This window comes from Arachis ipaensis, chromosome B1 (genome assembly GCF_059453495.1).
Source record: "Arachis ipaensis isolate K30076 ecotype BB chromosome B1, ASM5945349v1, whole genome shotgun sequence".
NCBI lineage: Eukaryota > Viridiplantae > Streptophyta > Magnoliopsida > Fabales > Fabaceae > Arachis > Arachis ipaensis.
The window spans coordinates 112,697,699-112,769,787 of NC_142436.1; the positions used below are offsets into that span (position 1 = coordinate 112,697,699).

Below are 72,089 nucleotides of genomic sequence, written 5' to 3' on the forward strand. Positions count from 1 at the left end.
CTAAAGTTTGGTGTTGGGAGGTTCCAACATTGCTCTAAATATCTGTGAGGCTCCATGAGAGCCCACTGTCAAGCTATTGACATTAAAAGAAGCGCTTGTTGGGAGGCAACCCAATCTTTAATTATCTATGTTAAATTTCTATTTTCTTTTGTTATTTTATGTTTTCTGTAGGTTAATGATCATGTGAAGTCACAAAACAATTGAAAAAGCAAAAATAGAAGGAAAAAAAGTATTAAAAATAGAACACCCTGGAGGAGAAACTTACTGGCGTTTAAACACTAGTAAGGGTAGCAGAATGGGCGTTAAACGCCTAGTCTGGCACCATTCTGGGTGTTTAACGCCAGAAATGGGCACCAGACTGGCGTTTAACGCCAGGAATGGGCAAGAAGCTAGCGTTAAATGCCAGAAATGGGCAGCAACCTGGCGTTTAACGCCAGGATTGGCAGAGAAGGGCGTTTTGCATGCCACATGGTGCAGGGATGAGAAATCCTTGACACCTCAGGATCTGTGGACCCCACAGGATCCCCATCTACCTCATCTCTCTCTCTCTCTTCTTTACCCATTCACCAATCACCTCAATACCTCTTCCCCAAAAACCCGTCACCAATCAAATCCCACCATTCTCTTCACCATTCACATCCATCCTTCATAAAACCCCACCTACCTCACCATTCACATTCAAACCACTTTCCCACCCAAACCCACCCATAATGGCCGAACTATACCCCCCTCTCCACTCCTATATAAACCCATCTTCACTCCTTCATTTTCACACAACATACACACTACTTCTCCCCCTTGGCCGAAACACTAAGCCCCCCCATCTCCTCTGTTTCTTCTTCATCTACTCTATTCTTTCTTCTTTTGCTCAAGGATGAGCAAACCTTCTAAGTTTGGTGTGGTAAAAGTGTTACTTTTTGTTTTTTCATAACCATTTATGGAACCTAAGGCCGGAGAAACCTCTAGAAAGAGGAAAGGGAAGGCAAAAGCTTCCACCTCCGAGTCATAGAAGATGGAGAGATTCATCTCAAGGGTGCACCAAGACCACTTCTATGAAGTTGTGGCCAAGAAGAAGGTGATCCCCGAGGTCCCTTTCAAACTCAAAAAGGGTGAACATCCGGAGATCCGACATGAGATTCGAAGAAGAGGTTGGAAAGTTCTCACCAACCCCATTCAACAAGTCGGAATCTTAATGGTTCAAGAGTTCTATGCCAATGCATGGATCACCAAGAACCATGATCAAAGTGTGAAACCAGACCCAAAGAATTGGCTTACAATGGTTCGGGGGAAATGTTTAGATTTTAGTCCGGAGAATGTAAGGTTGGCATTCAACTTGCCCATGATGCAAGGAGATACACACCCCTACACTAGAAGGGTCAACTTTGATCAAAGGTTGGACCAAGTCCTCATAGACATCTGTGAAGAGGGCGCTCAATGGAAGAGAGATTCAAGAGGGAAGCCGGTTCAACTAAGAAGGTATGACCTCAAGCCCGAGGCTAGGGGATGGTTGGAGTTCATCCAACGCTCAATCATTCCCACTAGCAACCGGTCTGAGGTTACTATAGACCGGGCCATCATGATTCATAGCATCATGTCTAGAGAGGAAATAGAAGTTCATGAGGTTATCTCCCAAGAACTCTACAAGGTGGCGGACAAGCCCTCTACCTTGGCAAGGTTAGCCTTCCCTCACCTCATTTGTCACCTCTGCAATTCAGCTGGAATTGACATAGAGGAAGACATCCTCATTGATGAGGATAATCCCATCACTAAAAAAAGGATGGAGCAAATAAGAGAACCTCACCATGAGCATGAGAAAATTCCTCATCATGAAATCCCTGAGATGCCTCAAGGGATGCATTTTCCTCCACAAAACTATTGGGAGCAAATTAACACCACCCTAGGAGAATTAAGTTCCAATATGGGACAACTAAGGGTGGAGCACCAAGAGCATTCCATCCTCCTCCATGAAATTAGAGAAGACCAAAGAGTTATGAGAGAGGAGCAACAAAGGCAAGGAAGAGACATTGAGGAGCTCAAGCACTCCATAAGATCTTCAAGAGGAAGAACAAGCCACCATCATTAAGGTGGACCCGTTCTTTAATTTCCTTGTTCTTTATTTTCTGTTTTTCGAATTTTTATGTTTTATGTTTATTTATGTTTGTGTCTATATTACATGATCACTAGTGTCTAAGTGTCTATGCCTTAAAGATATGAAAATGAATTCATCACCTTTCTTAAATGAAAAATATTTTTTTAATTGAAAAAAGAAAAAGAAGTACATGAATTTCAAATTTTAAAACAGTTTAATTATTTTGATGTGGTGGCAATAATTCTTGTCTTCTGAATGAATGCTTGAACAGTGTATATTTTTGAATTTGTTGTTTATGAGTGTTAAAATTGTTGGCTCTTGAAAGAATGATGGAAAAAGGAGAAATTTTATTTTATGATCTGAAAAATCATAAAATTGATTCTTGAAGCAAGAAAAAGCAGTGAAAAGCTTGCAGAAAAAAAAATATATATATGCAAACAAAAAAAAGAAAAAAAGAAGAAAAAGAAAAGGCAAGCAGAAAAAGCCAGTAACCCTTTAAACCAAAAGGCAAGGGTAAAATAAAAAGGATCCAAGGCTTTGAGCATCAGTGGATAGGAGGGCCCACAGGAATAAAATCCTGTCCTAAGCGGTTAAACCAAGCTGTCCCTAACCATGTGCTTGTGGCGTGAAGGTATCAAGTGAAAACTTGAGACTGAGCGATTAAAGTCGTGGTCCAAAAGCAAAAAGAGTTTGCTTAAGAGCTCTGGACACCTCTAATTGGGGACTCTAGCAAAGCTGAGTCACAATCTGAAAAGGTTCACCCAGTTATGTGTTTGTGGCATTTATGTATCCGGTGGTAATACTGGAAAACAAAATGCTTTGGGTCACGGCCAAGACTCATAAAGTAGCTGTGTTCAAGAATCAACATACTTAACTAGGAGAATCAATAACACTATCTGGATTCTGAGTTCCTATAGAAGCCAATCATTCTGAACTTCAAGGGATAAAGTGAGATGCCAAAACTGTTCAGAAGCAAAAAGCTAAAAGCCCTGCTCATCTAATTAATACTGATTTTCATAGATGTTTTTGGAATTCATTGTACATTCTATTCTTTTTATCCTATATGATTTTCAGTTGCTTGGGGACAAGCAACAATTTAAGTTTGGTGTTGTGATGAGCGGATAATTTATACGCTTTTTGGCATTGTTTTTAGTATGTTTTAGTTAGTTTTTATTATGTTTTTTATTAGTTTTTAAATAAAAATCACATTTCTGGACTTTACTATGAGTTTGTGTGTTTTTCTGTGATTTCAGGTATTTTCTGGCTGAAATTGAGGGACCTGAGCAAAAATCTGATTCAGAGGCTGAAAAAGGACTGCAGATACTGTTGGATTCTGACCTCCTTGCACTTGAAGTAGATTTTCTGGAGCTACAGAAACCCAATTGGTGCTCTCTTAATTGCGTTGGAAAGTAGATATCCTGGACTTTCCAGCAATATATAATAGTCCATACTTTGCCCGAGATTTAATGGCCCAAATAGGCGTTCCAAGTTAGCTTAAGAATTCTGGCGTCAAAACGCCAGAACTGGCACAAAGCTGGAGTTAAATGCCCAAACTGGCACAAAAGCTGGTGTTTAACTCCAAGAAAAGTCTCTACACATAAAAGCTTCAAATGCTCAGCCCAAGCACACACCAAGTGGGCCCGGAAGAAGATTTCTGCATTAATTACCTATTTCTGTAACCCTAGGCTACTAGTTTTCTATAAATAGGACTTTTTGCTATTGTATTTTACACACTTGATCATACTTTTGATAGACCTTTTCACGCTTTTGGGAGGCTAGCCTCACGGCCATGCCTAGACCTTGTCCTTATGTATTTTCAACAGTGGAGTTTCTACACACCATAGATTAAGGTGTGGAGCTCTGCTGTTCTTCATGAATTAATGCAAAGTACTATTGTTTTTCTATTCAATTCACGCCTACTTCTTCTCTAAGATATTCATTCGCACCCAAAAACATGATGAATGTGATGATTATGTGACACTCATCACCATTCTCACCGATGAACGCGTGCCTGACAACCACTTCCGTTCTACATGCAAACAAGCTTGAATGTGTATCTCTTGGGTTTCTAATCTAAGATTAGAACCTTCGTGGTATAGGCTAGTATTATTGGTGGTCATTCCTGAGATCCGGAATGTCTAAACCTTGTATGTGGTATTCTGAGTAGGATCTGGGAAGGGATGACTGTGACGAGCTTCAAATTCGCGAGTGATGGGCGTGTGACAGATGCAAAAGGATCAATGGATCCTATTCCAACATTATCGAGAACCGACAGATGATTAGCCGTGCGGTGACAGCGTGCGTAGAACATTTTCACTGAGAGGACGGGAAGTAGCCATTGACAACGGTGATGCCCAACATAAAGCTTGGCATGGAAGGGAGTATGAATGATTGGAATAAGGCAATAGGAAAGCAGAGGTTCAGGAGGAACAAAGCATCTTCATACGCTTATCTGAAATTCCTACCAATGAATTACATAAGTATCTCTATCTCTATCTTTATTTTATGTTTTATTCATCTTTTAATTATCAATCCTCCATAATCATTTGAATATGCCTGACTGAGATTTACAAGATGACCATAGCTTGCTTCAAGCCAACAGTCTCCGTGGGATCGACCCTTACTCACGTAAGGTATTACTTGGACGACCCAGTGCACGTTTGAGAGCTCCAAGTCTTTGCGCCATTGTTGATGATCACAATTTCGTGCACCACTAGGCAAAATTCATATTTATGGACTTTAGTATGAGTTCGTGTGTTTTTCTATAATTTCAAGTAATTTTCTGGCTAAAATTGAGGGAGCTGAGCAAAAATCTGATTCAAGCTGAAAAAGGACTGCTGATGCTGTTAGATTCTGACCTCCCTGCACTCGGAATGGATTTTTTAGAGCTACAAAAGTTCAATTGGCGCTCTCTCAATTGCGTTGGAAAGTAGACATCTAGGGCTTTCCAGCAATATATAATAGTTCATACTTTGTTTGAGGATAGACGACGTAAACTGGCGTTCAACGCCAGTTCCATGTTACATTCTGGCGTTAAACGCCAGAAACAGGTTACAACCTGGCGTTTAACTCTAGAAACAGCCTAGGCATGTGTAAAGCTCAAGTCTCAGCCCCAGCACACACCAAGTGGGCCCCAGAAGTGGATTTCTGCATTATCTATCTTAGTTTACTCATTTTCTGTAAACCTAGGTTACTAGTTTAGTATTTAAACAACTTTTAGAGATTTATTTTAGATCTCATGACATTTTTAGATCTAAACTTTGTACTCTTTGACGGCATGAGTCTCTAAACTCCATTGTTAGGGGTGAGGAGCTCTGCTGTGTCTCGATGAATTAATGCAATTATTTATATTTTCTATTCAAACACGCTTGTTTCTATCTAAGATGTTCATTCGCACTTCAATATGATGGATGTGATGATCCGTGACATTCATCACCATTCTCAACCTATGAACGCGTGACTGACAACCACCTCCGTTCTACCTTCGATTGAATGAGTATCTCTTGGATTCCTTAATCAGAATCTTCATGGTATAAGCTAGAATCCATTGGCAGCATTCTTGAGAATCCGGAAAGTCTAAACCTTGTCTGTGGTATTCTGAGTAGGATTCAAGGATTGAATGATTGTGACGAGCTTCAAACTCACAAGGGTTGGGCGTAGTGACAGATGCAAAAGGATCAATGGATCCTATTCCAGCATGAGTGAGAACCGACAGATAATTAGCCGTGCGGTGACAGCGCACCTGGACCATTTTCACTGAGAGGACGATGGTAGCCATTGACAACGGTGATCCACCAACACACAGCTTGCCATAGGAGGAACCTTGCGTGCGTGAAGAAGAAGACAGGGGGAAAGTAGAGATTCAAAAGACAAAGCATCTCCAAAACTCCAACATATTCTCCATTACTGCATAATAAGTATTATTTAATCCATGCTCTCTTGTTCATTTGCAAGTCAACTGATAATTATAATTGATATCCTAACTAAGAGTTACAAGATAACCATAGCTTGCTTCAAACTGACAATCTCCGTGGGATCGACCCTTACTCACGTAAGGTATTACTTGGACAACCCAGTGCACTTGCTGGTTAGTGGTACGAGTTGTGAAAAGTGTGATTCACAATTTGTGCACCATGTGCGGACGCACAACGCTGTACGCACGGATAAAGGACGAATTTTTCTTTTTTTTTTAATAATAAATTGGGGAAGGGTCATGTGTGTGTGCGCACGCATGTGTGCGCACGCACAGGAGAAAAATTTGGTAGGGGTTCATACGTACAGGGGCGTGCCAGCGCTCCCAACAGAGAGGGTGTAATCAAGTTGGCGCACGCACAGGCTTGTGTGCGGGCATACAGTGCGCGAAAAAGGGGTTTATGTGCGTACGCACAAGAGGGTGCGCATGCACAGAGCACAAAACATAAGGGGATACACACGCACAGAGAGGTGTGAGTACTCCCAATAGGGGCAGTGCAGGCTAGTGTGCGAATGCACAGTGTTGTGCGCACGTACAGGATGCAGAATTTTGTGATTGTGTGCGTACACACATGTGTGTGCGCACGCACGATGCCCTGTTTTTCCAAAAAATTTTTCTTTCAAAATCTAAGGTATTGAACCTTAGATTAGTCAAAATTCAACCCCAAACATTCATACATTCAAATATTTATGACCTATATGCAAATTAACCTATCTAAATCAAAGATTAAACTACTCTTAATTGAACCAATCATAACTAAAAGCAATTAAGTTAAAAATGTAAATAAAAAGAGATGGGTTAGAACAATGTTACCATGGTGGGTGTCTCCCACCTATCACTTTGGTTTAACGTCTCAAGTTAGATGCGCATGAGTTCATTGATCAACAACTGGAGCCTCTCCAAGGAGGAAGATTTCCAACTCCTTGGCATGCTTGGATTGTATGTGCTCCAATGACTTAGGTTCTTTGACAACCTTCACTTCTTCATACTCCTCACTAGGCTCAATTACTTGCTCTTCAATTAAGTCACAACCAAACATAGAGTATACTTCAAGTGTTGGTTTCTTGGATCCATCCAAAGTGAATTTCACTACTTTCCCATTGGCTTCAAATGAGTAAGCTCTCGAAAATGCATCCAACTTGAATCGAGATGTCTTCCAAAATGGTCTCCCAAGGAGAATAGAGGATGGCTTGTCCGAGTCAATTAGAGGGGTCTGCAAGATGTGAAAATCTACTGGAAATAGAAATCCTTGATTATTGACCAATACATTCTCTGCAATTCCTACAACCGACACAATGCTCTTGTCCGCCAACACAAATCTTACTCCAGACCTCTTCAATGGCGACAAGTTCAACTTTTCATAGATAGGGAGGGGCATAATGCTTACACAAGCTCCCAAATCACACATGCAATCCATGAACTCTATCCCACCAATCACACAAGTTACCAAACAAGGACCGGGGTCATTACACTTTTCTAGAATGAGAGAAGAAATAGAGTCATTCACCGGACTTTTGTCTAGCTCATTAATCTTCTCCTTGTAAGTGCAAACAACCTTTAGGAATTTGGCGTACTTTGGAACTTGTTGGGTAGCTTGAAAAAAAGGAACGGTAACTTTCACATTCTTGAAAATCTCCACCAAATTGGGGTCAAAAACTTTATGTCTCTTAGCCTTTTTAGCTACCGTCGGAAAAGGAATCGGTGTAGGCTTTTCAAGAGAATTTTTCCTTTTGGGTTCCTTGACCTCCAATAGATCCTCCTCTTCTCTTATAATATCCTCCATCTCACCTCAAACTACCTCCACTTCTTCTTTTATTTCTTCATTGTGGGGTTCCTTGCTCCAACTTGTAGGCTCAATACCAACTTCATCTAATTTGGTATCACTCCTAAGGGTGATAGCATTGATGCTTCCCTTGGGATTTGGTTGAGGTTGAGAAGGTAGACCACTAGATGTGGAAGCTTGGTGGGTATTGTGAGTGTTTGAAGGAGAAAGAGTCAAACGGGATAAAGCGTCGGCAATGGTTTCCATGTACGATTCTTACTTCTTATGGAACTCCCTTTGTTCTTCCATGAAATTCTGAAGTGAATCATTCAAATGAGATTGGTTTGAAGAGGAAGGTTGACTATTTTGAGGGAGGGTAGGCCTAGTGTGTGGTGGTTGATACCTTGCATGAGGTTGGGAATGTGATTGTTGATTGGGTTGGGCATGAGGTGGGCTTTGTGGTTGATATGGTGGATAGTGAGGTTGTGGTGGTTGATGGCAAGGTTGTTGGACTTGAGAAAGTTGATGATAATAGGCTTATTGGTTGGAGTAAGGTTGAGCTTGAGATGGTTGAATCCACCTTTGATTGGAGTTGTCTCTCCACCCTTGACCTTGGTTTCCTCCATAGTGATAAGATCCTTGATTGCCTTGGTTGAAATTGGACCTTTGTGGATAAGGGTTTGCCACCGCTAATGTGTTGTCCTCTTAGATTTGAGGATACTCATCAGTGTAGTGACCATTTCAAGCACAAATACAACAAGATTTAGAAGGCCCTTGATTTCTAGAAGGTTGGGGTGGAGGTAGCAACATTTGTGGAATTTGTTGACCTTGAGTAATTTGCCTTATCAAGACCGTCATTTCACCAAGCGTCTTAGTCAAGATAGCATCACCGAAAGGTGAGACTTCACCTATGGCCTTAATTTGGGTATTCTTTATCCTTAAATGTTGATTTGAATCCGCCAAATCCACAATGACTTCCCAAGCTTCTTCTGTGGTTTTTTTCTTAGTAAGAGATCCTCCACTTGAGGCATCAATAAGGAGCTTGTCTTGAGGGACCAACCCTTAGCAACAATAGCTTATGAGCACCAATTCATTAATGCGGTGGTGAGGATATGATTCCAACAATTTCTTAAACCTTTCCCAATATTCATAAAGGGCTTCTCCATACCTTTGCATAATGCATGAAATTTCCTTCGTTAGATGATGAGCGGATAATTTATACACTTTTTGGCATTGTTTTTAGTATGTTTTTAGTAGAATCTGGTTACTTTTAGGGATGTTTTCATTAGTTTTTATGTTAAATTCACATTTCTGGACTTTACTATGAGTTTGTGTGTTTTTCTGTGATTTCAGGTATTTTCTGGCTGAAATTGAGGGACTTGAGCAAAAATCAGATTCAGAGGCAGAAGAAGGACTGCTGATGCTGTTGGATTCTGACCTCCCTGCACTCAAAGTAAATTTTATAGAGCTACAGAACTCAAAATGGCGCGCTTCTAATTGCGTTGGAAAGTAGACATCCAGGACTTTCCAGCAATATATAATAGTCCATACTTTGGCCGAGTTTAGACGATGTAAAAGGGTGTTGAACGCCAGTTCTACGCTGCTGTCTGGAGTTAAACGCCAGAAACAAGTCACAAACCAGAGTTGAATGCCAAAAATACGTTACAACCTGGCATTCAACTCCAGAAAGAGCCTCTGCATGTGTAACATTCAAGCTCAGCCAATGCACACACCAAGTGGGCCCCAGAAGTGAATTTATGCATCAATTACTTACTTCTGTAAACCCTAGTAACTAGTTTAGTATAAATAGGACTTTTTACTATTGTATCTGACATCCTTGATGCACGGAAAACTTGTCTCTCAACAAATCTCCCTTCGGCAAGTGTACCGAATTTGTCGTCAAGTAAAAACTCACAATAGAGTGAGGTCGAATCCCACAGGGATTGATTGATCAAGCAACTTTAATTAAAAGAATGTTCTAGTTGAGCGAATCCATAATTTGGGTTGAGAGTTGCAGAAAATAAAATGGCGGGAATGTAAATAACAGAAAAGTAAATGCTAGAATTAAAGAACTGGAAGTAAATGACTGAAAATAAATTGCAGAATTGTAAATGGGAATGGGGGATTTGCTCATAAAGTAAATGGCAGAAATTAAAGAGAATGGGTAAGATCAGAGATGGGGAGTTCATTGGGCTTAGGAGATGTTGCAATTCTCCGGATCAAGTTCATTTTCATCTCTTCCTCAATCAATGCACTCATTGATCTCCTTGGCAATCTTAAGTGATTGAATTACAATTTCTTGCAATTCAATCTCTCAAATCTTGATCAATAGCCAATTCCTTGGTCAATTGCTCATGAGAAGAGATGAAGTATGGTCACTGATTATACCACATACATTTCCCAAATCAAGTATTGAGAGGGTTATAGTCACATACCCATCCAAACCCAATTTGGTCCAGCATGAGAAAGCATTTCTAGCTTGATCTCTTCATTCCTCTTTCAAGGTTCAAAAGAGATCCAAGTTTGAATAGCTTCTTTTCCAAGATAACTACTCAATTGGATGAAGATCGAAAGCTTTCAAGTAAAATGAAGAGAAAAGATAGAAGAAGAGTAATGAAAATTAGTATTGATCCATCAAATTACAACAGAGCTCCCTAACCCAATGAAAGGGGTTTAGTTGTTCATAGCTCTAGAAAATGAAAAGAAAGATGGAGAATACATCATAGAACTAGAAATTGCAGAGAAAGTAAAATACAGAGAGTAATTCTCTTTTTCCAACTTCCAGAACTCCTAAACAATTCAAAGCTACTCCTATATATACTACTTTTCTCAGCTTCTAGTTGGCTCTTCAAGTCTTGGGCCTTTGGATCTTGAGTTTGAAGCAGTTCTCTTCTTCATTTGGGCTTGGCTTTACTTGCAGAGAGAAAATATGAAGTGGGCAGAGACTTTAGCTCAGGACGTTAGGGGTGTTAACGTTTAGTGAAAATATAAGTTCGAGAACGTTAGTGACAATCAACTTTCTCACTAACGTTCCTAAGTAAAAGCCACGTTAACTTCAACGTTAGTGGCACAAACGTTGCCACTAACGTTGCCTCTAAGTCCTTCGCACACGTTATTGAGACTTAACATTCCCAATAACTTTGAAAAGCCCCTTTGTTCCCACGTTAGAGCCCACGTTAACTTAGTTAACGTGGCTCTTTAACGTGGGCTTGCCATCCTTCGAGAACGTTAGTGACACTCAACATTGTCACTAACGTTCCAAGGTGCCCCTATGTCTCACGTTAGAGTCCACGTTAACTAGGTTAACGTGGCTTCTAACGTGGCCATGCTTAGCCATCCCCAACGTTAGTGACAATGTTGAGTGTCACTAACGTTAGCCATTCTTTCACTCATTAACGTTAGCTTCCACGTTAACTAAGTTAACGTGGAAGTTAACGTGGCTCCTTGGGGGGTTGTGTGGTTGCTTCCAACGTTAGTGACAATGTTGGGTGTCACTAACGTTGTCGACCACTCTTGCTTCTTACGTTAGCTCCCACGTTAACCAAGTTAACGTGGGAGTTAACGTGGTATATTTCTCCTTAGGCCAACGTTAGTGACAATGTTGAATGTCACTAACGTTGGTGTTTCTTCCCCTCTTTAGCGTTAGAGGCCACGTTAACTAAGTTAACGTGGACTCTAACGTGGCCACTTATGAGCATTTGCCAACGTTAGTGACAATGTTAAGTGTCACTAACGTTGGCTCAACTTCCCTTCTCCATGTTAGAGTTCACGTTAACTTAGTTAACGTGACTCTTAACGTGGTCAATGATGGCTTCGAGAGCGTTATTGGCAATCACTTTTCTCATTAACTTTGCAAGTTACCTCCCATTCCTTGCTTCCTTTGGTCCTGAAATCAAGCAATAGAGTGCATCAAAATTCTAGTCCAAGTCATGGGTAATGCAACATACAATTTGTCACTAAACTCATGCAAAATCCTCATGAAATAATGTAAAATGCACAATGTATGCTTGAATCAAGGTGTAAGTGAATATCTACCCAAAACTAGCTTATTTCCTAAGGAAATGCATGAAACTAACCTAAAAACAGTAAAGAAAAGGTCAGTGAAACTGGCCAAGATGCCCTGGCATCACAACACCAAACTTAAAGCTTGCTTGTCCCTAAGCAAGTACTGAAACAAGAGAATGATGAATGGAATGCCAAGAGCAATGAGTCATTCTTGTGGAAGTCATATCACTGATTTTATGGTGGTTTCATGCATAGCAACTTAGGTTCATTCCTGCCTTTCAGACCTTTATCATGTCTTAAAACACTTACTTTGCTTACATCCCATGAGACTTTTATTCATTGATCCCTTTATTGTCATTTCAGAGCTTATTGGTGTTCTTAGGCTGAGTGCTCTGTAAGGGGGCAACTTTTTAAGATAAGCTTTCAGCCAACACTCCCGAACCAGTTGGTTCAAGGTGCTAGGTGTTGAAGCACTCCTAAGGACTTACTCCCTCAAGTCTCTCCCCCATACATACACACCACAGGCATATAGTTCATTTATTTTCCTTCTTGAGACCTTGGTGTCCAGCACCTCCTTGGGTTACTAAATGCTCTGTGGTGAGGGTTACTCTTGATAATGGACTTTCAGCTGATAATCCCGGGTTAGTTAACCCAAGTTACCAGGTGATAAAGCACCCCTAAGAGCTTATTCATCCAAGTAGATCCCTCACACAGGAACACCACAAACACATATCTTAAGATCAAAACCCATTGGTGCCTGGACTTATTGCTTACTTTTTTTCTTTTGTTTTTCCACTTTCATTATTCTTTTCTCTTTCTCTTATTAGGATCTTGTCATATACTTAGTCTCATGAGTATATTCAAAGCAAAGTATTCAAGCCAGATAGTTGTCATCCCACCTTATGGTTGAACCAACTTAGCTAACTTATGATCATACCACAAACTCATGAATGTACTCCATAATATGAACTCCACTCTGGTCTTTTGAAACATAAACATTCTCTCTTCATTTGATTAAAAGGGACAGGCATACAAGTAAGTAAAGTAGGGATGCAGTGACATAAAGACTAGCACACTTAGACCTATTCAGAACTTAAAAGACAGAATTTAAAAAAATTTAAACTAACATGGAAGCATGTTCTATTTCATACAAGATCTTCCTTATTTAAAACATAGAGAAAGGTGAACTAAAGAAGGAACTCGACAACCTTTTACTGTTGTGGATGTCCATGCTCTTTTCCTTGCTTGTCCTCCTTGTTTCCTCTTGCATTTCCTCGCATCCGTGCCAATCTTGCTTGCTTCCAATCCTCAAGTGCCTTCCTCACTGACTCATGACTCTCTTCCACCCTTTGTCTTTCCTTTCGTGCTAAATCATCCTTCATTTCGTCATACCTGGCTATTCCTGGATGCAATATTGGCAGCTGTCCCACTAAGTAGCCAAGCCTGGCTTGAGTGTTTATGTGATGTCCTGTTTCGCTCATGTAAACTCCTTCTGCGAATGTCCTTTGCTCGTCCAATAGTTCTGCCTGTTCTATTTGTCTTCGATGCATCTCATGTATGTTTGCCCCTTGATGTGCTTGGATGTTGATTAGCCTCTGGGTGGATTCTTGTTGCTCATTTTGCCTTTGTTCCATCCTGTTGAATGTTTCTCCCCATTGTTGTCCTTGACTTAGTTGCTGTTCCATCATTTGCCTTTGCCACTCACCTTGCTGAGTCATCCATCTTGAGAGTGTTTCCTCTTGCTGCCCCATTATCTGTAGTTGAAGCTCTTTCTGTGATCCTTGGCTTTCCAAATATTGTCTAGACAAGCCATCAATGGCCTCCTGTAATTGGTGCATGTTCAAGGTCTGTTGTGCTTGGCCCTCTAAGACTTGTCCTTCCACTACTTGAGGTGCTGTCCTCTTCCTTTGCTTCCACTGAGGCAAAGGGGATGCTGCAGCATTCATCCTTCGTACAATTATTGGGATGCCTTCCTTTATCCACATGGGCTTCTCATCTTCAAAAACCACCCCAGCTTTCTTGCATATTCGGTAAATAGTGCTGGGGTAACCTAACGTTCCTCTTGAGTCGCTTTTCTCTGCCATCTTTCTAATACCATCAGCTATGAGTTCATGAACCTTGATTTCTCCTCCCTTCAGTATACAGTGAACCATTGTGGCTCTCTTGACATTCACCTCCGAGTTGTTTACAGCTGGGAGAATAGACCTTCTCACTAGCTCAAACCACCCCTTGGCTTCAGGAGTGAGATCTGTTCTCTTAATGAACTTGGGTTTATTTCCCGCACCCCTTTCCCAGTCAGCTCCTGGTACACAAATATCTTGCAGAATGTGGTCATAATTGGGGTTGTCCAATCTTGAGTAATAGCTTTCTTCTTCAAACTGTATAGACCGTAGCTTCAATGCCCTCATGACACTCATGGGACCAAAGTCCACCATCTTTCCTCTCACAAAGCTTGTGTACGACTCATCCTTCTTATCATATCGAACCGCATTTGCATAAAATTCTCTTATGAGGTTTGCATTCACCTTAATGACCGGGTCAGTGAGGAGTTCCCATCTTCTCTTTTCTATCTTTTATGTGATTTCGGGGCACTCAGTCTTTTTAACTTGAAATCCCAGCTCATAAATGATTTCCTTATCAACCATCCACCCGTATTGCAATGCATGATGCAAGCTTCTAAATCTCTTTTCATCATATGGGTGTTCTTCCATGGGTTCCTTTCCCTTCCTTCTTTTAGAACCCGAAGATGCCATGAATGATAGTTAATATGTGAAGGTGGCAAAGTTGTGGAGATTTTTGGTTGTTTAAGGTTTTATTGCGATGAAGAGAGTGAGGTGGGAAAAAGGTTTTTAATGGGGTAGGGAGTGTCTTGTACCGAAATGGAGAGTGGTGAAGATTGGGTAATGACAATGAAGGTGGGTACGGAACAAGGGTCATTTATATAGAGAAGTTGTGAGAGAGTGGAGGGTGTGGATTGATTGAGTGGTTGCTTGATAGACGGTTGGGGTGATGCATGGATAAAAGACAAGGATCATCACTTTATGAATGAGATTGCTCGGTCTTTTAGGGGTTCCATTTTTCCAATGTTGCATGGCAACATTTTCCAATGTATTCCCTTTTTAGAACAAGTGTGTAGCCCTTCCTTTTGTGGTGTCCGATCCTTCTTTGTTTAGTTGTCCAATCCATCCCTTTTTATGCTTCTTTTCTTTTCCTATAAAGATTTAAAATAAGGAAATTAATATCATAAAAATCGAACTCTATGGCTAGAATAATAAATAGAAGAAAAAGAGTTTGTTTATTTATGAATTTCAACTAACTAATTACTTGTGTATCCTTATGCATTTTGGTGGCACCATGGGGTGACACCAAACTTAGTTTGAAGCAATGTGATGAAAAGTTTTGTTCAAAGCTCCCAAGACTAGCATGCATCTTGGTTTGCTTTGAACACCAAACTTGTTCTTCACTATATACTGCATGATAAAGAATTCACCAAGTGTTTGTCAAGTTTTGGTTGAAATTCATAAACATTGATTTATTCATTATTTTAAAAACATATAAAACATTGGTTGCCTCCCAAGAAGCGCTTCTTTAGCGTCACTAGCTTGACGTTTTTCCCTCATCAGGGTGGTTGGTAGTGCTTAAAGTCCTCCCCTCTTGCTGTGGACTTATATCCATTGGTTGGATCAATGATCTCCACATGCTCCAGGGAAAGAACTCTGTTGATAGTGAAGACCTTAGGTAACTGAGATGGTACAGTAGGGAGATTAGGGGGAATATCTGGGAAGTAAGCTGAGACAACTCTATCCCCTGGAGAGAAGTCTTCCGTAGGGATCTTCTTGTTCCTCCACCTCCTTGGTACCTTCTTCTTTGTTTTTTTTGAAGTTGCCTTCCCCTTGGTGACCTCTTTTTCTAAAGGAGTTGCGATGCTGTCTTCACCTGCCTCTAGAGGTTTAGGTTCCTCCAACTTTTCCTTGAGCTGTGGCAATTGCTGTTTTCCTTGTTTATCAATTAAGGGAATCTCAGAATGAACTGGCTGTGTTTCAGTGATTGTCTCCTCCTTCAGTGTCTCATTATCATTTGTGCTTAGTTCCTTGTCCTCTTGCTCTGTTTCTTGTGAGAGTTTGAAAACATTGAAGCTGAGTCATTCATCATGGATTCTCAATATTAGCTCCCCTTTCTCTACATCGATAAGTGCTCTGGCCGTAGCTAGGAATGGTCTTCCCAATATGATTGGGTGAGTGTGACTCTCTTCCATGTCCAGGATGACAAAGTCTGTTGGGAGAAAGTATTTCCCAACCTTTAGCAACACATTTTCCACCACTCCTATTGCTTGCTTTTGAGTTTTGTCAGCCAGTCTGATGATTACATCTGTGGGCATTATCTCATTGATCTGCAGCCTCTTCACCAGGGATAAGGGCAGTAAGTTGATGCTGGCCCCCAAATCACATAGTGCTCTATCGAACAAAGTTTCACCTATGGCACAAGGGATGTGAAAACTCCCTGGGTCTCTTCTTTTTGTAGGCAACTCAGGTTGAATAAGGGCACTACATTCCTTGTTCATCACTATAGTCTGGCCTCCTTTGAGTGAGCTTTTCCTGGGAAGAAGTTCCTTCATATACTTGATGAATGCAGGCATTTGTTGAATTACCTTGATGAGTGGTACGTTTACATGCAGAGATGTAAACAAGTCTAGGAACCTTGAGTATATTCTCTTTCCCACAGCACCATTGAGCAGTTGAGGGAAGGGTGAATATAGCTTCAGCAGCTCTTGTTGTGAGATTTCTGGTTCTTGGTGATCTCTATCCTCCTCCTTTGTTGAGTTGTCTTCAGGTTGTTTGCAAAGTTTGCCTTGCTTGTCTTCAGTCTCTTGATCACTCATAGTGACCATTTTGCAATCTTCCCATCTTACTTTCTTTGCTTCTCCTTTGGGGTTTTTCTCCGTGTCACTTGGGAAGCTATCAGTAGGTTTGGGAATCTTCTCAGCTAAATATCCCACCTGGAATTCCAGCTTTCTGATGGTCTCTCCCTGGTTCTTAATATTGGCTCGCACCTCCTCTTTGAACACCTTATTTTCTTGAATCTCTTGGCATATTCCTTCAAGTAAGGCTTCAATCTTAGAGAGCTTGTCATCAATTGATGAGTGATTCGGAGCAGATGTGCTGTTTTGGTTTTGATAGGGGTGTGGAGAAGTATTGTTGTGGGGGTGTAACGTCTCTGGTCTTGGTTTTGATCTTGCTCACTTCCCCACCCAAAGTTTGGGTGGTTTCTCCATCCGGGGTTGTAGGTCTTGGAGTATGGATCATAGTTTTTCCTTGGTGAATTCCCAATGTAGTTGGCTTGCTCCTGACTCCCCTCTGCTTCTTCATTCACTCCTTCTTGGGTTGTTGATGAAGTTGAGATTGCTGCTAATTGGTTCATCTCCATCTTCTTGGTGAGGCCAGCCAGCTGCTGGGTAATGAGCTTGTTTTGGGCCAACAGAGCATCTACATTGTTTAGCTCCATTACTCCTCTTGTGTTCCCTCTTTCAGAAGCATAGAAGTAGTCGTTCTCTGCTACTATTTCAATAACATCTATGGCTTCCTCAATAGTCTTCTTCTTGTTCAAAGATCCTCCGGATGAATGGTCTACGGCCTTCTTTGACTCATAAGAGAGCCCTTCATAAAAAATGTGCAGCTGCACCCATTCGTTGAACATATCTGGTGGGCACCTCCTTGTTAGGTCTTTTAACCTCTCCCATGCTTCATATAGAGTCTCACCATCTTGTTGCCTAAAAGTTTGGACCTCAGCTCTCAGCTTATTGATTCGTTGAGGAGGGTAAAATCTTGCTAAAAATTTGTTCACCACGTCTTCCCAAGTTGTCAAGCTTTCCCTTGGGAAAGATTCCAGCCACTTGGCTGCTTTGTCCCTAAGTGAGAATGGAAATAGGAGCAGTCTATAGGCGTCAGGATGAACACCATTAGACTTTACTGTGTCACATATTCTCAGGAAGGTGGTTAAATGTTGATTGGGGTCTTCTTGAACACCTCCTCCAAACGAACAGTTGTTCTGAACAAGGGTGATGAGCTGTGGTTTAAGTTCAAAGTTGTTGGCATGGATTGTTGGCTTTTGGATGCTACTTCCACAATTTGCTGGGTTTGGATTGATGTAAGAGCCTAAAACTCTTCTATCCTCCCCAGCATGATTTGCTCTACCTCCTCCCCCATGGTTGTGATCCTCTTCTTCATGATGGTTTTCCATGTTGTCTTCCATGTTTGGTTCAAAGAATTCCTCTTCTTCCTCAGCACCAACCACTTTCTTTCCTCTTGCCTCCCTCCTTAATCTAAGGAAGGTCCTCTCAGGTTCAGAATCGAAGGAAGTTGAAGCCCCGCTTCTTCTCCCTGTCATACAACCATCAAGTGCAAGCAAGAAAAGATAGGTGCAGAAAGTATTTGTGTCAGAATTACTGTTAGTTGTGGGTGATGCAATATATCAAATAGTTAGTGGGTTAGCAAACAGAATTGAAAATAACAAAGAAAAACAAAAGGGTAGAGGGGGAAGGGAAGAAGTTTAACTAAAACAAAAGTAAATCACACAAACAGAAAATGAAATTCACAAAATAAAAATGCTCAATCTAGTGATCTTCCAATTTAATCATTGTTGATGCACAATCAATCCCCGGCAACGGCGCCATAAACTTGATGCAAGAAAAACTTGTCTCTCAACAAATCTCCCTTCGGCAAGTGTACCGAATTTGTCGTCAAGTAAAAACTCACAATAGAGTGAGGTCGAATCCCACAGGGATTGATTGATCAAGCAACTTTAATTAAAAGAATGTTCTAGTTGAGCGAATCCAGAATTTGGGTTGAGAGTTGCAGAAAATAAAATGGCGGGAATGTAAATAACAGAAAAGTAAATGCTAGAATTAAAGGACTGGAAGTAAATGACTGAAAATAAATTGCAGAATTGTAAATGGGAATGGGGGATTTGCTCATAAAGTAAATGGCAGAAATTAAAGAGAATGGGTAAGATCAGAGATGGGGAGTTCATTGGGCTTAGGAGATGTTGCAATTCTCCGGATCAAGTTCATTTTCATCTCTTCCTCAATCAATGCACTCATTGATCTCCTTGGCAATCTTAAGTGATTGAATTACAATTTCTTGCAATTCAATCTCTCAAATCTTGATCAATAGCCAATTCCTTGGTCAATTTCTCATGAGAAGAGATGAAGTATGGTCACTGATTATACCACATACGTTTCCCAAATCAAGTATTGAGAGGGTTATAGTCACATACCCATCCAAACCCAATTTGGTCCAGCATGAGAAAGCATTTCTAGCTTGATCTCTTCATTCCTCTTTCAAGGTTCAAAAGAGATCCAAGTTTGAATAGCTTCTTTTCCAAGATAACTACTCAATTGGATGAAGATCGAAAGCTTTCAAGTAAAATGAAGAGAAAAGATAGAAGAAGAGTAATGAAAATTAGTATTGATCCATCAAATTACAACAGAGCTCCCTAACCCAATGAAAGGGGTTTAGTTGTTCATAGCTCTAGAAAATGAAAAGAAAGATGGAGAATACATCATAGAACTAGAAATTGCAGAGAAAGTAAAATACAGAGAGTAATTCTCTTTTTCCAACTTCCAGAACTCCTAAACAATTCAAAGCTACTCCTATATATACTACTTTTCTCAGCTTCTAGTTGGCTCTTCAAGTCTTGGGCCTTTGGATCTTGAGTTTGAAGCAGTTCTCTTCTTCATTTGGGCTTGGCTTTACTTGCAGAGAGAAAATATGAAGTGGGCAGAGACTTTAGCTCAGGACGTTAGGGGTGTTAACGTTTAGTGAAAATATAAGTTCGAGAACGTTAGTGACAATCAACTTTCTCACTAACGTTCCTAAGTAAAAGCCACGTTAACTTCAACGTTAGTGGCACAAACGTTGCCACTAACGTTGCCTCTAAGTCCTTCGCACACGTTATTGAGACTTAACATTCCCAATAACTTTGAAAAGCCCCCTTTGTTCCCACGTTAGAGCCCACGTTAACTTAGTTAACGTGGCTCTTTAACGTGGGCTTGCCATCCTTCGAGAACGTTAGTGACACTCAACATTGTCACTAACGTTCCAAGGTGCCCTTATGTCTCACGTTAGAGTCCACGTTAACTAGGTTAACATGGCTTCTAACGTGGCCATGCTTAGCCATCCCCAACGTTAGTGACAATGTTGAGTGTCACTAACGTTAGCCATTCTTTCACTCATTAACGTTAGCTTCCACGTTAACTAAGTTAACGTGGAAGTTAACGTGGCTCCTTGGGGGGTTGTGTGGTTGCTTCCAACATTAGTGACAATGTTGGGTGTCACTAACGTTGTCGACCACTCTTGCTTCTTACGTTAGCTCCCACGTTAACCAAGTTAACGTGGGAGTTAACGTGGTATATTTCTCCTTAGGCCAACGTTAGTGACAATGTTGAATGTCACTAACGTTGGTGTTTCTTCCCCTCTTTAGCGTTAGAGGCCACGTTAACTAAGTTAACGTGGACTCTAACGTGGCCACTTATGAGCATTTGCCAACGTTAGTGACAATGTTAAGTGTCACTAACGTTGGCTCAACTTCCCTTCTCCATGTTAGAGTTCACGTTAACTTAGTTAACGTGACTCTTAACGTGGTCAATGATGGCTTCGAGAGCGTTATTGGCAATCACTTTTCTCATTAACTTTGCAAGTTACCTCCCATTCCTTGCTTCCTTTGGTCCTGAAATCAAGCAATAGAGTGCATCAAAATTCTAGTCCAAGTCATGGGTAATGCAACATACAATTTGTCACTAAACTCATGCAAAATCCTCATGAAATAATGTAAAATGCACAATGTATGCTTGAATCAAGGTGTAAGTGAATATCTACCCAAAACTAGCTTATTTCCTAAGGAAATGCATGAAACTAACCTAAAAACAGTAAAGAAAAGGTCAGTGAAACTGGCCAAGATGCCCTGGCATCACAACACCAAACTTAAAGCTTGCTTGTCCCTAAGCAAGTACTGAAACAAGAGAATGATGAATGGAATGCCAAGAGCAATGAGTCATTCTTGTGGAAGTCATATCACTGATTTTATGGTGGTTTCATGCATAGCAACTTAGGTTCATTCCTGCCTTTCAGACCTTTATCATGTCTTAAAACACTTACTTTACTTACATCCCATGAGACTTTTATTCATTGATCCCTTTATTGTCATTTCAGAGCTTATTGGTGTTCTTAGGCTGAGTGCTCTGTAAGGGGGCAACTTTTTAAGATAAGCTTTCAGCCAACACTCCCGAACCAGTTGGTTCAAGGTGCTAGGTGTTGAAGCACCCCTAAGGACTTACTCCCTCAAGTCTCTCCCCCATACATACACACCACAGGCATATAGTTCATTTATTTTCCTTCTTGAGACCTTGGTGTCCAGCACCTCCTTGGGTTACTAAATGCTCTGTGGTGAGGGTTACTCTTGATAATGGACTTTCAGCTGATAATCCCGGGTTAGTTAACCCAAGTTACCAGGTGATAAAGCACCCCTAAGAGCTTATTCATCCAAGTAGATCCCTCACACAGGAACACCACAGACACATATCTTAAGATCAAAACCCATTGGTGCCTAGACTTATTGCTTACTCTTTTTCTTTTGTTTTTCCACTTTCATTATTCTTTTCTCTTTCTCTTATTAGGATCTTGTCATATACTTAGTCTCATGAGTATATTCAAAGCAAAGTATTCAAGCCAGATAGTTGTCATCCCACCTTATGGTTGAACCAACTTAGCTAACTTATGATCATACCACAAACTCATGAATGTACTCCATAATATGAACTCCACTCTGGTCTTTTGAAACATAAACATTCTCTCTTCATTTGATTAAAAGGGACAGGCATACAAGTAAGTAAAGTAGGGATGCAGTGACATAAAGACTAGCACACTTAGACCTATTCAGAACTTAAAAGACAGAATTTAAAAAAATTTAAACTAACATGGAAGCATGTTCTATTTCATACAAGATCTTCCTTATTTAAAACATAGAGAAAGGTGAACTAAAGAAGGAACTCGACAACCTTTTACTGTTGTGGATGTCCATGCTCTTTTCCTTGCTTGTCCTCCTTGTTTCCTCTTGCATTTCCTCGCATCCGTGCCAATCTTGCTTGCTTCCAATTCTCAAGTGCCTTCCTCACTGACTCATGACTCTCTTCCACCCTTTGTCTTTCCTTTCGTGCTAAATCATCCTTCATTTCGTCATACCTGGCTATTCCTGGATGCAATATTGGCAGCTGTCCCACTAAGTAGCCAAGCCTGGCTTGAGTGTTTATGTGATGTCCTGTTTCGCTCATGTAAACTCCTTCTGCGAATGTCCTTTGCTCGTCCAATAGTTCTGCCTGTTCTATTTGTCTTCGATGCATCTCATGTATGTTTGCCCCTTGATGTGCTTGGATGTTGATTAGCCTCTGGGTGGATTCTTGTTGCTCGTTTTGCCTTTGTTCCATCCTGTTGAATGTTTCTCCCCATTGTTGTCCTTGACTTAGTTGCTGTTCCATCATTTGCCTTTGCCACTCACCTTGCTGAGTCATCCATCTTGAGAGTGTTTCCTCTTGCTGCCCCATTATCTGTAGTTGAAGCTCTTTCTGTGCTCCTTGGCTTTCCAAATATTGTCTAGACAAGCCATCAATGGCCTCCTGTAATTGGTGCATGTCCAAGGTCTGTTGTGCTTGGCCCTCTAAGACTTGTCCTTCCACTACTTGAGGTGCTGTCCTCTTCCTTTGCTTCCACTGAGGCAAAGGGGATGCTGCAGCATTCATCCTTCGTACAATTATTGGGATGCCTTCCTTTATTCACATGGGCTTCTCATCTTCAAAAACCACCCCAGCTTTCTTGCATATTCGGTAAATAGTGCTGGGGTAACCTAACGTTCCTCTTGAGTCGCTTTTCTCTGCCATCTTTCTAATACCATCAGCTATGAGTTCATGAACCTTGATTTCTCCTCCCTTCAGTATACAGTGAACCATTGTGGCTCTCTTGACATTCACCTCCGAGTTCTTTACAGCTGGGAGAATAGACCTTCTCACTAGCTCAAACCACCCCTTGGCTTCAGGAGTGAGATCTGTTCTCTTGATGAACTTGGGTTTATTTCCCGCACCCCTTTCCCAGTCAGCTCCTGGTACACAAATATCTTGCAGAATGTGGTCATAATTGGGGTTGTCCAATCTTGAGTAATAGCTTTCTTCTTCAAACTGTATAGACCGTAGCTTCAATGCCCTCATGACACTCATGGGACCAAAGTCCACCATCTTTCCTCTCACAAAGCTTGTGTACGACTCATCCTTCTTATCATATCGAACCGCATTTGCATAAAATTCTCTTATGAGGTTTGCATTCACCTTAATGACCGGGTCAGTGAGGAGTTCCCATCTTCTCTTTTCTATCTTCTATGTGATTTCGGGGCACTCAGTCTTTTTAACTTGAAATCCCAGCTCATAAATGATTTCCTTATCAACCATCCACCCGTATTGCAATGCATAGGGGTGTTCATAAAAAAACCAAAATGTGGTTAACCGGTTAAAAAACCATAACCACATTTTGGTTAACCAGTTTAATGAAACAATTTAAAAACCATATCCAAATTTTTTAGAATTGGTTAACCAAAACCAAATTAAAAAAAACCGGTTTTTAACCGGTTAACCAAAACCAAAACCAAATTAAAATCAAAACTTAATTTTAAAACCAAATTACATACTCTTTCTCTCTCTCTCTCACTCACTCTCTCTCTCTCTCTCTATCTTCCACTTCCTCTCCCTTTCTCTCTCCCTCCCTCTCCCCCTTACTCTCTCTTTCTCTCTCTCTCTCTCCCTTCTTTTTCTCTCTCTCTTTCTCTCTCTCCCTCCTCTCTCTCTCTCTCTCTCATTTTCCTCTTTCTCCTCCTCTCCTTTTCTCTCTCCCTATCCTCTCTCTCTCTCTCTCTCTCTATTCTCTATCCCCTTTTCTCTCTCTTCTTTTCCCCCTATTTCTCTCCCTTTTCCCTCTCTCTCCCCTTTCCTTCCCCCATCTCTCTCTCCCTTCTCTCTCTAACTCATTTTTCTCTTTATCTCCTCTCTCCTTTCCTTCTCTCTCCGCTTCTCTCTCTCTCACTCTCTCTCTCTCTCTCTCTCTCTCTCTCTTTTCCCTCTTTCTCTCCTCCTCTCTCTCCCCTATCTCTCTTTCCCTATCTTCCTCTTTTTCTCTCTCCCTCTCTCCCCTCTTCCTCCTCTCTCTCTCCCCTCTCTCTCTCTCTCTCTCTCTCGTCTTTCTTTCTCTCTCCCTTGTCTCTCTATCCTTCTCTCCCTCTCTCTCCCCTTTCCTCTTTCTCTCTCTCCCTCTCTCTTTCTCTCCTTCTCTCTCTCTCCTTCTCTCCGCTCTCTCACTTCTCCCCCCTCTCTCTCTCTTTCCTTGCCCTCTTTCTCTCCCTCCGTTCTCTCTCTTCCTCTCTCTCCTCCCCTTTCTCTCTCTAATCATCTCTCCCCTTTTTCTATCTTTCCCCTCCTCTCTCTCTCTCCCCTCTCCTCTCTTTCTCTCTCTCCCATATCTCTCTACTTTCTCCTCTCTTTTCCATTCTCTCTCTCTTTCTCTTTCTCTTTCTCTCTTTCTCCCCTCTCCTTCCTCTCTCTCTCTCTCCTTTACCTCCCCTCTCTTTCTCTCTCTCTTTTTTCTTTTCTCTCTTTCTCTCTCTCGCTCATCTCTCTTTCCTTTTCTTCTTTCTCTCTCTCTCTCCTCCTCTTCCTCTCTTCATTTTCTCTCCTCCTCTTTCTTTTCTTACTCTCTCTTTTCTCTTTCTCTCTCAACCTTCTCTCAATCTCTATCCCTCTTCTATCTCTTTTCTCCTCTTCTCTCTAAAGCGAGAGAGAAGAGAGAGAGGAGGCGAAGATAGAGGAGGAGAAAGAAAAAAAGAAGAGAGATAAGAAGAGAGAAGAAGGATAAGAGAGAGAGAAGTAGAGAGAGAAAGAGGACAAAGAGAGAGAAAGAGAGAGGAGAGAGAGAGGATGGGGAGAGAGATGGAGAGAGAGACAGAAAAAAAAAGAAGGAGAGAGAGAAAAGAGAAGAGGGGAGAGAGGAGAGAGGAGAGAGGGAGATGAGGGGAGAGAGAAAGAGGGAGGGGGAGAGAGAGAGCATGGGGAGAGAGAGGGAGAGAAGGATAGAGAGAACGAAAGGGGAGGGGAAGAAAGAGGGGGAAGGGGAAGGGGAGAGAGAGAGAGAGAGATAGATAGAGAGGAGGGGGAGAGAGAGAAGAGAAAGAGAGGAGGAGAGAGAAAAATGGGAGAGAGAGAGAGAGAGAGAAAAGAAAGAGAAGAGGAGAGAGAGAGAAAGAGAAAGAGAAAAAATTATTTATAGAAAATATTGAAAAGAGATAAGAAAGAAAATGGAACGAAAGCAATGGAAGGGACTTCATTATTTACAAATGTTACTCGTATCATTTAGAAAGAAAAAAATTAGATTAAAAAAATTCAATTAAAAAAGATTTAAAATTTTGGGTTTTTGTATGTAAAAATATTAATTTTTGTGTAAAAATCTATTTTTACATGTAAAAACCAATTTTATGGTATAAAAACCAATTTTTTAGTATAAAAACCGGTTTTTGGGACAAAAACCGGTTTTTTGTGTAAAAATTTGGGTTTTATATGTAAAAATATTAATTTTTGTGTAAAAATATATTTTTACATGTAAAAACCAATTTTATAGTATAAAAACCAATTTTTTAGTACAAAAACCGGTTTTTAGTACAAAAATCGGTTTTTTAGTACAAAAACCGGTTTTTTGGTATAAAAACCAGTTTTTTATATAAAAACCGGTTATTTTTTTAAAAACCGATTTTTATTTTAATAACCGGTTAAAAACCGGTTTTAAAATTCACTAACCGGTTAATAACCGGTTTCATTATGTAAAACCAATTTGGTTAATTAACCAATACTATATTTTTGGTTAACCAAAAAACTGGTTTGGTTTTTGGATTAACCAAACCATGAACACCCCTAGCAATGCATGATGCAAGCTTCTAAATCTCTTTTCATCATATGGGTGTTCTTCCATGGGTTCCTTTCCCTTCCTTCTTTTAGAACCCGAAGATGCCATGAATGATAGTTAATATGTGAAGGTGGCAAAGTTGTGGAGATTTTTGGTTGTTTAAGGTTTTATTGCGATGAAGAGAGTGAGGTGGGAAAAAGGTTTTTAATGGGGTAGGGAGTGTCTTGTACCGAAATGGAGAGTGGTGAAGATTGGGTAATGACAATGAAGGTGGGTACGGAACAAGGGTCATTTATATAGAGAAGTTGTGAGAGAGTGGAGGGTGTGGATTGATTGAGTGGTTGCTTGATAGACGGTTGGGGTGATGCATGGATAAAAGACAAGGATCATCACTTTATGAATGAGATTGCTCGGTCTTTTAGGGGTTCCATTTTTCCAATGTTGCATGGCAACATTTTCCAATGTATTCCCTTTTTAGAACAAGTGTGTAGCCCTTCCTTTTGTGGTGTCCGATCCTTCTTTGTTTAGTTGTCCAATCCATCCCTTTTTATGCTTCTTTTCTTTTCCTATAAAGATTTAAAATAAGGAAATTAATATCATAAAAATCGAACTCTATGGCTAGAATAATAAATAGAAGAAAAAGAGTTTGTTTATTTATGAATTTCAACTAACTAATTACTTGTGTATCCTTATGCATTTTGGTGGCACCATGGGGTGACACCAAACTTAGTTTGAAGCAATGTGATGAAAAGTTTTGTTCAAAGCTCCCAAGACTAGCATGCATCTTGGTTTGCTTTGAACACCAAACTTGTTCTTCACTATATACTGCATGATAAAGAATTCACCAAGTGTTTGTCAAGTTTTGGTTGAAATTCATAAACATTGATTTATTCATTATTTTAAAAACATATAAAACATTGGTTGCCTCCCAAGAAGCGCTTCTTTAGCGTCACTAGCTTGACGTTTTTCCCTCATCAGGGTGGTTGGTAGTGCTTAAAGTCCTCCCCTCTTGCTGTGGACTTATATCCATTGGTTGGATCAATGATCTCCACATGCTCCAGGGAAAGAACTCTGTTGATAGTGAAGACCTTAGGTAACTGAGATGGTACAGTAGGGAGATTAGGGGGAATATCTGGGAAGTAAGCTGAGACAACTCTATCCCCTGGAGAGAAGTCTTCCGTAGGGATCTTCTTGTTCCTCCACCTCCTTGGTACCTTCTTCTTTGTTTTTTTTGAAGTTGCCTTCCCCTTGGTGACCTCTTTTTCTAAAGGAGTTGCGATGCTGTCTTCACCTGCCTCTAGAGGTTTAGGTTCCTCCAACTTTTCCTTTAGCTGTGGCAATTGCTGTTTTCCTTGTTTATCAATTAAGGGAATCTCAGAATGAACTGGCTGTGTTTCAGTGCTTGTCTCCTCCTTCAGTGTCTCATTATCATTTGTGCTTAGTTCCTTGTCCTCTTGCTCTGTTTCTTGTGAGAGTTTGAAAACATTGAAGCTGAGTCATTCATCATGGATTCTCAATATTAGCTCCCCTTTCTCTACATCGATAAGTGCTCTGGCCGTAGCTAGGAATGGTCTTCCCAATATGATTGGGTGAGTGTGACTCTCTTCCATGTCCAGGATGACAAAGTCTGTTGGGAGAAAGTATTTCCCAACCTTTAGTAACACTTTTTCCACCACTCCTATTGCTTGCTTTTGAGTTTTGTCAGCCAGTCTGATGATTACATCTGTGGGCATTATCTCATTGATCTGCAGCCTCTTCACCAGGGATAAGGGCAGTAAGTTGATGCTGGCCCCCAAATCACATAGTGCTCTATCGAACAAAGTTTCACCTATGGCACAAGGGATGTGAAAACTCCCTGGGTCTCTTCTTTTTGTAGGCAAACTCAGGTTGAATAAGGGCACTACATTCCTTGTTCATCACTATAGTCTGGCCTCCTTTGAGTGAGCTTTTCCTGGGAAGAAGTTCCTTCATATACTTGATGAATGCAGGCATTTGTTGAATTGCCTTGATGAGTGGTATGTTTACATGCAGAGATGTAAACAAGTCTAGGAACCTTGAGTATATTCTCTTTCCCACAGCACCATTGAGCAGTTGAGGGAAGGGTGAATATAGCTTCAGCAGCTCTTGTTGTGAGATTTCTGGTTCTTGGTGATCTCTATCCTCCTCCTTTGTTGAGTTGTCTTCAGGTTGTTTGCAAAGTTTGCCTTGCTTGTCTTCAGTCTCTTGATCACTCATAGTGACCATTTTGCAATCTTCCCATCTTACTTTCTTTGCTTCTCCTTTGGGGTTTTTCTCCGTGTCACTTGGGAAGCTATCAGTAGGTTTGGGAATCTTCTCAGCTAAATATCCCACCTGGAATTCCAGCTTCCTGATGGTCTCTCCCTGGTTCTTAATATTGGCTCGCACCTCCTCTTTGAACACCTTATTTTCTTGAATCTCTTGGCATATTCCTTCAAGTAAGGCTTCAATCTTAGAGAGCTTATCATCAATTGATGAGTGATTCGGAGCAGATGTGCTGTTTTGGTTTTGATAGGGGTGTGGAGAAGTATTGTTGTGGGGGTGTAACGTCTCTGGTCTTGGTTTTGATCTTGCTCACTTCCCCACCCAAAGTTTGGGTGGTTTCTCCATCCGGGGTTGTAGGTCTTGGAGTATGGATCATAGTTTTTCCTTGGTGAATTCCCAATGTAGTTGGCTTGCTCCTGACTCCCCTCTGCTTCTTCATTCACTCCTTCTTGGGTTGTTGATGAAGTTGAGATTGCTGCTAATTGGTTCATCTCCATCTTCTTGGTGAGGCCAGCCAGCTGCTGGGTAATGAGCTTGTTTTGGGCCAACAGAGCATCTACATTGTTTAGCTCCATTACTCCTCTTGTGTTCCCTCTTTCAGAAGCATAGAAGTAGTCGTTCTCTGCTACTATTTCAATAACATCTATGGCTTCCTCAATAGTCTTCTTCTTGTTCAAAGATCCTCCGGATGAATGGTCTACGGCCTTCTTTGACTCATAAGAGAGCCCTTCATAGAAAATGTGCAGCTGCACCCATTCGTTGAACATATCTGGTGGGCACCTCCTTGTTAGGTCTTTTAACCTCTCCCATGCTTCATATAGAGTCTCACCATCTTGTTGCCTAAAAGTTTGGACCTCAGCTCTCAGCTTATTGATTCGTTGAGGAGGGTAAAATCTTGCTAAAAATTTGTTCACCACGTCTTCCCAAGTTGTCAAGCTTTCCCTTGGGAAAGATTCCAGCCACTTGGCTGCTTTGTCCCTAAGTGAAAATGGAAATAGGAGCAGTCTATAGGCGTCAGGATGAACACCATTAGACTTTACTGTGTCACATATTCTCAGGAAGGTGGTTAAATGTTGATTGGGGTCTTCTTGAACACCTCCTCCAAACGAACAGTTGTTCTGAACAAGGGTGATGAGCTGTGGTTTAAGTTCAAAGTTGTTGGCATGGATTGTTGGCTTTTGGATGCTACTTCCACAATTGCCTGGGTTTGGATTGATGTAAGAGCCTAAAACTCTTCTATCCTCCCCAGCATGATTTGCTCTACCTCCTCCCCCATGGTTGTGATCCTCTTCTTCATGATGGTTTTCCATGTTGTCTTCCATGTTTGGTTCAAAGAATTCCTCTTCTTCCTCAGCACCAACCACTTTCTTTCCTCTTGCCTCCCTCCTTAATCTAAGGAAGGTCCTCTCAGGTTCAGAATCGAAGGAAGTTGAAGCCCCGCTTCTTCTCCCTGTCATACAACCATCAAGTGCAAGCAAGAAAAGATAGGTGCAGAAAGTATTTGTGTCAGAATTACTGTTAGTTGTGGGTGATGCAATATATCAAATAGTTAGTGGGTTAGCAAACAGAATTGAAAATAACAAAGAAAAACAAAAGGGTAGAGGGGGAAGGGAAGAAGTTTAACTAAAACAAAAGTAAATCACACAAACAGAAAATAAAATTCACAAAATAAAAATGCTCAATTTAGTGATCTTCCAATTTAATCATTGTTGATGCACAATCAATCCCCGGCAACGGCGCCATAAACTTGATGCAAGAAAAACTTGTCTCTCAACAAATCTCCCTTCGGCAAGTGTACCGAATTTGTCGTCAAGTAAAAACTCACAATAGAGTGAGGTCGAATCCCACAGGGATTGATTGATCAAGCAACTTTAATTAAAAGAATGTTCTAGTTGAGCGAATCCAGAATTTGGGTTGAGAGTTGCAGAAAATAAAATGGCGGGAATGTAAATAACAGAAAAGTAAATGCTAGAATTAAAGGACTGGAAGTAAATGACTGAAAATAAATTGCAGAATTGTAAATGGGAATGGGGGATTTGCTCATAAAGTAAATGGCAGAAATTAAAGAGAATGGGTAAGATCAGAGATGGGGAGTTCATTGGGCTTAGGAGATGTTGCAATTCTCCGGATCAAGTTCATTTTCATCTCTTCCTCAATCAATGCACTCATTGATCTCCTTGGCAATCTTAAGTGATTGAATTACAATTTCTTGCAATTCAATCTCTTAAATCTTGATCAATAGCCAATTCCTTGGTCAATTTCTCATGAGAAGAGATGAAGTATGGTCACTGATTATACCACATCCATTTACCAAATCAAGTATTGAGAGGGTTATAGTCACATACCCATCCAAACCCAATTTGGTCCAGCATGAGAAAGCATTTCTAGCTTGATCTCTTCATTCCTCTTTCAAGGTTCAAAAGAGATCCAAGTTTGAATAGCTTCTTTTCCAAGATAACTACTCAAATGGATGAAGATCGAAAGCTTTCAAGTAAAATGAAGAGAAAAGATAGAAGAAGAGTAATGAAAATTAGTATTGATCCATCAAATTACAACAGAGCTCCCTAACCCAATGAAAGGGGTTTAGTTGTTCATAGCTCTAGAAAATGAAAACAAAGATGGAGAATACATCATAGAACTAGAAATTGCAGAGAAAGTAAAATACAGAGAGTAATTCTCTTTTTCCAACTTCCAGAACTCCTAAACAATTCAAAGCTACTCCTATATATACTACTTTTCTCAGCTTCTAGTTGGCTCTTCAAGTCTTGGGCCTTTGGATCTTGAGTTTGAAACAGTTCTCTTCTTCATTTGGGCTTGGCTTTACTTGCAGTGAGAAAATGTGAAGTGGGCAGAGACTTTAGCTCAGGACGTTAGGGGTGTTAACGTTTAGTGAAAATATAAGTTCGAGAACGTTAGTGACAATCAACTTTCTCACTAACGTTCCTAAATAAAAGCCACGTTAACTTCAACATTAGTGGCACAAACATTGCCACTAACGTTGCCTCTAAGTCCTTCGCACACGTTATTGAGACTTAACATTCCCAATAACTTTGAAAAGCCCCCTTTGTTCCCACGTTAGAGCCCACGTTAACTTAGTTAACGTGGCTCTTTAACGTGGGCTTGCCATCCTTCGAGAACGTTAGTGACACTCAACATTGTCACTAACGTTCCAAGGTGCCCCTATGTCTCACGTTAGAGTCCACGTTAACTAGGTTAACGTGGCTTCTAACGTGGCCATGCTTAGCCATCCCCAACGTTAGTGACAATGTTGAGTGTCACTAACGTTGGCCATTCTTTCACTCATTAACGTTAGCTTCCACGTTAACTAAGTTAACGTGGAAGTTAACGTGGCTCCTTGGGGGGTTGTGTGGTTGCTTCCAACGTTAGTGACAATGTTGGGTGTCACTAACGTTGTCGACCACTCTTGCTTCTTACGTTAGCTCCCACGTTAACCAAGTTAACGTGGGAGTTAACGTGGTATATTTCTCCTTAGGCCAATGTTAGTGACAATGTTGAATGTCACTAACGTTGGCGTTTCTTCCCCTCTTTAGCGTTAGAGGCCACGTTAACTAAGTTAACGTGGACTCTAACGTGGCCACTTATGAGCATTTGCCAACGTTAGTGACAATGTTAAGTGTCACTAATGTTGGCTCAACTTCCCTTCTCCACGTTAGAGTTCACGTTAACTTAGTTAACGTGACTCTTAACGTGGTCAATGATGGCTTCGAGAGCGTTAATTGCAATCACTTTTCTCATTAACTTTGCAAGTTACCTCCCATTCCTTGCTTCCTTTGGTCCTGAAATCAAGCAATAGAGTGCATCAAAGTTCTAGTCCAAGTCATGGGTAATGCAACATACAATTTGTCACTAAACTCATGCAAAATCCTCATGAAATAATGTAAAATGAACAATGTATGCTTGAATCAAGGTGTAAGTGAATATCTACCCAAAACTAGCTTATTTCCTAAGGAAATGCATGAAACTAACCTAAAAACAGTAAAGAAAAGGTCAGTGAAACTGGCCAAGATGCCCTGGCATCAATCCTGGACTGTATTTTTGATCCTGTGATCTCGTTTTAGGGGCTAGCCATTCGTCCATGCCTGGACCTTTCACTTATGTATTTTCAACGGTAGAGTTTCTACACTCCATAGATTAAGGTGTGGAGATCTGCTGTTCCTCAAAGATTAATGCAAAGTACTACTGTTTTTCTATTCAATTCAACTTATTCCGCTTCTAAGATATTCATTCGCACTTCAACCTGAATGTGATGAACGTGACAATCATCATCATTCCCTATGAACGCGTGCCTGACAACCACTTCCGTTCTACCTTAAATTGAATGAGAATCTCTTGGATCTCTTAATGAGAATCTTCGTGGTATAAGCTAGATTGATGGCGGCATTCATGAGAGTCCGGAAAGTCTAAACCTTGTCTGTGGTATTTCGAGTAGGACTCTGGGATTGAATGACTGTGACGAACTTCAAACTTGCGAGTGCTGGGCGTAGTGACAGACGCAAAAGGAGGGTGAATCCTATTCCAGTATGATCGAGAACCTCAGATGATTAGCCGTGCTGTGACAGAGCATTTGGACCATTTTCACATGAGGATGGGATGCAGCCATTGGCAAGGGTGATGCCTCCAGACGATTAGCCATGCAGTGACAGCGCATCGGACCATTTTCCAGAGAGGATTAAAAGTAGCCATTGACAACGGTGATGTCCTTACATAAAGCCAGCCATGGAAAGGAGTAAGACTGATTGGATGAAGACAACGAGAAAGCAGAGATTCAGAGGAACGAAAGCATCTCTATACGCTTATCTGAAATTCTCACCAATGAATTACATAAGTGTTTCTATCCTTATTTTCTATCTATTTATTCTTTATGTTCGAAAACTCCATAACTATTTTATATCCGCCTGACTGAGATTTACAAGGTGACCATAGCTTGCTTCATACCAACAATCTCCGCGGGATCGACCCTTACTCACGTAAGGTTTATTACTTGGACAACCCAGTGCACTTGCTGGTTAGTTGTAACGAAGTTGTGAATGAAACACGATTTAGTAAGACGTGCGTACAGAGTTTCTGGCGCCGTTGCCTGAGATCACAATTTTGTGCACCAAGTTTTTGGCGCCGTTGCCGGGGATTGTTCGAGTTTGGACAACTGACGGCTCATCTTGTTGCTCAGATTAGGTAATTTTCTTTTTGTTTTCTTTTCAAAAATTTTTCAAAAACCTTTCAAAAAAAATTTCTCATCTGTTTTCAAAAAAATAAAATAAATGTTTTCAAAAATATATTTTTCTTCAGAATTTTTAAGAATGAATTCTAGAGTTTCATGAAGCATGTTGAAGCCTGGCTAGCTGTAAAGCCATGTCTAATTCTTTTGGATAGGGGCTTCCAAAGGGTATGTCAGTTGTGGCATGTCTGAGTTACATACTAAAGCTTGGCTGGCTATTAAGCCATGCCTAACCCTCAGATTGGAGCTTTAGAATAAGAGTGCAAGATTCTTGGAATTCATATTAAAAATTTTGGAATCCTTATTTTTCTTTTTCAAATAATTTTCGAAAAATCCAAAAAAAAAAATTAGAAAAAATCATAAAAAATCAAAAATATTTTGTGTTTCTTGTTTGAGTCTTGAATCAAATTGTAAGTTTGGTGTCAATTGCATATTCATCTTGCATTTTTCGAAAATTCATGCATTCATAATGTTCTTCATGATCTTCAAGTTGTTCTTGGTAAGTCTTCTTGTTTGATCTTGATGTTTTCTTGTTTTGCATCTTTTCTTGTTTTACATGTGCATTTTTGCATCCATAGAGTCTAAACATGAAAGATTCCTATGTTTGGTGTCTTGCATGTTTTCTTTGCATATAAAATTTTCAAAAAAATAAGTTCTTGATGTTCATCTTGACATTCAAAGTGTTCTTGGTGTTCATCGTAACATTCATAGTGTTCTTGCATTCATCACATACTTTGATCCAAAAATTTTCATGCATTGCATCATTTTCATGTTTTTCTCTCTCATCATAAAAATTTTAAAAAAAAAAAATATCTTCTCCTTTTTCTTCTCATAAATTTGAAAATTTGAGTTGACTTTTTCAAAACTTTTTAAAATCTAGTTGTTTCTCATGAGTCAAATCAAATTTTCAATTTAAAAATCTTATCCTTTTCAAAATCTTTTTCAAAAATCAAATCTTTCTCATTTTTCTTAGTTATTTTCGAAAATTTTAAAAATATTTTTCAAAAATCTTTTTCTTATCTTTATCAAATAATTTTTGAAAATAACATTATCAATTAATGTTTTGATTCAAAATTTTCAAGTTTGTTACTTACTTGTTAAGAAAGATTCAAACTTTAAATTTTAGAATCATATTTTGTGATTTCTTGTGAATCAAGTCATTAATTGTGATTTTAAAAATCAAATCTTTTTCAAAACTAATTTCAATCATATCTTTTCAAAAATATCTTTCTATCTTATCTTTTTCAAAATCATATCTTTTTCAAAAATTTGATTTTAAAATATCTTTTCTAACTTCTTATCTTCTTATCTTTTCAAAATTGATTTTCAAATTTGTTTCAACTAACTAACTAACTTTTTGTTTGTTTCTTATCTTTTTCAAAACTACCTAACTAACTCTCTCTCTCTAATTTTCGAAAATATCTTCCCTCTTTTTCAAAATTTCTTTTTAATTAACTAATTATTTTAATTTTTAATTTCCGAAAAATTACTAACCTTTTTCAAAAACTATTTTCGAAAATCACTAACTCTTTTTCAAAAATTATTTTCAAAAATTCTCTCTCTCTTATCTCCTTCTATTTATTTATTCATCTACTAACACTTCATCTCACCCAAATTCGAACCCCCTCTTCCATCTGTGTTCGAATTTTTTCTTCTTCTTATCTTCTACTCACACAGGGACCTCTATACTGTGGTAAAAAGGATCCCTATTATTATTATTTTTCTGTCCCTCTTTTTCATATGAGCAGGAGCAAGGACAAGAACATTCTTGTTGAAGCAGACCCAGAACCTGAAAGGACTCTGAAGAGGAAACTAAGAGAAGCTAAATTACAACAATCCAGAGATAACCTTTCAGAAATTTTCGAACAAGAAGAGGAGATGGCAGCCAAAAATAATAATAATGCAAGGAGGATGCTTGGTGACTTTACTGCACCTAATTCCAATTTACATGGAAGAAGCATCTCCATTCCTGCCATTGGAGCAAACAATTTTGAGCTGAAACCTCAATTAGTTTCTCTAATGCAGCAAAATTGCAAGTTTCATGGACTTCCAGCTGAAGATCCTTTTCAGTTCTTAACTGAATTCTTGCAGATCTATGATACTGTTAAGACTAATGGAGTAGATCCTGAAGTCTACAGGCTCATACTTTTCCCTTTTGCTGTGAGAGACAGAGCTAGAATATGGTTGGACTCTCAACCTAAGGATAGCCTGAACTCTTGGGATAAGCTGGTCAAGGCTTTCTTAGCCAAGTTCTTTCCTCCTCAAAAGCTGACTAAGCTTAGAGTGGATGTTCAGACCTTCAGACAGAAAGAAGGTGAATCCCTCTATGAAGCTTGGGAGAGATACAAAGAACTGACCAAAATGTGTCCTTTTGACATGCTTTCAGAATGGACCATCCTGGACATATTCTATGATGGTCTGTCTGAATTAGCTAAAATGTCATTGGATACCTCTGCAGGTGGATCCATTCACCTAAAGAAAATGCCTGCAGAAGCTCAAGAACTCATTGACATGGTTGCTAATAACCAGTTCATGTACACTTCTGAAAGGAATCCTGTGAATAATGGGACGCCTATGAAGAAGGGAGTTCTTGAAATTGATACTCTGAATGCCATACTGGCTCAGAATAAAAAATTGACTCAGCAAGTGATGCCAGGGCATCCTGGCCAGTTTCACTGACCTTTTCTTTACTGTTTTTAGGCTAGTTTTATGCATTCCCTTAGGAAATAAGCTAGTTTTGGGTAGATATTAACTTACACCTTGATTCAAGCATACATTGTGCATTTTACATTATTTCATGAGGATTTTGCATGAGTTTAGTGACAAATTATATGCTGCATTGCCCATGACTTGGACTAGAACGTTGATGCGCTCTATTGCTTGATTTCAGGACCAAAGGAAGCAAGGAATGAGAGGTAACTTGCAAAGTTAATGAGAAAAGTGACTGCCAATAACGCTCTCGAAGCCATCATTGACCACGTTAAGAGTCACATTAACTAAGTTAACGAGAACTCTAACGTGGAGAGGGTAAGTTGAGCCAACGTTAGTGACACTTAACATTGTCACTAACGTTGGCAAATGCTCATAAGTGGCCACGTTAGAGTCCACGTTAACTTAGTTAACGTGGCCTCTAACGTTAGAAGGGGGGAGAAACGCCAACGTTAGTGACATTCAACATTGTCACTAACGTTGGCCTAAGGAGAAACATACCACGTTAACTTGGTTAACGTGGGAGCTAACGTAAGAAGCAAGAGTGGTCGACAACGTTAGTGACACCCAACATTGTCACTAACGTTGGAAGAAACCACACAACCCCCCAAGGAGCCACGTACGTTAACTTAGTTAACGTGGAAGCTAACGTTGATGAGTGAAAGAAACGCCAACGTTAGTGACATTCAACATTGTCACTAACGTTGGGGATGGCTAAGCATGGCCACGTTAGAAGCCACGTTAACCTAGTTAACGTGGACTCTAACGTGAGACATAGGGGCACCTTGGAACGTTAGTGACAATGTTGAGTGTCACTAACGTTCTCGAAGGATGGCAAGCCCACGTTAAAGAGCCACGTTAACTGAGTTAACGTGAGCTCTAACGTGGGAACAAAGGGGGCTTTTCAAAGTTATTGGGAATGTTAAGTCTCAATAACGTGTGCGAAGGACTTAGAGGCAACGTTAGTGGCAACGTTTGTGCCACTAACATTAGTGCCATTTACAATTCTGCAATTTACTTTCAGTCATTTACTTTCAATCCTTTAATTCTAGCATTTACTTTTCTGTTATTTACATTCCCGCCATTTTATTTTCTGCAACTCTCAACCCAAATTCTGGATTCGCTCAACTAGAATATTCTTCTAATTAAAGTTGCTTGATCAATCAATCCCTGTGGGATTCGACCTCACTCTATTGTGAGTTTTTACTTGACGACAAATTCGGTACACTTGCCGAAGGAAATTTGTTGAAAGACAGTTTCCACCCGCATCAGCAAGTCAATATGATTTCTCAGAGTCTGAATGGAATGCAAGCTGCATCCAACAGTACTCAAGAGGCATCTTCTGGAGAAGAAGCTTATGATCCTGAAAATCCTGCAATAGCAGAGGTGAATTACATGGGTGAATCTTATGGAAACACATATAACCCCTCATGGAGAAATCACCCAAATCTCTCATGGAAGGATCAACAAAAGCCTCAACAAGGCTTTAATAATGGTGGAAGAAATGGGTTTAACAATAGTAAACCTTTTCCATCATCCACTCAGCAACAGACAGAGAACTTTGAACAAAATACCTCTAATTTAGCAAACTTAGTCTCTGATCTATCTAAGGCCACGGTAAGTTTCATAAATGAAACAAGGTCATACATTAGAAATTTGGAGGCACAAGTGGGCCAGCTGAGTAAAAGGATCACTGAAATCCCTCCTAGTACTCTCCCAAGCAATACAGAAGAAAATCCAAAAGGAGAGTGCAAGGCCATTGACATAGTCAACACGGCTGAACCTGGAGAGGAAGGGGAGGACGTAAATCCCAGTGAGGAAGACCTCCTGGGACGTCCAGTGATCAATAAGGAGTTTCCTTTTGAGGAACCAAAGGAATCTGAGACTCATCTAGAGACCATAGAGATTCCATTGAACCTCCTTATACCCTTCATGAGCTCTGACGAGTATTCATCTTCTGAAGAGAATGAGGATGTTACTGAAGAGCAAGTTACCAAGTACCTTGGTGCAATCATGAAGCTGAATGCCAAATTATTTGGTATTGAGACTTGGGAAAATGAACTTCTCTTGTTCACCAATGAACGAAGTGATCTGGATCAACTGACATTACCTCAGAAGAAACAGGATCCTGAAAAGTTCGTAATACCTTGTACCATAGGCAACATGATCTTTGAAAAGGCTCTGTGTGACCTTGGTTCAGGGATAAACCTCATGCCCCTCTCTGTAATAGAGAAACTGGGAATCTTTGGGGTGCAAGCTACTAAAATCTCATTAGAGATGGCAGACAATTCAAGAAAACAGGCTTATGGACAAGTAGAGGACGTGTTAGTAAAGGTTGAAGGCCTTTACATCCCTGCTGATTTCATAATCCTTGATACTGGGAAGGATGAGGATGAATCCATCATCCTTGGAAGACCTTTCCTAGCCACAGCAAGAGCTATGATTGATGTTGACAGAGGTGAATTAGTCCTTCAATTGAATGAGGACTCCCTGGTGTTTACAACTCAAGGTTACCCTTCTGTAAACATGGAAAAGAGGCACAGCAAGCTTCTCTCAAAACAGAGTCAACCAGAGCCCCCACAGTCAAACTCTAAGTTTGGTGTTGGGTGATGCGCATAAACTTGTTATGCCACGATTTAGGAAATTGCACGATCGGCAAAATTCCTTCCGGCAACTGCACCGGTTATCGTCAAGTAAAAAACTCACAATAGAGTGAGGTCGAATCCCACAAGGATTGGTTGAGTGAGCAATTCGAATTAGAAGTGTGTTCTAGTTGAGCGGAATCAAGATTTAGATGAGAATTGCGGAATGTAAAAATGGCGGGAAATGTAAATGACAAGAAATTGAAATGGCGGAATCTTAAATTGCATGAATTAAAGAGCAGAAGCTAAATTGCTGAAATTAAAAGGGAATGGGGTGATTGCATGAATTAAGTTGCAGAATGTAAAGAGAAAGTGGAAATCAGAAATGGGGAATTCATTGGGTTATAGGAGATATTGAGATCTCCGAATCAAAACATGTTTATCTCTTCCTCAACCAATGCGTTCATTGAATTTTGCTTGGCAATCTTATATGATTGGATCCCAATCCCTTGGCTCACCAATTCTCTCTAAAAACAAACAAATTCCCAATCCCTTGGTTTAAATGTTCATAAGAAGAGATGATGCTCGATCACTGATTATACCACACAGTTTCATGAACCACAATTTGGTAGGATTACATGTCACAATATCCATCCAAACCCCAATCCAATTCACTGTGAGAAAGCTTCTCTAGCATGAATCCTCCATTCCTTTCCCAAGGTTCCGAAGGATTCCAATTATGGGTAGTTTCTTTCCCAACACAACTACCCAATGGAATTAGATCGAGAAGCTTTCTAACAAAATTCAAGAGAAAAGATTGAAGAAGAAGATAAAACTATTATTGATTCATTGAATTACAATAGAGCTCCCTAACCCAATGAAAGGGGTTTAGTGAGTCATAGCTCTGAATTCAATTACAAAACTAAAAGAAAATGATCCAAAATTCTCTCCGTAAAACTCCCCCCTCAGGGGCTGGATTCCCCCTCAATCCCCCGTGTGTCTCAAATGCAGAAACTAAGGCCTTTAAATAGGCTCCCTAAATTACAAAATGAAAATGAAATTCAAAGCAAATTACAATCAAATGAAAATAAACTATTCTAGATGATTCTTGTGGCCTTGATTTGGTGTTGTTGATGGGCCTTGCTTGCTTGAAGGGTAGAGTGACATAATTGATCCAAAAAGGATAATGATCCATTAAACTACACTCAAACGTTGCACCCCCCTTTCTTGAGTCGTCACTTTGTTCTCTTGTCAACCTTGCCAATTTGATGCCAAATATAGACTATTATACCTCGTTGGAAAGCTATGGATGTCAGCTTTCTAACGCAACTGGAAGCACCTCAATTGGATCTCTACAACTCGAGTTATACTCCATGGAAGGTGAAGAGGTCAGCTGGCCTGATTGCATGTTGGTACTATGCTCTTCTATGCACATTACGGGGCTGTTTTCTCCCTCAATTTTTAGTATCCACCATGCATGCCATATATGCTTGGAAAGCTCTAGATGTCTTCTTTCCAATGCATTTTGAATCACCTCATTTGGAGTTTTGTAGCTCAAGTTATTTATGTTTGAAGAAGGCATGGTCAAGCTGTTCCATATAACACGTTTAAGCTCCAGTTTAAGCTTAAACTGGAGCTTAAACGCTGGCACTCCCTGGAGGCACAAGCTCGAGCACGTTTAAGCTTCAGTTTAAGGTTAAACTGAAGCTTAAACGTGGAAATGGAAGAAGGCAACCCTGGAGTGTGGAATTGTCGAACACGTTTAAGCTTCAGTTTAAGGTTAAACTGAAGCTTAAACGTGGAAATGGAAAAGGTAGCCCTGGAGGTCGAACACGTTTAAGCTCCAGTTTAAGGTTAAAATGGAGCTTAAACGTGGAAATGGCTCCCTGGTGCTTTTCTTACTTCTGGCGTTTAACCTCCAGTTTAAGGTTAAACTGGAGGTTAAACGTGGAAATGCTCCCCTGGTGAGATTCTCACTTCTGGCGTTTAACCTCCAGTTTAAGGTTAAACTGGAGGTTAAACTTCAATTCCAGCATTATATGGCTTGGTAGTTTAAGTTCCAGTTTAAGCTTAAACTGGAACTTAAACTCCACATGTGATATTCAAGCTTCCTTTATTGATTTTGTTGCTTCCTTGCCTAGCCTCTTCTTCCCTGAAATCATCCAAACAATTGCATCAAAGTCTTGCAAAATTTCATGAGAAATCTTCCATTCATAGCATTCAAGTAATATAACTAAAAACTCATGGAATTTGCATCAAAATCTTCATGTTGAATGATTTAAGACAAGCATGACTATTTGGCCCAAATGATTACTTAAGGCTCAAGAAAATGCATAAAACAACTAAAAATAAAAGAAAAAGGCTAGTGAAACTAGCCTAAGATGCCTTGGCATCACAACACCAAACTTAATCCTTGCTTGTCCCCAAGCAAGTTCTGAATTATTGAGAAGAAAGAATGAAACAGAAAGTAAATTCATTAGCCATATCAGTAAGTAATTGACATTGATTAATGGGGTGTTCATGCAGAAAGTTGTTGCAGCATCACTTTATTGTTTCTTAGGTAAGAATGTCACTTTTTATGTTTCCACTAAAACACTGCTTATGGCCTCTTGTTATTCACATATCCTTGGCAAGTTTCTTTTCTTTGTTTTTCTTTTTCTTTGAGCTTATTTGCTCCTTGTTGCTCAGTGTCATGTGTTGCTCAAGCCTTTGGCATTTTCTTTTTCTTATTAGTGCACTACACATATCCACTACAGGCATTTTAGTTCACATTTCTTCTTGAGACATTGGTGCCCAGCACCTCTTTGTGTGACTAAATGTTTTGTATTTAGGTTGCTCTTGATAATGGACTTTTGGTTGATAATCCCGGGTTAGTTAACCCAAGTTACCAAGTGTTGAAACACTCCTCAGAACCTATTCATCCAAGCATATCCTTAATACATAAACACCACAGGCATTTGTCTCAGAAGTTCAAACCATTGGTGCCTAGCTTATTTTCTCAATTTTTTTTGCTTTTTGGTTGCCCTTTTTCAGTGGCTTTTTCTTCTTCTTTTTCTTTCTTTTTCATGGCCAAAGACATTTATTCATCAAGATCCATAGACAGCATCCTAATTTCCACTAAAAGTGACAATTCTAACTTTATTTCTTAGTGAGCTGACTATTCAATCAAACATGCATACCAACACTTAATCTTATTTGATTTCTTACCAAATGGAATTGAGTTACTTTTGTTCAAACATTTCTTTTATTTTATGGAAACAGAACAAGCATGGCAAGCATTTGTTTAAGAAGATGAAGTTATCCAGACACTTAGACTATCACTTATTTGAAAATTAAACAAACAGACAAACAAAAACTGCAATGACTCAAACTTAAAGCAGGGGTGCATGCAAACTTCAAATATCAGCAATTCAAAGTACAAGTAATTAAGTGACAATACAACCTTTTAGCATCTTCTTTGTTGTTCATCATCCTTCCTAGCCTTGGTGTTCTCTTTGATGATGATGTATATTCCTTCCATGAGATTGATTGTCTTCCTGCAAAGCTATTAGAAGTTGCTTGTTCCCCAAGCACTTTGAGAATTGGTTAGCATGCATGGATGTTTGTAGGCCTCTGAACTTAGATTGGTGTGTGAACACGAAACTTAGTTCCTTGCCATATGCAGCAATTGGGATCATATGCAGAAAACCTCATGTGCTTTTATTAAGAAAATAACTATGAACTAGAAAAAGAAACTATGAACTAGAAATTAAACTATTGTTTAAGTAGTTTCCCTGATTGGTTGGAGCTAGTGACTAGGCATGCTGAGGTAGAAATGTGCTTTTAATGAAGTTTTTTGGTGGAACACCAAACTTAGAATCTCACATTCACCCTTGAATTGTTTTGGTGTGCAACACCAAACTTAGCTCCTTGCAATACAGATAAATCTACTTAACTCTTTTATTGAAATAACTAGAAAAGAAAAACTACCTTTGGTTGGGTTGCCTCCCAACAAGCGCTTCTTTAACGTCATTAGCTTGACATGCTGTTCCTAACTTTCTTCCTCTTCTTCCAGTTTGTTAAGAGGAATGACTTCAAGTGGATAAAGGAGCTAGTTAGTGCCCCTTGTTGTGAATGCTTCTTTCCAGCAAGCTTTCCCTTGTGATTGGCTTGAGTGAACTTGCTTGTTGGCTCAGGAGTTGGATTGTTCTTCGACCTTCTCTTCCTCATGGATATGATCCTTTGTTTCTCGGTCACAATCCTCATTTTGGTGCTTGTTTCTACTGCCTTCACATCCTTGATCTCAGAACTTGGTTGTTGTTGGACAGTTGGAGTATCCTGTTCATCAAAAGCTTCCTGAATTTGTGGTTCAATGAACCCTTCCTCTTTGCAACTCTCTGTGTCATTGGAGTGTGATCTCCCTTGATTGACTTTCTCCCTTTCTTGTTCTCCTGATTCCTCCCTTGGGTTTGCCATGGTATCACTAGAAGAATTGTGGGTAGGGATTTGCTTTGATAGATATCCAATTTGTGCTTCTAGCTTTTGAATGGCAGCACCATGATTTTGTAAGTTGGATATCACTTCTTCCTTAAAGCTTTTCAAATCGGCCACATCTCTGCCCATAGTTGCAATCATTCCTTCTATCCTGTTTAATTGATCTTGAAATTGTTGGTTCGGATTGGGTTGATGAGGTTGATTATCTTGGCTGTGATATGGTGGCTGGGAGTATGTGTTTTGTGTGGGCTGATAGAGTCTTTGGTTGGAGTGTTGGTAGTGGTATGACTCTTGTGTGTAGTGGAATGAGTCTTGTGGATAGTGAAATGAATTGTATGAATTTGAGAAGGAATTTTGTGCTGAGAAATGCTCAAGTGATGAAGAATTTGGATATGTAAAACTAGGAGGTGAGGTTGGATAATTCAGAGGTGATGGCTCTTGATGAATGGGGTGTGAATAAGTGAAATCTCTTTGGTTTTGATCTTCCCAGCCACAACTTGAGTAGTGATCAAATTCACCAAAACATGGACCATTTTGTGGCTCTGGGAAGTACCCCGTTTCCTGTTCCTGATACTCCCACCCACCATGAGCATAATAACATGAATCATTCTGTGGTGGTGGAGAGTTTCTCATGAATTTTGATTGACTAAAAGATGATGGATACTCCTTTCTTTTTTGCAATGTGCTAAGTCTCAAACAATACTCATCCAAAGATAGTGGAAATTCCATAGTGAGGCAATATCACAAACAGCTAGTGGTTAGTATGCTAACAAGTGAATAAGCAAAGAAAACAAATTAAAATTTGCAGAAATTAGCAGTAATAAACTGAAACAAAAACTATTAACAAAAGAAAAGAAAAATTGCTCAATCTAGTTAACTTCCAATTGGAGAATTGTCAATCGAAAACCAATCCCCGGCAACGGCGCCATAAACTTGATGCGCATAAACTTGTTATGCCACGATTTAGGAAATTGCACGATCGGCAAAATTCCTTCCGGCAAGTGCACCGGTTATCGTCAAGTAAAAAACTCACAATAGAGTGAGGTCGAATCCCACAAGGATTGGTTGAGTGAGCAATTCGAATTAGAAGTGTGTTCTAGTTGAGCGGAATCAAGATTTAGATGAGAATTGCGGAATGTAAAAATGGCGGGAAATGTAAATGACAAGAAATTGAAATGGCGGAATCTTAAATTGCATGAATTAAAGAGCAGAAGCTAAATTGCTGAAATTAAAAGGGAATGGGGTGATTGCATGAATTAAGTTGCAGAATGTAAAGAGAAAGTGGAAATCAGAAATGGGGAATTCATTGGGTTATAGGAGATATTGAGATCTCCGAATCAAAACATGTTTATCTCTTCCTCAACCAATGCGTTCATTGAATTTTGCTTGGCAATCTTATATGATTGGATCCCAATCCCTTGGCTCACCAATTCTCTCTAAAAACAAACAAATTCCCAATCCCTTGGTTTAAATGTTCATAAGAAGAGATGATGCTCGATCACTGATTATACCACACAGTTTCATGAACCACAATTTGGTAGGATTACATGTCACAATATCCATCCAAACCCCAATCCAATTCACTGTGAGAAAGCTTCTCTAGCATGAATCCTCCATTCCTTTCCCAAGGTTCCGAAGGATTCCAATTATGGGTAGTTTCTTTCCCAACACAACTACCCAATGGAATTAGATCGAGAAGCTTTCTAACAAAATTCAAGAGAAAAGATTGAAGAAGAAGATAAAACTATTATTGATTCATTGAATTACAATAGAGCTCCCTAACCCAATGAAAGGGGTTTAGTGAGTCATAGCTCTGAATTCAATTACAAAACTAAAAGAAAATGATCCAAAATTCTCTCCGTAAAACTCCCCCCTCAGGGGCTAGATTCCCCCTCAATCCCCCGTGTGTCTCAAATGCAGAAACTAAGGCCTTTAAATAGGCTCCCTAAATTACAAAATGAAAATGAAATTCAAAGCAAATTACAATCAAATGAAAATAAACTATTCTAGATGATTCTTGTGGCCTTGATTTGGTGTTGTTGATGGGCCTTGCTTGCTTGAAGGGTAGAGTGACATAATTGATCCAAAAAGGATAATGATCCATTAAACTACACTCAAACGTTGCACCCCCCATTCTTGAGTCGTCACTTTGTTCTCTTGTCAACCTTGCCAATTTGATGCCAAATATAGACTATTATACCTCGTTGGAAAGCTATGGATGTCAGCTTTCTAACGCAACTGGAAGCACCTCAATTGGATCTCTACAACTCGAGTTATACTCCATGGAAGGTGAAGAGGTCAGCTGGCCTGATTGCATGTTGGTACTATGCTCTTCTATGCACATTACGGGGCTGTTTTCTCCCTCAATTTTTAGTATCCACCATGCATGCCATATATGCTTGGAAAGATCTAGATGTCTTCTTTCCAATGCATTTTGAATCACCTCATTTGGAGTTTTGTAGCTCAAGTTATTTATGTTTGAAGAAGGCATGGTCAAGCTGTTCCATATAACACGTTTAAGCTCCAGTTTAAGCTTAAACTGGAGCTTAAACGCTGGCACTCCCTGGAGGCACAAGCTCGAGCACGTTTAAGCTTCAGTTTAAGGTTAAACTGAAGCTTAAACGTGGAAATGGAAGAAGGCAACCCTGGAGTGTGGAATTGTCGAACACGTTTAAGCTTCAGTTTAAGGTTAAACTGAAGCTTAAACGTGGAAATGGAAAAGGTAGCCCTGGAGGTCGAACACGTTTAAGCTCCAGTTTAAGGTTAAACTGGAGCTTAAACGTGGAAATGGCTCCCTGGTGCTTTTCTTACTTCTGGCGTTTAACCTCCAGTTTAAGGTTAAACTGGAGGTTAAACGTGGAAATGCTCCCCTGGTGAGATTCTCACTTCTGGCGTTTAACCTCCAGTTTAAGGTTAAACTGGAGGTTAAACTTCAATTCCAGCATTATATGGCTTGGTAGTTTAAGTTCCAGTTTAAGCTTAAACTGGAACTTAAACTCCACATGTGATATTCAAGCTTCCTTTATTGATTTTGTTGCTTCCTTGCCTAGCCTCTTCTTCCCTGAAATCATCCAAACAATTGCATCAAAGTCTTGCAAAATTTCATGAGAAATCTTCCATTCATAGCATTCAAGTAATATAACTAAAAACTCATGGAATTTGCATCAAAATCTTCATGTTGAATGATTTAAGACAAGCATGACTATTTGGCCCAAATGATTACTTAAGGCTCAAGAAAATGCATAAAACAACTAAAAATAAAAGAAAAAGGCTAGTGAAACTAGCCTAAGATGCCTTGGCATCATTGGGAGGCCACAACCAAACTCTAAGTTTGGTGTTGAACTCCCATATCCAAACTCTAAGTTTGGTGTTGGGGAGTCTCAACAATGCTCTGAACATCTGTGAGGCTCCATGAGAGCCCACTGTCAAGCTATTGACATTAAAGAAGCGCTTGTTGGGAGGCAACCCAATTTTTATTTAATTATATTTTTATTAGTTATATGTCTTTATAGGTACATGATCATGTGGAGTCACAAAATAAATCAAAAAATTGAAAACGGAATCAAAAACAGCAGAAGAAAAATCACACCCTGGAGGAAGACCTTACTGGCGTTTAAACGCCAGTAAGAAGCATCTGGCTAGCGTTTAAACGCCAGTAAGAAGCATTTGGCTGGCGTTCAACGCCAGAACAGAGCATGGTTCTGGCGCTGAACGCCCAAAATGGGCAGCATCTGGGCGTTTTAACGCCAGAATTGCACCCTGGAGAAGAGCTGGCGCTGAACGCCCAGAACAAGCATGGTTCTGGTGTTCAACGCCAGAAATGGGCAACAAATGGGCGTTCAACGCCCAGAACAAGCACCAATCTGGCGCTGAACGCCCAGAGTTGTGTGCAAGGGCATTTTGCATGCCTAATTTGGTGCAAGGTTGTAAATCCTTGAACACCCCACAGGATCCCCACCTACCTCCACTCACTTCTTCTCACCCCTCTTTCACACAACCCCATAAACACTCTTCCCCAAAATTCTTCACCAATCACCTCAATCTCTCTTCCCCATCACTACTTCACCACTCACATCCATCCACTCTTCCCCATAAACCTAACTCATAAACTCCACCTACCTTCAAAATTCAAAATCAATTTCCCACCCAAACCCACCCTATATGGCCGAAATTAACCCCCCTCCCTTCCCTATATATAGCCCTCCATTCTTCTTCATTTTCACACAACACAACCCTCTCTTCCCCTTCTTGGACGAATACACCTCTCCCCCCTCTCCTCCATATTTTCTTCTTCTTCTTCATCTATTCTTTCTTCTCTTGCTCGAGAGCGAGCAATATTCTAAGTTTGGTGTGGTAAAAGCATAAGCTTTTTGTTTTTCCATTACCATTGATGGCACCCAAGATCGGAGAATCCTCTAGAAAAGGGAAAGGGAAGACAAAAGCTTCCACCTCCAAGTCATGGGAGATGAAAAGATTCATCTCCAAAGCTCATCAAGACCACTTCTATGATGTTGTGGCCAAGAAGAAGGTGATCCCTGAGGTCCCTTTCAAGCTCAAGAAGAATGAGTATCCGGAGATCCGACGTGAAATCCAAAGAAGAGGTTGGGAAGTTCTAACAAACCCCATCCAACAAGTCGGCATCCTAATGGTTCAAGAGTTCTATGCCAATGCATGGATCACTAGGAACCATGATCAAAGTAAGAACCCAAACCCAAAGAATTATATTACAATGGTTCGGGGGAAATACTTAGATTTTAATCCGGAAAATGTGAGGTTGGCGTTTAACTTGCCTATGATGCAAGAAGGGTCAACTTTAATCAAAGGTTGGACCAAGTCCTCATGGACATATGTGTGGAAGGAGCTCAATGGAAAATTGACTCCAAAGGCAAGCCGGTTCAACTAAGAAGATTGGACCTCAAGCCTGTGGCTAGAGGATGGTTGGAGTTCATCCAACGCTCCATCATCCCCACTAGCAACCGATCTGAAGTTACTGTGGATCGGGCCATCATGATTCATAGCATCATGATTGGAGAGGAAGTAGAAGTTCATGAAGTCATCTCCCTTGAATTCTACAAAATAGCCGAAAAGCCCTCTCCTGGGGCAAGGCTAGCTTTTTCTCATCTTATTTGCCATCTATGTTACTCAGCTGGAGCTTTCATAGAAGGAGACATTCACATTGAGGAAGAGAAGCCCATCACTAAGAAAAGGATGGAGCAAGCAAGAGAGCCCATTCATGGATCTCAAGAGACGCATGAAGCTCATCACCATGAGATCCCGGAGATGCCTCAAATGCATTTTCCTCCACAAAACTATTGGGAGCAAATCAACGTCTCCCTAGGAGAATTAAGTTCCAACATGGGACAATTAAGGGTGGAACATCAAGAGCACTCCATCATCCTTCATGAAATTAGAGAAGATCAAAAAGCAATGAGGGAGGAGCAACAAAGACAAGGAAGAGACATAGAAGAGCTCAAGGACATCATTGGTTCCTCAAGAAGGAAACGCCACCATCACTAAGGTGGATTCATTCCTTGTTCGTAAATTCTCTATTTTTCGTTTTCTTTATGATTAAGTGCTTATCCATGTTTGTGTCTTATTACATGATCATTAGTATTTAGTAAATTTGTCTTGAAGTTATGAATGTCCTATGAATCCATCACCTCTCTTAAATGAAAACTATTTTAATTCAAAAGAATAAGAAGTACATGAGTTTCGAATTTATCCTTGAACTTAGTTTAATTATATTGATGTGGTGACAATGCTTCTTGTTTTCTGAATGAATGCTTGAACAGTGCATATGTCTTTTGAAGTTGTTGTTTAAGAATGTTAAATATGTTGGCTCTTGAAAGAATGATGATAAGGAGACATGTTATTTGATAATTTGAAAAATCATAAAAATGATTCTTGAGGCAAGAAAAAGCAGCAAAGAACAAAGCTTGCAGAAAAAAAAATAGGCGAAAAAAAATAAAAAGAAAAAGCAAGCAGAAAAAGTCAAAAGCTCTTAAAACCAAGAGGTAAGAGCAAAAAGCCAATAACCCTTAAAACCAAAAGGCAAGGGTAAATAAAAAGGATCCCAAGGCTTTGAGCATCAGTGGATAGGAGGGCCTAAAGGAATAAAATCCTGGCCTAAGCGGCTAAACCAAGCTGTCCCTAACCATGTGCTTGTGGCGTGAAGGTGTCAAGTGAAAACTTGAGACTGAGCGGTTAAAGTCAAGGTCCAAAGCAAAAGAAGAGTGTGCTTAAGAACCCTGGACACCTCTAATTGGGGACTTTAGCAAAGCTGAGTCACAATCTGAAAAGGTTCACCCAATTATGTGTCTGTGGCATTTATGTATCCGGTGGTAATACTGGAAAACAAAGTGCTTAGGGCCACGGCCAAGACTCACAAAATAGCTGTGTTCAAGAATCATCATACTGAACTAGGAGAATCAATAACACTATCTGAACTCTGAGTTCCTATAGATGCCAATCATTCTGAACTTCAATAGATAAAGTGAGATGCCAAAACTATTCAAGAGGCAAAAAGCTACAAGTCCCGCTCATTTAATTGGAGCTATGTTTCATTGATAGTTTGGAATTTATAGTATATTCTCTTCTTTTTATCCTATTTGATTTTCAGTTGCTTGGGGACAAGCAACAATTTAAGTTTGGTGTTGTGATGAGCGGATAATTTATACGCTTTTTGGCATTGTTTTTAGTATGTTTTTAGTAGAATCTGGTTACTTTTAGGGATGTTTTCATTAGTTTTTATGTTAAATTCACATTTCTGTACTTTACTATGAGTTTGTGTGTTTTTCTGTGATTTCAGGTATTTTCTGGCTGAAATTGAGGGACTTGAGCAAAAATCAGATTCAGAGGCAGAAGAAGGACTACTGATGCTGTTGGATTCTGACCTCCCTGCACTCAAAGTGGCTTTTCTGGAGCTACAGAACTCAAAATAGCACGCTTCCATTTGCGTTGGAAAGTAGACATCCAGGGCTTTTCAGCAATATATAATAGTCCATACTTTGGCCGAGTTTAGATGACGTAAAAGAGCGTTGAACGCCAGTTCTACGCTGTTGTCTGGAGTTAAACGCCAGAAACAAGTCACAAACCAGAGTTGACCGCCAGAAATACGTTACAACCTGGCGTTCAACTCCAGAAAGAGCCTCTGCACGTGTAACATTCAAGCTCAGGCCAAGCACATATCAAGTGGGCCCCAGAAGTGGATTTATGCATCAATTACTTACTTCTGTAAACCCTAGTAACTAGTTTAGTATAAATAGGACTTTTTACTATTGTATCTGACATCCTGGATTGTATTTTTGATCCTGTGATCTTGTTTTGGGGGCTGGCCATTCGGCCATGCCTGGACCTTTCACTTATGTATTTTCAACGGTAGAGTTTCTACACTCCATAGATTAAGGTGTGGAGATCTGCTGTTCCTCAAAGATTAATGCAAAGTACTACTGTTTTTCTATTCAATTCAACTTATTCCGCTTCTAAGATATTCATTCGCACTTCAACCTGAATGTGATGAACGTGACAATCATCATCATTCCCTATGAACGCGTGCCTGACAACCACTTCCGTTCTACCTTAAATTGAATGAGAATCTCTTGGATCTCTTAATGAGAATCTTCGTGGTATAAGCTAGATTGATGGCGGCATTCATGAGAGTCCGGAAAGTCTAAACCTTGTCTGTGGTATTTCGAGTAGGACTCTGGGATTGAATGACTGTGACGAACTTCAAACTTGCGAGTGCTGGGCGTAGTGACAGACGCAAAAGGAGGGTGAATCCTATTCCAGTATGATCGAGAACCTCAGATGATTAGCCATGCTGTGACAGAGCATTTGGACCATTATCACAAGAGGATGGGATGCAGCCATTGGCAAGGGTGATGCCTCCAGACGATTAGCCATGCAGTGACAGCGCATCGGACCATTTTCCAGAGAGGATTAAAAGTAGCCATTGACAACGGTGATGTCCTTACATAAAGCCAGCCATGGAAAGGAGTAAGACTGATTGGATGAAGACAGCGGGAAAGCAGAGATTCAGAGGAACGAAAGCATCTCTATACGCTTATCTGAAATTCTCACCAATGAATTACATAAGTGTTTCTATCCTTATTTTCTATCTATTTATTATTTATGTTCGAAAACTCCATAACTATTTTATATCCGCCTGACTGAGATTTACAAGGTGACCATAGCTTGCTTCATACCAACAATCTCCGTGGGATCGACCCTTACTCACGTAAGGTTTATTACTTGGACGACCCAGTGCACTTGCTGGTTAGTTGTATCGAAGTTGTGAATGAAACACGATTTAGTAAGACGTGCGTATAGAGTTTCTGGCGCCGTTGCCTGAGATCACAATTTCGTGCACCATTAGACGATCCGTCTTTTGAGGTGGGAAAAACTTCTCAAGAAACTCCTTGTGCAACAAATCCCAATTAAAAATCACCTCTTCAGGCTGAGCGTAAAACCATTCTTTCGCCTTGCCTTCCAAAGAGAAAGGGAAAGCAAAGACCATGATGGCTATCTCATCTGAGTCATGCCTTCTTATAGTAGAACACACAACTTGAAAATCTTTCAAGTGTTTGAGGGGATCTTCACCCGACAACCCATGATATTTTGGAATCAAGTTGATCATACCCGTCTTGAGCTCAAAGTTTTTCTAGATCTGGGTATCGAATTTGTACAGGTTGTAAAGTGATGTGATGATGGCCTAAAGCGGGTTTGGAATTTCTCTCAAAAATAGAATTTCTCCATTACAAGTATAGTCCAAACCTAACAATTGACCATCAATCAAAGTTTAAATCAAAGAATAGTCACAATTCAAATCAAAATAACTGGGAGTTTTAAGTCCCAGGTCGTTCTCCTTAGGAATTGCAATTAAGTGTCATATTATTGGCTATGAAGGAATTGGGGTTGTGATTGCAAGTGACAAGAAAATTAAAAGGCAAGAAAGTGAATAAGCATGCAAGGGAATTAAAACTCAAAGCAAGTAAAGCAAAAAGGGAAATCAAGTGGCAAAAAGGACTCTTGGCAAGGATTGAGGAATTGAGGATTCCTATCCTAGTCATGGACCACAAACATGGTAATTGCGTAGAATTAATCCCAATTAGTCTATCCTAACATCGAGGATAAGTCAAAAGGGCATAATTGATCTCAATCCATAAGTCCTTGTCAACTCACTAATTAACTTAGTGAAAGACTAACGTCAATGGAAACCAAATTAATTAACAATCCTAACACAATGTACAATGGACATCCATAACTCAAGTTCACCTAATTACCCAATTCCAAGTCAAGAGTGTGAAAAACTATACAAGAACTAGAAGAGACATTTTGTCAAACACCTAGCATGCATAAAAGGGAAAAATATCATAAATTGCAATAAAATAAAATCTATAACTACCAATTGCATGAGAATAATAATAGAAACTCAACAAGCATTAAAGAAAGATAAAATATCAAAATTGCATTAATAAAACCAAAATTGACAAGAGTATTCATAAACTAAAAATGGAAAAGTTGAGAAAATAACAAAAGAGATGAAGATGAATAAGACAAGAAAGCTTGAAAACATAAATGAAGCTATACTAAAACAAGAATTAAAGACTAAAATTAATGGGAAATTAACTAATAAAACCTAAATTCTAGAGAGAAGGGGGAGTTTCTCTCCCTAGAAAATGACCTACAACATGATAAATCCTAAACCTAATTGCCCCCCTTCATCCTTCTTCACTTTAGCTTGAAATAGTTTTAGAAATGAGTTAGACTGGATTTTGGAGGCCCAGAATTTGCCCCCAGCGATTTGCAATTAATGAGCTCACGTGCCAGGACTTGTGCATACGCACAGTTGTGTTCGCATGCACACTTGCTAAATCCCGACTTGTGCATACACACATATTGTGTGCGTACACACACTTAAACTTATGTCCATGAAAAATGCAGAAGATTGATGGTTTAGAGGTTATAAAAACTCTCGTTGTGAGTATAGTTACTAAACCAAGCAATCAACCTTTCTTACAAACGTGTTGGGTGTCACAAGTAACAAACCCCTTAAAAATTGTTAACCGAGTATTCAAACCTCGGGTCGTCTTCTCAAGGAACTGCGAGGAAGTATGTTCTTATTATTGGCTATAAAGGTTGTAATCGGGGTTGAAAAGGTGAGAAGCAAGTAATTTAAATGACGAGTGAATTAAATGGCAAGTAAAAATAAATAATAACTGTAAAACGAATTTTGGCAAGATAAGGGAAATTAGAAGTCCAACTTAGTTATCCTTCTCAACAATAATGAAAGTTGTATCTTAATTCCACTTGGTCAACCTTTACCAAAGCAAAGGAAAGTTAAGGGACTAATTAAATTGACCTTTGAATCCTAATTATTTCCTAAGAAAAGGTTGGGATTAATTAAGTTCAACTCAATTAGCAAGGTAACGATTATCAATTATGTTGAGTTTAATAACTGTTGAGTTACTGAATTCTTAACCAACACCAAAAGGGGAAAAAGTAAATTGCTGAAATAATAAAAGTGTCCTTAGATGGGAAGCAATGGCAACTTAAATCAAAGAGAATAATCATAACCTGAAAATACCTCAAATTATCATTAATTCAATTAGAAATCTGTAACATGGAATAATTCTGAAATCAATTTATAATAATAATCAATTCAAATGTTGGAATAAATAAATAGAAGTAATACTAAAAGAACATTAAACCTGGATCCAGAGTTACTCTTAAAACAAGAAGAAATCCTAAATCCTAAAAGAGAGAGAGAGAAGATCTCCCTCTCAACTAAATCTAAATCATTGAAAGGTGAAAAATATGTAAGCTCCCTTTAAATGGAAGCATTCCCACACTTTATAACCTCTGGTCTATGCTGTCTGTACTTGGATCTGGGCCAAAAAGGGCTTCAGAATTCGCTGGGGGCGTATTCTGTAATTTCTGGTGCGTGACCTCTGTCACGCGTCTGTGTGGGTCACGCGGTCACGTCATTCAGAACTTTGCCTTGCCACGCGGTCGCGTCAGTCATGCGACCGCGTCATGTGTATTCTGCTTAAGGCACGCGGTCGCGTCAGTCATGCGGCCGCGTCGCTGCTGATTCGTGTTTGGCACGCGATCGCGTCATCCATGCGATCGCGTGGATATCAGTTTCTTTAAAGCTCCATTTTGCTTCCTCATTCCATTCTAGTATATTTCCTTTTTCCATCCTTTAAGTCATTTTGCCTTTAGAAAATATGAAACTACTCAACACACTAATCACGGTATCGAATGGAAATAAAGGTAATTAAAATAATTAATTTTTAAAGCTTAGAAAACATGTTTTTCATTATATGACATAATAAGGAAGGGAAAGTAAAACTATGCAATTAATGTGAATAAGTAGGTGAAGAGTTGAATAAATCACTCTAATTAAGCACAAAAGAACTCATGAAATATGGGTTTATCAACCTCCCCACACTTAAACACTAGCATGTCCTCATGCTAAATCCAAGGTAAATAATTAAGGTTAAAGTGATGGAATGTTATGAAATGCAACCTATGCTAAATGCATCTACCTAATGAGTCATGCAATTCCAATTCATCCACTCATATATAAAGTTTACATGTAGCTAAGTTAATTCACATTCTCAAGGAGTTGTGTGTATATATATAGCCAACCCTTAAATAATAAAGCACTTTAGCAAATGAGATGGGAAAGAAAACATTGTACAAACTTGCAAAACAATTAGTATATTTTAAGCACAGACATATGTTGATGAGTTATTGAACCCTCACTGGATTTTGTGTTTACTCTCTAGTCACTCAGTGTTTATTGGGTTTATTCACTCTATTTTTCTTTTTATTCTTAATTTCTACAGCTTTGTTTTTCATCTAACCAATCAACAATTATAGAATATAGTCATACCAAAAAGTCCTGAGGTCTTAATTAAGGTTGTAATGTGGTCAAGGTAAAGGTAAGGATTTATGTATAGGGTCAAGTGAGCTAATAAGTGAATCCTTAATTAGACTAAGATCTCACCTAACATACATATTCAGCAAGATAAAACTTCTTTACCTATTTTCCAATAATTTCCCACTTATTGTTACATGCTCATGTTTCACTTTTTATCATTTTTTTATCCCATGTGCATTGTTTTTATTTTGCATTGGGGAATTTCTTTTGTATCCCCTTTTATTTAAATGCTGAAAAAAATTAACTTTTTTTTTAATGCACATGATAATTGAATCATTTAGATTTTCTCATGAGCATGCTTCGCAAATTTTATTTTATTCCTTTTAACTTCTCTACCTTTTGTTTCTATCATCCATGTTTCCAAAAAGGTTTCCCACATTTAACTCTATTTATAATTTTCTATCTTAAGCTAACCAAGGATTCACTTGGGATTTTATTTTGTTTTTCTGCTTAAGGCTAGTAATTTGGCTAAATAGAATAAAGGGGTTTTGAAAGGGGGCTAACAAGGGTAATGTAAAAGGTAGGCTAATTTGGGGTGAGTGAGCTAAAATCAAATGATGGCCTCAATCATTCTCTTGGTATGTATCTATTCTATATTCTATAATTAGACATATAGATTAAAGCAAAGTAAAGAACATCAGAATAAAAAGAAATGTGACACACAGAAATGAAATTATGGTTTGAATGCAACCATACAATTTAAGCTCAAGACTCACAGGCTGTGTGTTCTCTAACTCAAGCATCATATATCATTCATATATTGTATGTAGGTTTAGTTAAAAATTCCCATTATTCTCTTGAAAAAAATTATTTAGGGTAGCTTTTAATGTTTTAATGTTCCTCCTTGATGAAATGTTGTCAACTAACATGTAATGCTATATATATAAGGTGTGGGTTATTTTGATTCTGTTAAAGTTTCTAGTTTACTTCCTTTTTATACTTTTCTATTTAAACTATACTATCTTATGCTAAAAAGGGTAAACTATACTAATTAATCCACTAATAAATCAGAATTGCAAACTAAACTAAATAACTAAAATAAACTAAATGGCTAAAGTAAGAACTAAAGATGCAAAATGCAGCACATAGAGTAAAATACACAAGTAGCAATGTATAAGTACTCAGAAAATAACAATAAAAGAAAAAGAGAAAAATACAGAAAAATATCCAAAATAAAAGAAAAAGTATGTAGTGGTTCACCAAAATAAACGCCAGAGATGGCGACCTCCCCACACTTAAAATGAAGCATCGTCCTCGATGCTCAATCAAGCCTGGTGTGAAAGAGTGTTATCAATGGTAGGGATGGTAGCTGCGGTTTCCGTGGCGGTAGTAGGCTGAGGGTCTGGCTGCTGTGGAGGTGGCACAGACTGGAGTGGGATCTCTAGATCTGCAGCCTCTATCTGGGGCATAACCTCCTGATGCAGGGCAGCCTGCTCTGTGGCTGCCTGCTGATGAGTCTCCGCCTGGGAATGAGGCTCCTCCTCGTGCTCATCCTCCTCCTCGTGCTCATCCTCTGATGGCTCTGAAGGGGTGTCGGGCTCGGAGGGGATGTCGGCGCCCTGTCTGATCATCAACTTCAGATGGGAATAGCGTCGCCTGCTGCGGTGCTCTAATCTCTCATATCGGTGCCTGTTACGGCGCTCCATCTGATAAAGCTGACGGAATCGACGACGCACGAGGCGATAGACTGGCTCAGAGGTGGGTGGAGGTGCAGTGGTGGCAGCAGGGGCAGCTGGGGCAGCTGTGGATGAACAGGGTCCAGCAGACGGAGGGGCTGTCTCATAAGTAGTAGTGACTGGTGGTGGTCTGTAGCCCAAAGCAAGGAAATTCCTGCTGTGCGGGATGATCTTCCAGCAGTCCGCTGCTGGTGGTCTCTCATCGGCATCCTCCCAAGGCACATCGGCCTGACGGCCTAGCCGTGTAACCAGGTAAGGAAAGGGGAGGGTGCCTCGTACGTGGGCCCTGGCCATATAATGCCGGATAAAACGAGGTAAGTATATGTCCTAACCCTCCACCACACACCAAAGGAGGGTGATCATGGTAGCCGGGATCTCCGTCTCGTGAGTACTCGACATAAAAAAATTACTCAAGATCTGATGCCATAGCCGAGCCTCATCGTTCAAGTACACTCTCTTGATCCCTCTAGGCATAGTGGTGTTCTGACCCATCTCCCAAGGAACAGCAGAGTCGAGAGCTATCCGTGCCTTTACGGCATCCCAGTCAAACTGCATCTGGCCCATGTCCTCCTCAGCCTGTGCAAAACCATCTGGCTGATCGGACTTGGCTGGGAGCTGGAGAATGTTCTCTATGGCCTCCTCTGTGACCAGAATTTGCTTTCCCCTCAGGTTCACTGCATCAAGGGTAGTAAGGTAGTTGTTGCAATAGAATTCTCAGACCCAAGATGCATTGACCTCTGTCAGTGGTCTCTCCAGAAAGAACCATCCCCTTTGCTTGATTTGCTCAGCAGTGTATTGCTGGAGGGCCTCTAGAATCTTCAAGGTACGTTCCAGGTATAGGTTTCTGGAGTTTGCAAAAGTCAGGTACTTCAGTTCACAGTACCGGTTTATAAATTTTATAGGATCATCTGCAGGAAGCAGCTGGTTAGCTTTCTCCTGCGGTGTGAAGTTCTTCTCCCGCCATGAGGTATCGTGCATTAGAGAAATGATGGACTGGGAGGAATCTCCTCTCTTGCGCTTGCTAGTGGCCTTGCCTTTACCTTTCTTGTGTGAGGCAGACATCCTGAAAAACAAAAAATCAGGAATGGATAAAAAAATAGGAAAGCAAATAGGCAATTAAACAAAGGAAACTCAAAGCGGTAAGGGAGAAATAGAATAAGGAAAATGAGTAATTAAATTGTGATTGAATGAATGTTAAATGGAAAGAAAATAAGCAATATGCCATGGTTAGAAAGTTAGAGGAAAGTGAAAATAATTAGAAAAGAGACCAAAAGGGTTAGTATGGTTAGGATTTGAAAAAGAAATTAGTAAATTAAAAACAGTGAGTTAGTAAGGTAAGTGGCATAGAAAAATTCCATGTAACAAGGATTCACAGGTAAGAATAGAAGTACTCATAATTGAACAAGCAGTTTATGAACCAGGAAATCAAAAAGGATGAGAAAGTCTGCCATAGCATGCATGTAAAGGTTTGGGTAAAACAAAGTAAAACAGATTTCAGAAATGCCAAACCAAAACATGAATGAAAATAATTTAAAAAAATTTGGGCAGCATTCCGGCTAAAATTGGATTGTCCCGGAAAATAAACAGCAATTTAATCAGTTCATATGAATTAAAAAAACAAGCCGCATGTACATAGATATAAAATAAACATAAAAACTCAATGTAAACAGCAGCAACATACAAGAAAGCAGCATATGAATCATGATTATAGCAGCAACAGATTTGCACATAGGGTAAAACAGAAGTAAGAACAGTGTAAGTAAACAGACCTAGATCCACTAACCACAGCCTAAGCTACCTAACAACCTAAAAATCCACTACAACATGCAAGTCTAGCTATCCTAATTATGAACATAAACGGAAAAAAAATACAGAAAAGTTACGAACAGATAAAAAAATTGGTTGCGTGTTGCAGAACCTGGTAAGCAGAAGGGGTGGAACAGGGAAGAAGGTGGCTGCGGCGGCGTCCGGCGCGGTGGCGGGGCACGGCGTCTGGGTGGCAGCGGAGGGGGTTGGTGGCGGAGAGAGGGTTTAGGTTTGGAGGAAGAGGATAGGGGTGGGAGGTGGGGGTTGGGGTTGATGGCTGAAGGGGTGGGGCGCGGTGGATGGCCGGCGGTGGTGGGCGGTGGTGGCGGCGAGCAGCAGTCGAAAGGGGAGGAGAGAGGAAGAAGGAAGGAGAGAGAAGGGGAGGGGGTGGTAGGGCGACGGTGGCGGGTCGGCGGCGGCGTCTGGGTGATGGTGCGGTGGTGGCTGGAAGGTGGTGGGTGGTGGTTGGAGGGAGAGGAGGCAGAGAAGGGGAAGAGGGTTCGGGGTGAGGGCTGCGCGACTGATAGGGTTCGCGGGCTGGGGGTTATATTTTTGAATCCACGCGGCCGCGTGGGGCACGCGGTCGCGTGGTTGGGACGAGAATGGGAGTGACGCGATCGCGTGGGGTGCGCGATCGCATGAGAGGGGGAAAGATGGGTGACGCGATCGTATGGGTCGCGCGATCACGTCGCTGGAAGTCGTGCTAAACGCACGACTCCAGCGCCGTTTTAGCGCAACTCTCTGTCTCCTTTTGGGGTGATGTGCAATCCATGCGATGCGATCGCGTCGCTCACGCGGTCGCGTGGGATTGATATTGTACATGTGACGCGATCGCAGGGGGCATGCGATCGCGTGGGCCAATTTGTGCGAAACGCACAAGGGCCGCACGATTCCAGCCCAACTTTCTGTTTGTTGGATCCTTACGCCGATATATATATCACGCGGCCGCGTGGGTTACGCGGTCGCATGGGTGGTGTTTTTCGCGATATGACGCGATCGCATGGGGCATGCGGTCGCGCCGTGCAACCACTTTTTTTTTTTTAAACTGAAAAGTGCAGAATGCAATGACTATCATGGATGCTTATGCATGATTCCAGGTTTAATAAATTAAAATGAAAAAGGAAAAATGAAAGCAATTAACAAGAAATAATTTGAAAAAGAAGCGACCATACCATGGTGGGTTGTCTCCCATCTAGCACTTTTAGTTAAAGTCCTTAAGTTGGACATTGGAAGAGTATCGTGTTATGGTGGCTTGTATTTAAATTCGTCCAAAAATCTCCACCAGTGCTTGGAATGCCAATAGCCTCCGGGGTCCCAAACTAGGCATGTAAAGCTTCTGCGCAGCTTTAAACAGATATCCAGCCTCCCGGGATGACGAATGTCAGAACATAATCCATGATCCCAAGCTGTGTTTTTAGATCCGCCTTCGTTTTGATTTGTAAGTTTCCATTCGGGCGGGTTAAAGAGTAGAATCTCACCGTGGCGACCAAACGTTCTCCGTGATCCATGCAATTGAGCACGATACCAATCCGTGTACTTCGGGGTGAAGCGTGGAACCTTATTGAACCTGGTGCACCAGCTCTGAATACGAGCCATTTCCCTCTTACTCTTAAAGCCGCAGAGAGCTCTAAGCTGGCCATCTGTTTCAAGCAAACCATATTCAAGTGAATAAGTAAAATTATAAGTTAAGGATTGTACCCACTTGAAGCTTGTATTGGGTGGTAATGGCCTTGGGACAGGTGTTTTTGGTGGTTCTGCGAGTTCCGTTTCCTTGTGTTCTTCTGTGAATTCTTCCACTTCCTTGCAAAGATCTTCAATTGTATCTGTATCCTGGTCAAAGTCTTCTATGTCTTCCTCATCACTCGAGTCATAGATTGGAGGTTGAGAAAAATCTACCTCCGCATCATCTTCATATTCACTTGGGGAAGATTCTTCGATCTCAAAGAATTCACTTGCGGACGCAAGTTCATCACTAGGAGCACTAGACTTGTGACTATCATCATCAAGGAAATTTGCTTCTTGGATTATTCTGTCTGATTCTTCGTAAACGACTTGCCTTGGAGATTGTACGGTATCCTCCTTAGCATCAACTGTAGTGTCTTGGACGGAGTTTTCCTCAATTCTGTATTCCCAAGGAAGTTCAGCATCGCCTAGATCTTCAACCAACTCTTCTTTTTGAACAATGACAGCTTCTTCCACTTGTTCTAGTACGAATTCATTTTCTGTCTTGTCCACTGGAGTCTCTAGCATTTCTTTCATGCTACGCTCTTCATTGGGCTGTCCACATGGAGCTGTGGTTGATCCTTGTATATTTGAGCGCCTAGTGTCCCATTGAATTAGTGCATGCTCCAGTTGTTGAATGGTTGTTTGAAATTTAATCATTGTTTCTTTCAGGCGATCCTTTGCTTCGCGGTTTGCCAGTCTTGGACATGATACAAAGGAAAGTGGTGATGATTGGGAACGATTGGATTGGTATTGGGGTAAGGAAGGATCATATGATGGCGAATGGTGAAGAGAAGCTTGTGAGTGTGGTGGTTCGAGGTTATGTTGAAAGGATGGTTCATATGCACAGGGTGGGGCTTGTTGGTAGTTACAAGGTTGTCCACCATGTCTTACAGCTGGGTATGCACGGTAGAATGGTCTTTGTCCAGGATATCTCGGAGGGTGTTGCTGCCTAAAGGATTGATTAGATCCTCTTGTCTCCATCCATCCTTGATTGGTCTGACCTTGATGCACATTCCTGCTATAACTTCTATTTCCTTTAACAATATTAGAACCAAACTCAAAGCGAGAGGGGTGAGAGTTCATAGTAGCAAATAAAGAGAAAAAAGGAAAAACAACAATAATTAAACAAGCAAAAGAAAAATATTTACAATAACCAATAATAAGGCACACGTTAGCAGTTCCCCGGCAACGGCGCCATTTTGAAAGATGCAGAAGATTGATGGTTTAGAGGTTATAAAAACTCTCGTTGTGAGTATAGTTACTAAACCAAGCAATCAACCTTTCTTACAAACGTGTTGGGTGTCACAAGTAAAAAACCCCTTAAAAATTGTTAACCGAGTATTCAAACCTCGGGTCGTCTTCTCAAGGAACTGCGAGGAAGTATATTCTTATTATTGGCTATAAAGGTTGTAATCGGGGTTTAGAAGGTGAGAAGCAAGTAATTTAAATGACGAGTGAATTAAATGGCAAGTAAAAATAAATAATAACTGTAAAATGACTTTCAGCAAGATAAGGGAAATTAGAAGTCCAACTTAGTTATCCTTCTCAACAATAATGAAAGTTGTATCTTAATTCCACTTGGTCAACCTTTACCAAAGCAAAGGAAAGTTAAGGGACTAATTAAATTGACCTTTGAATCCTAATTATTTCCTAAGAAAAGGTTGGGATTAATTAAGTTCAACTCAATTAGCAAGGTAACGATTATCAATTATGTTGAGTTACTGAATTCTTAACCAACACCAAAAGGGGAAAAAGTAAATTGTTGAAATAATAAGAGTGTCCTTAGATGGGAAGCAATGGCAACTTAAATCAAAGAGAATAATCATAAACTGAAAATACCTCAAATTATCATTAATTCAATTAGAAATCTGTAACATGGAATAATTCTTAGATCAATTTATAATAATAATCAATTCAAATATTGGAATAAATAAATAGAAGTAATACTAAAAGAACATTAAACCTGGATCCAGAGTTACTCTTAAAACAAGAAGAAATCCTAAATCCTAAAAGAGAGAGAGAGAAGATCTCCCTCTCAACTAAATCTAAATCATTGAAAGGTGAAAAATATGCGAGCTCCCTTTGAATGGAAGCATTTCCACACTTTATAATCTCTGGTCTATGCTGTCTGTACTTGGATCTGGGCCAAAAAGGGCTTCAGAATTCGCTGGGGGCGTATTCTGTAGTTTCTGGTGCGTGGCCTCTGTCACGCGTCCGCGTGGGTCACGCGGTCGCGTCATTCGGAACTTTGCCTTGCCACGCGGTCGCGTCAGTCATGCGATCGCGTCATGTGTATTCTGCTTAAGGCGCGCAGTCACGTCAGTCATGTGGCCGCGTCGCTGCTGATTCGTGTTTGGCACGCGATCGCGTCATCCATGGAATCGCGTGGATATCAGTTTCTTTAAAGCTCCATTTTGCTTCCTCCTTCCATTCTAGTATGTTTCCTTTTTCCATCCTTTAAGTCATTCTGCCTTTAGAAAATCTGAAACTACTCAACACACTAATCACGGCATCGAATGGAAATAAAGGTAATTAAAATAATTAATTTTTAAAGCTTAGAAAACATGTTTTTCATTATATGACATAATAAGGAAGGGAAAGTAAAACTATGCAATTAATGTGAATAAGTAGGTGAAGAGTTGAATAAATCACTCTAATTAAGCACAAAAGAACTCATGAAATATGGGTTTATCAGTCCACTATAGCAAATTATATACTATTTTGATGCCTCAGACGTTAGCTTTCCAATGCCGGTAGAACCGCCTCATTTGGACTTCTACAGCTCAAGTTATGATCAATTTAGTACAGAGAGGTCAGGATTGACAGCTTTCCAAATTCTTCATTTCTTGAATTCTTCCACTTTGTATGCTTTCCTTCCTCACTTCTTCAATCCATACTTGCCTTATAAGCTTGAAATTACTCAACAAACACATCAAGGCATCAAATGGGATTAAAGTGAATAAAATTTAGCAATTAAAAGGCCCAAAAAAGCATGTTTTTACTTTCAAGCACAATTTAGGAAGAATTCATGAAACTATGCTATTTCAATGGATAAATGCAAGAAAAGTTGATGAAATCCACCTAAATAGAGCAAATATATATCATGACATGTGGATTCATCATGATGTTCGGGGCTCCGGCCTCTTTCAGAGTAATTCTTCGAGGTGGTGCCGCCATATTGTTGTCACCTAATTCACTCACAGAAATTTCAGCACTTCCAACAGAAGAATACAAGGTTCCTTCGTTTAGTGAAGAATGAGAATCACGATTAGAAGGTGATGGTGAATCGGGTTGCTCTTCAAGAGAGTCTGATTCACTATGCACAAATGCTAACCGGCGCTAAGCTTGCCTAAGATGTGTTGAAGTCCTTTCTATTTCAGGATCAAAAGGGACCAAGCTCGGATCTAGAAGCGACCGTGTCATTCAACTGAGGAATCAATGAAATCATACAATCATCAAGAGCAAAACAAGAATAAGAAAATAAACGAAAACAACCTAATAGTCAATAACTACCAAAACTATTTAGATAGAGGAGCCAACTACTAGTTAGTGTCAAGTGACAAACAAAAATCAAGTATTCACACTATTCACATATTTACAACAACCAAAATTATAGCACTCATTGCACTAATCTCCCCGGCAACGGTGTCAAATACTTGGTGCGCAACGGATCGTCGGTTAGGAAATTTCTCTTTCTCACAAGGGAGGAAAGAAGAGATTTAACGTTGCATGTATAGTCCCAACCAACAAGGTGACTCGCAACCAAAGTTTAGATTAGAGATGTCACAATTTAAAACCAATTTAAACTGGGAGTAGAATCCCGGGTCGTCTTCCCAAGGAGCTAGTGACCAATAGTGCACAATTTCGGTTGTGATAATTAAGGGGTTTTCAATAAAGAAATGAACAATTAAAGGAATAAAAGAACAATCAAAATTGCAATTAATGAACTAATAAAGGAATTAAAGAACTAGCTACTTAATATGAACAAATAAGATGTAAAAGTGATTGATGTGTGTGTATGTGATTCAAAGCATAAATGGCATCTTGGCTTGGGATGAGTTAGGGGATCCTTTCCTTGTTGTGACTACAACTATAACAATATGATGGATTAATCTCATTTAGTTAACCCTTAACATCGAAGGATAGGTCAAGTGAGCATAATTGTTCTTAATCCACAAATCCTAGCTCACTTACTAATTACCTTAGTAAAGAGCTAGCGTTAGCGGAAACAAGAACAATTAACAATCCAAGAACACTAAATGTTGGACATTCCAACTCTAGTACCCATATGCTCATTTTTTCGAAGCTAAGAGGTGGAAATTTACCTTATAATCAAAGTTGACATTTCCACAAACACTTGGTGGACATAAACATAAAACATGACAAAATTGAGAAAATGCTTGAAACTATGAGCAACAAATGATCAAAAGCAACAATAGCAACTCAACCAAGCATATAATAATCATCAATCGTTAAATTCATCAACAAGGAATCAAAATTGAAAAAGTATATATATTAACAATATGTCTTTAACTACAAGAAAGAGTATCAAAATTGTAGCAATAAAAGAGAGCAATTAAGAAATACTTACGTTGGAGGCAAGCAAAAATCCAAGATCAAAAATGGAAATAGCACTTGGAATATAAACCGTAATGAAAATCCTAAGAGAGTTGAGATAAAACTTAGAGTAAACTAAAACCTAAAGCCTCCTATAACTATCCAACACTACTCCTAATGATATGCTATGTTTCCTCAAGTGTTGCTCCCTCCATATGAGCTCTAGGCCATCAGATTTGGGCCTCTAAAGCCTTCCAAATGTGAGCCACGTGACTTTTAAATGAAGGCACGTATTGGTACCTGTGCGTACGCACACTTGGCCGAATCTCAGGTTGTGCGTATGCACAAGAGGCTGTGCGCATGCACACTTCGCAAAGCTTTTTTCCTTTTGTTTTCTTCATGTTTCCTCCCTCTTGCATGCTTCTCTTCCATTCTTGCCAAGCCTTTCCCACCTATTACATATGAAATCACTCACTAAAAACATCAAGGTATCGAATGGAATGCAAATGGAATAAAATTGATTAAATTAAGCACAAAAGAGCATGTTTTCATAATCAAGCATAATTTTGGAGGAGAACTCAAAAGTATGCTATTTAAGGGAATAAATGTTGGTTTGCATCATGAAATCCACTCAATTCTAGCCAAAAATTACCATCAAATATGGATTCATTAAAAGGCCATGTTTTCACTTATGTGTACGCACACTCGTGTGCCCACGCACACCGTGTGATTTTCAGAAAACGTGCATACGCATACTCTGGTGCGCACGCACACATAGGGATATACCTACTATTGAGACCGTTCCCACACTTTGGTACACACACACACCCTGCAAAATTTGCAAGTTGTGCGTACACACAACATCATGCGTATGCACAAGCTAGAAAGTGTCTTTTGTTGAGGGCATCCGCACGTATTCATGCGTGCACACAAAATGGAAAATTTTACTTGGTGTGCGTACGGACACCTCTATGCGTACAAACACATTGAGAAAACTCTTCTGGGCATGCGTACGCATAACCCTAGCGTACGCACAACCCTATGCGTACGCACACTGCCCTATTTTTCAATGAAAATCTTATTTTTAACGGTTTTTAGCATCCCGGCAAGCTTGCAAACTTCCATAACGCTTGTTTAAGATCCTTTAGCTTGTTTTTAGGTTTTGAAACATAGAGAATACCATAAGTGAGTATAACCAGATATTTTCTGGTAAAAAGCTTAGAAGACGGAGACTTAGGTTTTTAGAGTTCTAAGGATGGATTAGTTGAGTGAGATGGCAGAGTACTGTAATGATGATGAATGTGATGAGTTGTGGAATTATAGACCGATGATAGTTATGACGATTCTGGGACTCGAAGATAAATGATGAATTATTGAATGTTAAAAGTTATCAGTGAATGAGATATGGATATATATGGTATTATACTGATATTGTTGAGACGCTATGTGCCTGGCAGGAATGGTAGGTTGATCCCACCTGTCTAGGTCGTGACGGCAGCGTAAGGGCAGTGTTTAGTCCAACTTACGTTGAGATGTGAGGTCAGTGGCTGAGTATCCAGCTCACATCCTTTCAGAATCACAAGAGTGTGCGCGGACACTATATCCCTGGACCGTGTGCCAGGCACGATATCCCTGGGGATACCCATTTTATTCGTGACTGAAAGGCGACATTCCCATCAGAATGTGTCGGGTTGGGAGTTGAACCAACAATGTGTCGGGTTGGAGTTGAACTAAAATATAATAAAACTTAATAATTTCTAACTAAAAAGAACTAGAAAATTAAAAGAAAAAAGGGCACAAGATGCTCACCCATCAGGGTTCAAATATAATTTTATAAAATATTGAGGTTAAAAACTAAAGTATTAAAAAGTTCGTGATTTAGAAAGTAATTAATAAAAGTTTAAAAATATGGTTTTATAAACAAAGTTTTAAAAGAAGATTATAAATATTATTTTAAATAATACTTTAAAATTACTCATTTATATTAAAATAAATTATCATTATAATTATTAATTATCAAAGATATTATCTTGTAAGAATATCTTAATGTGTATTATTAATGATAAAATAAGCAAGCAGAATAATCTTAAAAGATTTAGAGAACGCAGATCTTATTAAAGAACTTTATAATTCTTTTCCATAAGACACTTAGGGAAAGACGAGGGAATAATGCGAAGATAATTTATATTAAGGAATGATATGAAAAAAAAGAAGAAGGAAGAAAAGAAAAGGAAAGTAAATTATTAAAGAAATCTCAGCCAGAGGAGAGCAGAGAGTAAAGGTTAAAAGAACCTAGAGGACCTTTGCCACAGGAGAGCAGAGAATAGAAAAGAAAAGAAAAAAGAACGAAAAGAAAAGGATATAAGTAGAAATATTTGTTGATGTTAGTTTTTTGTTATTAACAAGTTTAAAAAGAGAATATTCTTTCAAGTATGGAGATAAAATGTAAATGATGATCTAATGTTATTTTTATAAAAGAATGAGGTTGAAATGAATGACAGATTATTTGGTGATACAGAGGTATGCATAGTAATATGGTGATGCGGAGATATGTTTAGTTATGTGGTGATGCGGAGGTATGCATATTAATAAGGTGATGTGGAGGCATAATGAACAGAAAAGAAATGAGAACTAATGAATGAAATAGATACTTAAGAGGAAAGAAATGAGAAAGAATGAATAAGATACATGCTTGAAAATTGTACGTTGAATGGGCCTTTGTGCCAAATTCCTAATGCGAAAGTGTCCGCCTAACGAATAGCCTAAGGTTGCTAATGCGAGAATGTTCGCCTAACTGATAGCACTGTTTCTTACTGTGATGTACATTGAAATGTTATTATGATGTGGCCTAACTAACATAGGTAACCATGATGCCAAGGTATCCTAACTGACATGGGTTCGCCCATGATGATACTAATGTGCCTAACTAACACAGTAATGAAACGATATTTGGGGTTCACTCCGAGTAATGTCGGGTTGCGGGTAGACAACTGACGCATGAGCTCTCATGGCCTGCGTAGGACTAGACATACATCATGCTTATTTGTGCCTACTTCTCTGTGATATGTGTTTCTGTGTTTGTGTGTGTGTGCTTCTTGACTTGTGATTTTCTTTGTATCTCTGGTTTGTTAAAGTTGTTTGTATTATGAGGGTTGCTGCTATTGGCCATCTGTTGAAGATTGTAAGTATTCTGTTATGGAATTCCTATGCAACAAATAATAAAAAGAACATAACTATACACCCCGACCCTACTAAGAACTCTCCAGTTCTTACCCTCTATTTCCACCCCTTTCAGCTACAGGTGCGAAGGTTTAGAGCGGAGCTACAGGAGCATAGAAAATTATGTTCACGAGTTGAGTTGTTAGAATTTTTTTTCCCTCGTCGTTTAATGTTTTTAGTTTTTTTTAGGGGTAGGATTTGTTTTTGAGAATCTTTGAGTAAGTCTATGTATTTAACGTTATGTGAATATATACCTTTGTGGTAAGTGGTTTAAAATAAAGAATCTTCGTTTTCTTAATTAAAGGTTTCAGTTCGTATTCGCAAAGGCTCAATATTAAATAAATGTAGTATGAAATTAAAGGAGTAGAGGTAGGTGACAGCTGGACTTTTAGTGCAAACATGAGGTGCTAAAAGTTAGGGTGTTTACAGTTACCATGCTGAGAACCTCTGGTTCTCACCCCATATATATTTTGTGGTTTTCAGATACAGGACGTGAGGCACCTCGCTAAGACATACTGGGAGCTTCTGAAAGCGAAGAAATTTTGTATTTTTGGGACTTTATTTTGGTTTTGATGTATATATAGATACTCTTATATCTCCACTATATATGTATATTACGCTTTATCCCTCTTAGAGGTTGATTTAGAGAAACAGATTTTGTAAAGTGTATTTTGGGCTCTTTTGGGAGTCTCATGTATATATGTATATATGTATATATGCTCTGGTCGGTTTTAACTTCGCGATCAAGGTCAGAAGCCTTGTTATTTGTATCTTTGGAACTCTCTCTTCCTATATATATATATATATATATATATATATATATATATATATTATGTCATGTCACTTTGCTCTTATCTCGTCTGGTTTACGTTTATCGCTTACGCAAGTGATGCGCTTTTCTGTTTAACGCTTCTGTTTACCTTTTCTTCGAAAGGCTCCTAGATAAAACCCATTTTCACCTATATTATATATATGATTTTACTTTTAGAGGTCGTAATACCTCATCACCTCAGTCTTATAACTTAGCATAGGACTCTGTGTGATAGGGTGTTACATCAACCACTTCAACTGTGGTTCAACCGATATAATTATTTTATAATAAAATAATATATCAAATTATAAATAATATAGAGAAATATAATTATACTCTAATACAAATTTTAAAAAATATGCAAACTAAAAGTACAACTAACTTATAATAAAAATATAATGTGGACATTTTGAAATTTAGTTTTCAATTTTATAAATTAAGAAAAATTTATGAAATCTTTTAACATTTTTAATTACAGAAATTATTTGGACATATTAGTAAACTAATGATAATAGTTTTGACAATTAGCGCTTAAAATTCAATTAATTGGAAAGAAAAATTGAAAAATATATTTTAAATGTTTTAAAACTTAATTCAAACCTAAATTGAATATTAAATAATTAAAACTACTCATTTAGATGTTTAGAGATTCAATTTATTTAACTAGACTTCAATTAAATTATATTAAAATAAATTTAATAATTTAATATTTTATATATTGTGGAATAATATAAACAAAGAATAAGTAAAATTAGCATTTATCAGTAGATATTAATATTATTACAAGTAATAATAATAATAATAATAATAATAATAATAATAATAATAATAATAATAATTATAATGGATTTTTTGAAAAAACACAAAATAATTATCGATAATATGATATTATATAATTAATAAAATAAAAATCACCACTAACAAGTTTATTAAATATACCGTATATATGTACTGAACGAATTCATGTGTAGTAAATATCGGAGTAAAGTATCTTTTTTGTCCCTAACGTTTGAGGTAAATTCTAAAGTTGTCCCTAACGTTTTCATCGTCCTATTTAAGTCCCTAACATTTTAAAATTGACTCAATGTTGTTCTGCCGTTAGGGATCCGTTAACAGAATTGACGGCGGGACAAAATTGAGACGATTTTGAAATGTTAGCTAGGGACTTAAATAAAACGAAAACGTTCGGGACAAAAACGAAATATAGAAATAAATTTTAATTTTATCCTTCAATAATATCAATTTTTTACTGTACATAGTATTCAATTATTTTTTAATCACATCTAAGTAAATTACACTTAATCACATTACTTTCATTCTAAATAAAATTATTTTTTTTATAATTTGACTCTTAAAGATTTTTAGTTATCATGAAATGTTTATAAAATGACTAGTACATAAACTTGCGGAAAAGAAAAAAATAATATATATACAATAAAATATAAATTGTACATTTTATCTTTAATGTATCAAAATTCTTTATTGTTTAATTTGGTTAAACTTTATTTTTAATTTTATTCTTCAATAATATAAAATTTTTACCGTAGAAAATTATATAATTATTTTTTTAGGTAAATTTGTTTTTGATTAAGAATAAAATTAATTGAATAATTATTTACCGTAAAAATTTAATATTATTGAAAAATAAAATTAAAATTAAAGTTTAACTAAATTAAACATTAAAAAGTTTTGATATATTAGAGATAAAATGTATAATTTATACTTCATTGTATATATATCATTTTTTTTCATAATTTTATGTACTAATCATTTTACAAATATTTCATGATGACTAAAAATCTTTAAGTGTAAAATTATAAAAATATAAATTTATTTAAAATGAAAATAATGTGACTAAGTATAATTTACTTAGATGTGATTAAAAAATTAATATTATTGAAGGATAAAATTAAAATTTATTTCTATGTATCGTTTTTGTCCCCAACATTTTCGTTCTATTTAAGTCCCTAATGTTTCAAAATCGTCTCAATTTTGTCCCACCGTCAACTCTGTTAATGGATCCCTAACGGTAAGACAACACTGAGCTAATTTTGAAATGTTAGGAACTTAAATAGAACGATTGAAATATTAGGGACAACTTTGAGACTTACCCCAAACGTTGGGTGTAACATCCCGAGTTTTTGGATAATTAAATTTATTATATTTGCTAAGGATTTTATTTTGAGAAAATTATTTTACTGAAAGTAATCAAATAAAGCTTTATGATACTTTGAATTTAAAAATAATAAGGAGTTATATGTAATTTTTTTTATAATAATTGGAGTTTAAATTAATTAAAATTTTTATATAATCTTTTTGGATATTTGGTATAATTGAAATTATAATTTCAGTAATTGAAAAATAAAAAAAAGAATCGTGTAATTTAATTTAAGCAACTTTTATTATGAATAATTTATGATTTAATTTGAGTTCTTTTCTTGTATGGATACCTGGAGGAAGAGCTCGGTCTCTAGGAATCGACGCCGAGTTGTTATCTTCAGTGCCGACCTTTGAGCTTTGTGGTAATCCGAGCTTTACTCCAAGAGGATGTCCAATCGCATAGAGCTTTGACCAAGAAATAGGGGGGAGTGTACCTACAAAGGCACTCTGAAGCTTAAGTCAGTATTGAAAATTCAATGTATCCTTTGAAGATAAAATATCATACCTTTATAGGTGAGATAAAATATCATACCTTTATAGGTGAGATAAAATAGGTTAGGTCGGTTACGTTTCTATTAATCATCTGAATTGAAGAGCAATTAATAGGTTTTAATAAGTGATAATGTCTGGTCAGACATTTTTATTCCAGGATGTAGTCCGTTGAGTCTGATTGTAATGTATAACGCCAAGTTATAACGTAAAGTGCCGAGTTATAGTGCATAATACCGAGTTATTGTATATAATGCCGAATTATGACATCAAATTTGTAACGACCGTATCATAGCCCCCAAGCTTAGCCTGCCTATATTTTGATAAAGTAGGTTGAGCTTTTTTAGTTATAACTCGGCGATTTGAGTTATAGGTATGGAGCCCCCAGATCAACTTGCTTTATTAAAATAATGAATAATTTAAATTTCAGACATGATTTGAAGTTAACGAGTATTGGAAAGTGTAGTAGTCTTGTCATTGATTGTGCTTTTGATTTTTCCAATGTAATTTTGAACCGTTGATTTAATAGATGCAACGGTTAGGTTTTTTCATGGAACTGAATAGTTAATTTGAATAGTTGCTGAGACGATTTTGATAAAAGTGAA

General features: G+C 39.0%; 3 non-coding genes across 3 annotated transcripts; 2 read left to right on the forward strand and 1 right to left on the reverse strand.

Annotated features, from left to right (window-relative positions):
- Positions 1 to 17,518: 17,518 nt before the first annotated feature.
- On the forward strand, positions 17,519 to 17,625 carry LOC148577965 (small nucleolar RNA R71). Its single transcript, XR_015903789.1, has one exon. It is a non-coding gene; the product is annotated as a small nucleolar RNA R71 (small nucleolar RNA).
- An 11,231-nt stretch (positions 17,626 to 28,856) lies between these two features.
- LOC148577966 (small nucleolar RNA R71) lies at positions 28,857 to 28,963 on the forward strand. The gene has a single exon (XR_015903790.1). It is a non-coding gene; the product is annotated as a small nucleolar RNA R71 (small nucleolar RNA).
- Positions 28,964 to 35,604: 6,641 nt separating this feature from the next.
- Positions 35,605 to 35,712, reverse strand: LOC148577967 (small nucleolar RNA R71). The gene has a single exon (XR_015904720.1). It is a non-coding gene; the product is annotated as a small nucleolar RNA R71 (small nucleolar RNA).
- Positions 35,713 to 72,089: the final 36,377 nt, after the last annotated feature.